Genomic DNA, 72,089 nt, shown 5'->3' on the forward strand with positions numbered 1-72,089 from the left:
TGTTCGGAACCTACAGCCCGATCTATATATATATATATATATATATATATATATATATATATATATATATATATATATATTATTGCGGAACGTGCGGCCCGATCCATTTACCCATATATCCCGCGTCGGGACGATATCATAGTATACCAATCGATTGTGTGGTTATGCGTATATAACGCTTAACCTTTCCGATATCCCCTTTATATATATATATATATATATATATATATATAATATAATATAAGTAGCATGCATGAGAGCCCAAATAAAAGCTACGACTATATCGGAGTGACGTAAGGTCGGTAACCTCCTATTTATATGATGGAACAATCATCATCGCTATATCTCACCTTGAAGGAATAATTACTACAAGGTGAGATCAACAACAATGAATAAAATTGAGAAAATCATGAAATAGGATCAATAATCTCATAATAGCATTAAAATCATAAGCTTTGGAATTTCTAGAATTAAAATCATCATCATCATGTTCATCATAGAAAACATCTCATATTTAGTATCATAAGAAGCTTTTAAGAATCATGAACTTCTAACTTTTGGATGTAAGAAGGTTATGGAAGCATATATGGAATCATAACATAGGAATCATGCCTTTTGAAAGAAAGGGACTAGCCTTAACATATCTTTTTGGTCTCCTACTACTTAACGCTTATCCTTATAAGCTCGTAAATCTACATTCAAGAGAATTCATACCACTGTTAGGCTTATCGTTCTATGTTTATCTTAAGTCTTCAAATTAAACCCTTTTAGAATCTGCCAAAATTCGGGAAGCATCTCCCCTGTTTATATCCCTAGCCCGAAATCACAATACTAGCAACCAACACAATAACAGCAACACTAACATCAATAGCATCATCATCAATACCAAAATTTTCCATAAAACATCCCACAAGATGTTTATCGACATACAATAACAATATACACTTCTTTTCTTCCCAATCAAGGAGCATAATCTCATTAACAAACCAAAAATATTAGATACCATCCATATACATGGAAGTTATCCCAACAACACGGCTACAGCATGCTCAAAGCAGTCCATAAATTCAACAACTATAACACAAATCTTTATAACCTTTCCTTCATAATTATTTTCACTTTTAAGACTTGCTAAACCTTCAAATCAACTCAACATAAGACATAGGATGAATAACATACCTTATACTTAAAGAACTTTAGCCACACCAACTTTCTTCAAGACCAAACTCACCACAACATCAAGTAGAAACAAGTATAATCACTTTTCATAAACTAGTTTGGTGTAATCTTGTTAAATTCTTGATTTAATGGGCTATAAGTGTTTAGGGGATGTGTTAGGAGGTTTCTAGAACTCATGATAGTGTAGAATGATTAAAAAATAGGGTTGATGGGGGTATTTATACTTCTTGAGAGTCGGTTCCATCAACTTTCCAAGTGGGGCCCGCGGGAAGCCATTTGGCAGCTTGGAGGCTTAACTTAAAATGCCCATAACTCCCTACTCTGATGTCGTTTTGATGAGCGGTTTGTTGCATTGGAAACTAGACTTCCTGAGCTTCAATTTAGAATTTTGTTTCACTTTAAAACTCCTAATATACTAGGAGATATATCCCTCTAAAGTTGACCCAAAATTTCTGTCCAAAATTCTGCTAACTTTTTCCAGATTTTCAATATATTTTCTTCGACTTATTTGGTCTCGGAATCTTCCGAAACTCTCCATACATGATGTTTATCATTAATCATACTTGATAATGGTCATTCCTTTGGTTATGACTTATGAGATCGTAATTCATCCTTTACTTCATAGTTACGCACTTCCCATGGCTTGTACCTTCCAAAGCTTCATGGGACATCCCCGATGCTCCATTAATATGGTAAAGTATATGGCATGCTCATGCTCTGAAAGTGCGAGGTGTAACATCCTTCCCCCCTTAGAAACATTCGTCCTCAAATGTTGTAGCTTGCAAGCTTACAATGCTATCATTAATTTCTTAAAATGGTTTTCCTCCTTTCGTTCCTGACCTCCATGCTCTTATACTATGGGCTCATTAGTCTTCTGTTATATTCTCCCAATTCTTTGACTCATTCATTAGTTTCACATCCTCATGTCCTTATGTATGTACCCAGTGGTCAACTGGTATCTAGCTATCGTCCTGTTCTCATTAAAGTGGTATAGGCTCATGATCGATATGGCTCTTCACCGATCTTGCGAATATTCTTAATTGTTGTACTTTTTTGCCTTGCTCCTTATTTCTCTACTAGTGGACAAACTCTCTTATTCAGATAGGGCACCTTTCCTTACTTGCTTCTTTGGTGCTACTTTAGATTATCCCTTTTTGTACTCGTCGACCTTGTACCATTCGACTTGTCATTTCATTACAGCGATTGTTTATATGGTTCTATTTCATACACTCTCACAATTGATATAATCGGAGACTTGGAATTTCACAACTTGCGAGGTACTTTCTAATCTTAGGTAGTACTGTTGTCTTGTTATCAATAGGTACACTATCTTCCTTTCCTTTGAAGATCATTGAACTTCCTATAGATAGTCCTCTTTTAAAGCTTTCATCTCTTCTAGTGCTACAAGTTCTTATTAGTAGTCCCGATTGTCCCTTTATACTTATTCCTGGTCAGCTTGTAGGCCCTTCTTACTCCTCCTGATGCCTTTTAGAGTATGTTACTGCATATTTAGTTGTAACCAAAAATTTCTTCGGTGTGAGTGATTCGAATCATCGCCCAGAACACAACGTATAGCGTTGACGAAACTTATTCTCTTTGATTCGCTAAACCTTCATCATCTTGTAATGCCTCCTTTTCCATATTTGTCTCATGATATGCTTGCATTAAATCCATTTTCACTTTTCTTTAGCACATTCTTGACATATCGGTTCATCTCAAAATTTAACTCCTTCAATCCAATATATTTCTTCCCCCCTTTTAAAGAATGTTCTCATATACCCGTAACCTTTGAGTGTTAGCCGTCTTTGATAGTCATCTGGCCGACCTTAGTGATCCTTCAACTCCTCTATTCCTTATAATGTCAAAGTTCTTTTCATCGCATGGTTTAACTTATTTCCTTTTTGCTGGTTAAGTTCTTGTATCAAATCAAAATGCTTATACATATCGGATACAATTCTGATGCCTTCTTTATTGTCTTTTCACTTCTACCTTTCATGACTAGTAGTCCCCTAGTCTAATGAATTAATGGAGATATCGGAATTCATTAGGCCCCTTATGGAGTGTCTGACTATACCACGCTCCTTTAGTCCTAGTCTTTCACCATGACTATCTTCTTAATATCCTTGAAATTCTCCTTGCTCTGGGTTTCCAATTCCGATTTATGTCTACCATTAAAAGTTGATATTCCATACCATCCATTCCCACGACTCGTCCTTTCATTAGCTTAGCTCATTTTGTCCCGTAATTCTTCTTAACTACTTGTTTGCATCACAGCTATGCATCATAGTCCTTCTAGTGTTCTGTCGGTTCTTGTTCTTATCATGAAATCTTCACAAAGTACACTCTTTCCTTTCTTCTTTCATCGAGTCTTCATCTTTCTTTATGATACTACAAATTGTACACACACACACACACACACACACACACACACACACACACACATATATATATATATATATATATCAAATTTTCTCGGTCTTCTTCATGATCCCATCTTTCACACAACCATTATCTTATAATTTTAATTTGTTTTCCTTTGGGCAAGCCTACTGACTCATTAACCTTCTCCTTGTTGTTGGCGGCCACATAATTCCCTTTAATTATTTCGTTGACACCTCCTCCTTCCTTCAGTCCTTATAGTTTCCTCTGTTTTCTTTTACTCGTAAAATGCCTGTTTCCATTAGTCATCCTGTACTCTTAGGTTAGGAAACTTTTGAGTGTTTCGTTACGAGTGCGAATACCTTTTGATGCTGAAAATCTCTTCTTGGGGTACTTTCTTTCCTTAAATAGGCGTACCAATCATGGGTTCACATCCATTCTCCTGGTTAAATCTCAGGAGTTTAAAATTTCCTCATCGCTCTCATAAAACCTGTTTATTTCTTCTCAAGGATGCACCTTTGTCCATTATTTACAACCTTCTTGGTTCTGGTTACACAGACATATAGGTTGGTTCTAGGGTCCTCACGTTCATCCTTTACTTTCCTGCAGCAGCCGAATTGATTCTTGCGATATTTTATCTTTACTTGTACACCTACTCTCTTCTCTGCTTACACATAAACCGGTATCGTACCTAATTTTGTCTATCGTCAAATAACCTTCACAACACCCATCTGGAAAAAATTAGGGTGAATCCTTCTTATAAGGATTAGCTAGAAATACATCACATATTCCTAAGGTTGACACAATCTTGACTTCCTTTATCGGCCAAGCAACATCACATTCAGAAGTTATATAAGCAATCCAAAGACAATCATAATTGCAATCCAACTTACCTAACCATTTCTCATTCTTGAGTTCAAGGTCATCATAATACCCAAAGTAACTCGGCCATAGTGATTCTCAAAATAGTACCAACTATCAAATACTCAGAATCCCCTTAAAGTCGAATGACTGGTGACTTCTAAATCCAAATGTAAACCCACATCATATAGGAAAGTCTAATAAAGCGAGTTTGTGTGCCTGTCATCAACCCGTCCTGCTCTTATGTATATGTATAAACTTCTAAAGTAAAACTTTCCCCTACTTGTTAACTTCCTTTCCCATATCAATATCTTTTCGTTATCTCTTACTCACCAATCTATAAATCGTAGTACCGCATTTGGATTCTTAGTGTCAACTTTCCCTATATCTTCAATAATCTCAATTCTTCGAAATCTCGAATGCAACTCATTTCAATTCCTTATCATTTTTTCCCTCTAGGGTTATTCCCTTAAATTAAAATTATTCTAAAACATCTCTTTGAAAGCATCTCATAATGATTCATTCAATCATGACTTACCAAACATCTGATTGTCACATTTTCCCTTCATTCTTTCTCTATAGCATAGACATTCAAACAATTCAATTTGTAAAAATTTCGGCAGAGTTTCCTCTTTACTTCTTACTGTCTCATTCCTGCACACAACCCAGAAAACATGTACAATGCCTCATAAGGCTATCACAAATACCCGTAACATCTAGCTCAAGTTCTTATATCAAAGTCTATCAATATCAATAAGGCAGGAAACATACCTTTCAGAGTAACAACTTCAATTCTCATCAATTACCTCATAGCGGCATAATCAATAGCTCATCCACAATCAAAATATTTAGGATTAGAATCAGGGTCATCACATCCTACAATTTAGCTCTACGACACGATCTAAGATGAGAAAGAAAGGTCAATCATTCCTAAACAAGACTCTACTAGACACGGCTCATAGACACTCCCTAGGACGAACTGCTCTGATACCACTTTTGTCACGACCTAACCAGAGGGCCATGACGGGCACCCGAAGCTAACACACCGATCACCTCTAAACATACATCTCATAATCATTTCTAGGCAGACCATAAAGATAGCTCATGGATATCATAATTGGTAAGTGCATATATCGCAACGTAACGACACATCTCTATATAATTCTCAACAACTATGCCCATCTTCATCAGCCGACAAGGTTACGAAAATATTATACAACAATATAAACCGGTAGGGTTATGAAATGTCTAACTATACACACATGTCTACGAGCCTCTACATAGAATACAAGTGACCATAAAGATCGGTACCAATAGACTGCAGCTCCGAAGTAAGTAGAGTGCTCTTGAAAATCCGCTAATAAAGCACCTATGGATCAGATCCTCCTACCTGTCTACCTGCGGGCATGAACGCAGTGTCCACAAGAAGGGACGCCAGTCCGAACAGTGTACTGAGTATGTAAGGCATGAATAACAACATAACAAGAAATACAGAACATATCATGAGATAAAGAGATAACCTGTACATCTGATTGCCTCGTAAGGCGGATATCATGCATGCTTAGCATTCTTTTTAAAAACATTTTTCATACAGATATAACATAATAGTGCTGTGGATATATATATATATATATATATATATATAAGTAGCATGCATAAGAGCCCAAACAAAAGCTACAACTCTATCGGAGTAACGTAAGGTCGGTAACCTCCGATTTATATTATGAAACAATCATCATCGCTATATCTCAGCTTGAAGGAACAATTATTATAAGGTGAGATCAACAACAATTTATAAAATTGAGAAAATCATGAAATAAGCTCAATAATCTCATAATAGCATTAAAATAATAAGCTTTGAAATTTCTAGAATTAAAATCATCATCATCATGTTCATCATAGAAAACATCTCATCTTTAGTATCATAAGAAGCTTTTAAGAATCATGAACTTCTAACTTTTGGAAGTAAGAAGGTTATGGATGCATATATGAATCATGCCTTTTGAAAGAAAGGAACTAGCCTTAACATACATTTTTGGTCTCCTACTACTTAACGCTTATCCTTCCAAGCTCGTAAATCTACATTCAAGAGAATTCATACCACTATTAGGCTTATCGTTATATGCTTATCTTAAGTCTTCAAATTAAACCCTTTTAAAATCTGCCAAAATTCGGGCAGCATCTCCCCTGTTTATATCCCTAGCCCAAAATCACAATACCAACAAACAACACAACAACAACAACACTAACATCAATAGCGTCATCATCAATACCAAAATTTTCCATAAAACATCCCACACGATGTTTATCGATATGCAATAACAATGTACACTTTCTTTCTTCCCAAGCAAGGAGTATAATCTCATCAACAAACCAACAACATTAGATACCATCCATATTCATGGAAGTTATCCCAACAACACGGCTACAACATACTCAAAGCAGTCCATAAACTCAACAACTATAATACAACACTTTATGACCTTTCCTCCATGACTATTTTCGCTTTTAAAACTTGTTAAACCTTTAAATCAACTCAACATAAGAGATAGGATGAATAACATACCTCATACTTGAAGAACTTTATCCACACCAACTTTCTTTAAGACTGAACTCACCACAACATCAAGTAGAAGCAAGAACAACCACTTTTCATGAACTAGTTTGGTGTAATCTCGTTAAATTCTTGATTTAATGGGCTATAAGTGTTTAGGAGATGTGATAGGAGGTTTCTAGAACTCATAAGAGTGTAGAATGATGAAAAAATAGGGTTGATGGGGGTATTTATACCCCTTGAAAGTTGGTTCCACTGACTTTTCCAAGTGGGCCCGCTGGAAGCCATTTGGCAACTTAGAGGCTTATCTTAAAATGCTCATAACTCCCTACTCCGATGTCGCTTTGATGAGAAGTTTATTGCGTTGGAAACTAGACTTCCTGAACTTCGATTTAGGATTTTGTTTCACTTTAAAACTCCTAATATACTAGGAGATATACCCCTCTAAATTTGACCCAAAATTTCTGTCCAAAATTCTGCTAACTTTTTTCAAATTTTTGATAAACTTATTTTTTGTGACTTGCTTGGTCACGGAATCTTCCGAAACTCTCCATACATGATAATGATATTTATCATTAATCATACTTGATAATGGTCATGTCCTTTGGTTCCAAGGTTGTCGTTCCCGATTATGACTTACGAGATCGTAATTCATCTTTTACTTCATTGTTACGCACTTCCCATGGCTTGTACCTTTCAAAGCTTCATGGGACATGTCCGATACTCCATTAATACGGTAAAGTATGTGGCATGCTCATGTTCTAAAAGTACGAGGTGTAACACTGAGCCAGGCTGGATTACCGGTCTTAGAGGACTCTGACATCGGTAGGTGGTCGAGAAGGTGCTTCTCAGAGGGGCAGTGCTCAGACAGGCCGTAGTGGTTCTCAAGTTTCTAGATGTGGATCCCAGGCTGGTAGAGATGGGTCCCAGAGTTTGAGAGATGGACCTCAGTCTGGACCTGGTGGGCTCCAGTATTACTCATTCCCTACTAGACCCGAGGCAGAGACTTCAGATCTTTGTTATCTCAAGTACTGTTTCTGTCCGACATAGAACGACTTCCTTCCATGTTATTTGATCCTAGATCCACTTATTTGTATGTCTCTACATATCTATACCTGTTCATGTGTCTCTACTCTGGTTGGAGATTTTGTTGTCATTGATTGAGTTTATCGGTCATGTTGGTTTACTTTTATGGGGTATGACACTTGGGTAGATTTGATGGTTCTTGATATGGCGTACTTTGATATTATCTTAGGTATGACCTGGCTTTCTCCTTATTATGCGATCTTAGACTATCATGTCAAGATAGTCTAGTTGGCCATGCCGGGCATTTCTAGACTTGTGTGGAGGGGTACTCTTAGTCCCGCTCCCAAGAAGATCATTTCCTTCCTTCAGGTAAAGAAATTAGTCAATAAGGGTGTTTAGCTTATCTAGCTCATGTGCGTGACACTATTGTTACATCTCTACCAATTGAGCCCATTCCTATTATGAGCTAGTTTGCGGAGGTATTCTCGACCGATTTGCCGAGTATGCCACCAGATCGTGAGATTGACTTCTGTATTGATTTGGATCCGAGCACTAGCCCTATTTCTATTCCGCCATATCAGATGGCACCGACTGAGTTGAGAGAGCTTAAGGAGCAGTTGTAGGATTTATTGAGCAAGGGCTTCCTTAAACCGAGTGTCTCCCCTTGGGGTGCTCTTGTGTTATTTGTGAAGAAGAAATATGGATCTATGAGGATGTGCATTGATTATCGCCAGTTGAACAAGGTTACTATTCGGAACAAGTGTCCTATGCCTCATATTGATGATTTATTTGACCAGCTTCAGGGTGCTTCAGTGTTTTCAAAGATTGACTTACATTCAGGCTACCACCAGTTGAGGATCTGGGCTGAGGATATTTCGAAGACAACCTTTCAGATGAAATATGGTCATTATGAGTTTCTGGAGATGTCATTTGGGCTTACTATTGCCCCGGTTGCATTTATGACTTTGATGAATGGCATCTTTAGGCCATTACTTGATTTCGTTGTGATTGTGTTTGTTGATGACATTTTGGTGTACTCCAAAAGTAGAGAGGAGCATGAGAGCCATCTTCACACTGTACTTGAGTTGTTGAAGAGGAATAGCCTGTTTGCTATGTTTTCAAAGTGCAAGTTTTGGTTGGAGTATGTGGCATTCTTGGGCTACGTTGTGTTTAAGAATGGGATCATGGTGGATCCTCAGAAGATTGAGGCTGTGAGAGATTGGGCGAGCCCACTATTGTGACCGATATCTGTAGTGTTATAGGTTTGGCCAGCTACTCTTTGCTGATTTGTGAAGGGTTTTACTTCGATTGCTTCGTCTTTGACCAGATTGACTCAGAAGGATGTTCCCTTCTAGTGATTCGATGATTGCGAGTAGAGCTTTCAAAAACTCAAGACTCTTTTAACTTTAGCCTCGATTCTAGCATTACCCGTGGAGGGTAAGTATTTCGCGATCTACTGTGATGTATCCCATTTGAGTTTTGGTCTTTGTGTTGATGTAGGAGGTAGAGCCTATGCTTCCCGTCAGTTGAAGATTTATGAGAAGAATTACCCTAACCATGATTTGGAGTTGTCGGTTGTAGTCTTTGCTTTGAACATTTGGAGGCATTACTTGTATGGTGTCCAGTGTGAGGTTTTAACCGATCACCATAGCCTTCAGCATGTGTTTACCCAGATAGATCTTAATTCCAAGTAGCGCCGATGGATGGAGTTCCTGAATGACTATGACATCTCTATTATGTATCATCCAGTGAAAGCCAATGTTGTTAATGATGCCTTGAGTCACAAGGCAGTGAGTATGGGAAGTTTAGCGCTATTGATTGTTTCCAAGCGCCCGTTGGCCTTGGAAGTTCAGACTCTGCCCAATAGTTTCGATCTTCTTGATATTTCAACCCTAGGTAGAGTTTTGGTGTGTGTTGAGGTGAGGTCTTCCTTACTAGATCAGATCAGGACTCATCAGTTTAAAGATGCTCAGTTTAGCAAGATTTGAGATAGAGTTCTGAGGGGTGAGGCCAAGGAGGCCATGATTGATTCTGAGGGCATCTTGAGGATTATGTTGGTGATTTGATTCGGTTGATTTTGACTGAGGCTCATAGCTCTCGATATTCCATTCATCCAAGGGCGATTAAGATGTATCGTGATTAGAGGTAGCACTATTGGTGGCGTTAGATAAAGAGGGATATAGCCGATTTTGTGCATAAGTGTGGTAATTGTCAGCAAGTTAAGTATAAGCACCAGCGACCCGGTAGTGTAGTTCAGAAGATACCCATTCTCGAGTGGGAGTAGGAGAGGATTGCCATGGATTTTGTTGTGGGTCTCCCAAAGACCCTAGGTAAGTTTGACTCGATTTGGGTGACAGTTGATCGGTTGACTAAGTCCGCTCATTTCATTCTTGTTCAGATCTCCTAAACCACGGAGAAATTATCCAAGTTGTACATACGGGATATTATAAGATTGCATGGGGTTCCTATTTCTATTGTATTTGATCAGAGTACTATCTTCACTTCGCATTTCTGGAGGATTTCCATGAAGAGTTGGGTACCCGATTGGAGCATAGTATAGTTTTCCACCCCCAGACCGATGAGCAGTTCGAGTGGACCATTCAGGTGCTCGAGGATATATTGAGAACTTGCGTTATTGATTTTGGTGGTCATTAGGATCAGCACTTGCCTTTGGCATAGTTTGCATACAACAACGATTATCACCCGAGCATCGACATGGCCCCTTTTGAAGCTTTGTATGGTAGGAGATGTAGATCTCTGGCTGGCTGGTTTGATGTTTTTGAGGATCTATTGAGAAAGTGAGGTTGATTCAAGCCAATCTTTTGGTAGCTTAGAGTCGACAGAATATGTATGTGGACCGGAAGGTCCGAGATTTAGCGTTCGCTATTGGTGACCAGGTTCTATTGAAGATTTCACCCATGAAGGGTGTTATGAGGTTTGGAAAGATAGGGAAGTTGGGTCCGAGGTATATTGGGCCTTTTGAGATTCTTGACCGTGTGGGCGATGTTGCTTATGAGTCAGCCTTTCTGTCAGGCTTAGCGGGAGTTCATCCGATATTCCATGCATTTATGTTGAAGAAGTACCAAGCCGATGGTACTCATATTGTTCATTGGGACTCGATATTGCTTGATGAGAATTTGACCGATGAGGAGGAGCCGATTGCGATTTTTGATAAACAGGTTTGGAAGTTGAGGTCTAAGGAGATTGCTTCGGTGAAGGTGTAAGGGAAGCATCATACTGTTGAGGAGGTAACTTAGGAGACTGAGTCTGATATGCGTAGCTGATATCCTTAGTTGTTCGCTGATTAAGGTACTTCTCTATTCTTTTCCCTTCATCGCTTGAGGACGAGAGATGATTCAATTGGTATCTGATGTAATGATCCGATTGGTTGTTACAGTCTTTTCGGCACTTTTGACTCGAGGGGACCGTTGACACCTTTTCCGAGGTGCTCGGGGTTGATTGTGGTGACTTTTTGGAAAAAATTGGCTTTAACCGAAAAAGAGTTGACTCAAAGTTGACTTTTGGGTAAACGGACCTTTTTTGAAAATCCGTCGACTTCGAGAGGACCGGATGGTCATTTAGAACTTGTGTGCATATTGGGTTTGGTTCCCAATGCACTCGGGTGCATTTTGAGACTTGGGTTGGGAAACTGGAATTGAGGTATCGGGGTTGACTTGGTCAATGAGACCTCCGTTGGGAACTCTGAGGCCACGAGTGTGTCCGTAACTTGTTTTTATGTATGTCTGTGCAAGTGGTTTGTGAGCAAATGGCCTCGGGAGTTAGTCGGAAATTCGGGTTGAGTCGTGGAACTTGAGAATTTTTCTGGTGTCTGGTGCCCGCTTTGGCGGCTCCAGCACCGCGGCAGCAGTACCGCTATGGTGGTCACCCTGCCGCTGAAGCGGCCTATACCATTTGGGCATGACCCGCTGGGGCAGTAATCTCGTCAAGGAAGCGGGCGACGGGCAGTTAGTTCATTAAACGAATTGTTAAATGCCCTAAGTCCCTCATTTATTACTATTCCAAAATTTGAGCTTTTGGAAGCAATTCTAGAGTATTCTTGGAGAAAATTCTTGGTGGTAAGTCCTTGTACTCGCTTTGCTATTCCATTAACCCTTATCATCTTAGAATCCATTTACCTTATTAGTTCATTAAGTGATGGAAGATTAAAAGTGGGTTTAACGAATTTTCCTTCTAAGCTTCTAAATCATGAATTGTTGGTTGGTTTAGCTTCTTTAAGCATTGAATTGATGGTTAGAATCCTTTATTTCATGATTTCTTCTTAATTAGAGGCTAATTTGTGGAACTGGAAGTTACGGTTTATACCCAAATTTGGGGGTTTTGCCTAGAATCCGAAATATAGTGAATTGTTGACTATTCTAGCTTGCTAATTATGGGAATTGATCACCTAGAGGTTTAATTTCATGTTGGGTCCTTTAGATCCCTAATTTCACCCTTCTAGTTCATAAACCCTATTTCATAGGTTGGGGATTTGGGTATTGATAGAAGTACGATTTGTTTTGATGTTCTCCTTGATTTTAATTCCATGATTCGAATATGCTTAGAGATTTTAATTCCATGATTCGAATATGCTTAGACTTTCTTGATCTCGAGGCTCAAAGGAAAGGAAAGGCTAAGGAGTGATTGTTGGTGTTATTATTGTTCGACTTTCCAGGTAGATTATGGTTTACCCTATGGTGAGACTTTGTTTAGCGAAGCATATATTTAGATAATATTGTCGAACAAAGTATGTGAACCTTCGGGTATGAAGATGGGTTAGATATTGTCTTAGGTTTGGCCCTGTTGTGTGATTGCTGCTAGCCACCCCATTGTGGTGTGACTTGATTTGTTCTATTATTGTTGGCTTGATGCCGTATGGTGATAGTAGATATTGGAGACTATTGATATATCTTTTTCATGATATTGTGGTACCTTACTTGTTGATGTTTGATACGAGGATAGTATTCTATATGGCTTATATAGCCTTTTCATGATATTGTTGGTGTACCCTTGCTTGGTACTTATGGTATTGATATGATTATTGACATTGAACTCATACATTGCACACATTCTCATCCTTCATAATATACTATTAATACATTGATGACACTTGAGGAAGCATTGTGATGAGCTGGGCTCAGTTGGATGAGAGTGACATGAGGACCAATATCCGACAGTTGTCCCGGAATCGAGGTTGTGAGTAGCGATTGTTATATCTCGCATTTTGTACGTCGGAATATTTTAAGTTGGTTGCGAAGAGTTATGGACAAGGCTATTTTTCGATTTTGTCTTAAGGCACAAAGTCGTTTATGATTTCATTGGATGGAAATATTAAGGAAAATTTGGGGTTAAAAGTGGAATTATGGAAATTAGTATTTCATGAAATATGGGACCAAAAGATGAATTATGGGAAGTTAGACATTTCATAAAAATTTGGGGCCAAAAGTGAAGTTTTGGAAATTTTATTTCATGAAAAAAATTGGCCACATAGGAGGTGGGCCATAGGCCACATGTATTACTAATATATGGTAATATAAGATGACAAATTAGTCATCTTTACCATTCCACCTCCTAGAAATTTCAAGAAATGTGGAGAGAAAAAAGAAGGAGAACGGCCAAGAGGGGGCTGGCCGAACCAGCCCCATGAAAAATTTCCAATAAAAATTTGTTTCTTCTAGCTTTCATATCAATTGGAAGGTCCTCGTCGACGTGGAGTAGTTGTTGGAACAAGAAAACCGTTTGTTGTCGCGATTTGCCAATTCTAGCCGAGGAAGAAGTTAAGTGGAAGGTAAGATTTAATCATCTTTCTATGTTTGATAAGTGTTTGTGCATGTTGTGATGTGAAGAAATGAATGAAAACTCATGAAATATGTTAAGTTGAAGTTGGGCCGTGTGTGTTGTGTCTAGGCCGTGTGTGTAGTGTGTTGCATAGGAGTAGTGAATTAATTGTATATAGCTTGTTTGGGTGTTGATGTAATGTGTGAAAAATGGATGAAAATCATGGAAGGTGTGGATTGGTGGTGGTGGCCGAAAATAGGTTATGTTGTTTGGCAAGGAATGAACAAATTTTATTTAGTGTAATTTGGTTGTTGTGTTGTGGATTATGTAATGAAAATGAAGGTGTTGGATGATACAAGTTGAGGTTGGGATCATTTGTAAGCTAATGTAGAAGTTAGCATAATGGTAATATGGTTTCTTATATTTCCATGAATGATGTTGTAAAATGCGGTTGTTGATGTATTTGATGAAATTGAAAGAAAGAAACGTATTGTTGTTATTCTTATGGCATTTGGAAAGTTTCGGGTGGAGTGGCCTATTGGTTGGGTCATTTTGAATATTGTATGGATTGCTTGGAATGTTCTTAAATCATGTGTGAATGGTTGCGGATTAGTAATCGAATATATGAGCATTAGTAGTGAATTGATCGTATGTAGTTATTTGAATATAAATGAAATGTTGCCGAATTGTGTAGAAAGGAATTATTAATGTTAGAATGCATTTGGGATTGAATGTTGACATGGTTAGTATGTTTGTTGGTATTGTTGATAATGATTTGGCCGAGTTAAATTCTCGGGGATGTCCAATTTATAGGGGAAATGCTGCCGAAATTTCGGTAGATAAAGTGTTAATTTGGTATTGAATGCCTAAGTGCTTATTGCTAATGATCGATACCTAATGACGTTATTGTAGATATGAGAAGTCGAGACTTAAGGTTGGATTAGCTTAGGAAGCGTTGCTAAGGTATGTAAGGCTTACTCTTTCCTTCTTTGGCATGTCTTAGACGCAATTAAGGTATGACATGATTTGTGCTTGGGGTAACTCCGCTCTTACGTTCCGAATATGTATATGATTGTTATTTGCTTCATGATGTAACATACTTCATATGGTTCTTAAGTCTTATGTATGCTTGGAATTCAAACATGGTATAAAGAATTTTGTTCCTAAAGATCCTATGTTTAAAAACGTCTGTAACTTTCGTAAACAAAACCGGATTGCTTTAATACGCTCACAAATGATCCTATGACATGTGATGACTTTAACTTTCACGTACGGGCCGGATTGGTTTAATGCATATTCGTGGGCCCCGAGGTTTACGTTTGAATAGTCCTAACGACTTGTTTTTTAAAGAACTTAACATGATGTCCACTTTGACTTTCAAACGTCGGCTACCTACTTCATTGAGTCTATGATGATTTATGTGTTTATGGTTTCTCACTACTCTGCTCGTGCAAGCTCAATATGTCTTTCACCGAGTCCCGGGCCGGGTACGTATTCGTGCACATTCCTTTGCATTGTTCACCGAGTCCCTCACTAGAGGACCGGGTACGCTATATATGTATATATGTATATGATGATGTGATGATCGGGATGGCGGCCAGGATGGCACACCGAGTCCCTTGCTAGCGGGGCCGGGACACGCTTCACCGAGTCCCTCACTAGAGGGCCGGGTACGGTATGTATATATATATATATATATATATGATGGCATGATGACATGATTATGATATGATTTACTCACCGAGTCCCTCACTAGAGGGCCGGGTACGGTATATATGTACAATGATATGATTTTATTTTCACCGAGCCCCTCATTAGAGGGCGGGTACTGTACATATATGTACGATAATATGATGATACGATTATGATATGATTTATCTACCGATATATGTATATGTATGACAAATGTTTTTCGAAAGGCAAGCCTTATGATTTTTCCGTACTCTTTACTTCAGTATGGTCCCGCTTACTATATTTCATGCTTTACATACTCGCACATATTCCGTACCGACCCCCCTTTCTTCGGGGTGCGTTTCGTGCCGCGCGCAGTACACCCGGTAGAGATGAAGATATCACGGCTCGTTCCGGCGGGATTGGCGAGTCTCCATTTTCTCCGGGAGCCGCCGAGTCGAGCATTATGATATGGTTACATGTTCTATGTTAGAGACTTTGCAGACAGTGTCGTGGGAATAAGATGTCGGTTATGTAAGCGGTTATGTAAGCCGATGAGTTATTATGCGTTGTATTATAAGTTCTATATGTTTCTATATGTCGTATTTTCTTTGATTCGAGAAAGGCAAAAAGCATATTAATTTTTGAAAAACTTCCGTTGTATATTTGTGTCATGGTTTGATTTGTCAAGCATGATTATGAGTATTATGATGTGAGTCGGCGGGTTCGCCTCGGCCCTAAATAAGAGTCGGTACCCATCACGCCCTAACGAAAATTAGGGTGTGACAGCGATTTTGGATGTTTGTGCCGGGATCGTACGGTAGTGGCATCCAGGTTGTTGCCATACAGTGAGGTACATGGATTCCCTAGGTCCTCCATGGGTTGTGCTACCAAGACATCGATACTTCCATCCAGAGTACATGTGTACACAACATTGCATTGCATTCACATTTCATACATTATTGCATTGCATTACACTATGGCTTTATTGTGAGGATCTGGTGATAGTACAACATGTTCTGGCATTTTGACAGGATTAGCTGATCCATTGTCTATTGCAACAAGAGGAAGAATTTCATGCTATGAATTGCTCCAAGCAACTGATGTGCTTAGCGAAAGTAATCTGATTGGTTCTGGGAGTTTTGGCTTTGTCTACAAAGGAATTCTTAGAAGTGGGGCTGCTATTGCATTTAGAGTGTTCAATATGCAACTAGAAGTGGCATTCAAGAGTTTTGACATAGAATGTGAATTTTACGCAGCCTGGGCCATAGAAATCTAGTAAAAGTCGTCACTAGTTGTTCCAACCTTGATTTTAAGGCTTTAGTGCTTGAGTATATGCCTAATAAGAGTCTTGAGAAGTGTTTGTATTCGCATAGCTACTTCTTAAACATCATGCAGTGACTAAGCATAATGATAGATGTGGCTTGTGCGTTGGAATATCTCCACCATGGGTGCTCAATGCCCGTGATTCATTGTGTCTTGTTGGATGAGGATATGGTTTCCACCTAAGCGACTTTGGCATTTCAAAATTGCTTGGTGAAGATGAGATTGATTTATACACTAAAACATTAGCAACGTCAGGTTATATTGCATCGGGTATGTCTCTTGATTATGCTTTGAACATTGATACTCTCTTCTTTTTTTCACCAAGAATTACATCTTTAAACTAATTGTTTGATTGTAGAGTATGGACAGGAAGGATTGATGTCAACAAAATGTGATTTCTATAGTTTTGGGATCATGTTAATGGAAACATTTACAAGGAGAAAGCCTAATGATGAAATGTTCGAGGGAGATCTTAGCTTTAAGCAATGGGTGAGTAATTCACTCCCAGAGGCAGTAATGGATGTTGTAGATGCTAACTTGGTAACACCAATTGATAATTACTTGAAGTTAGATTGTGTGGCATCGATCATGAAACTGGCATTAGATTGTTGTGTTGAATCTCCTGCAAGACGAACAAACATGAAAGATGTTGTAAGGATGCTACAGAAGATCAGGGTTCAACTTCTCGCATGTTGAACATGTTCTTGGAAACTCTTGTTCCAAATTACTTGTTTTGTTGCAAATGTTTGTTAAATTGTTGTATTGATGTGAAGAATGTATTTTATTTTAGCACTTTTGAAATCATAATTACAATAAATCTTATTATTTCCTCTTAAAATCAATGTTGCAAATTGGTATATTACAATCAACATAGGAGAATAATTCTTTCTAGCTCATGTGTTTTGGGTGCCTTTGGAGCTGTGCAACTTCTCCCATTATGTTTTAGCACCTCTAAACATATTTGTGAGGATGGAAACATTTAATAAGAGATGGGGCATCTGGTATTTATTGATTTCACTGGTAATTTAATCAGCAAATAAATCTAAGGTAAGTGTTTTCTTATGATGTCTCAAAGTAGACTAATCACATTTTTAATCTAGAAAAGCAAATAACTCTTTAAGAGTAACAAACGTTGAACACCTGAGACTTAGTAGAAACACAAATATTTTGCAGAAATTCATTGAGGCAAAACATCAAGCACTTTGTGGGAAATAATTCACAATGAGTTCAAATGGGTTCTAGGCAAATTCATTATCAATGGCAAAAATTTAACATTAACTAATTGATTTATCCAGTCCACTCTAAAAAAAATTGAAGAAAAAGAACTTCTCTAGAAAACATGACACTTTGGAGTAGTTCACAATTGAATCCTTGAAAGCATATAGTGTGTATATAATAAGTTGGGCTTTACCCTTCCCGCCCACCTCATTTATATTTGGAAGGAAGAATCCGAGGGTAGCCTAATGATCAACAAATAAATCTAAGATTGAGTATTTTTTTTATGTTGTCTCAAAGTACACTAAGCACCTATTTAATCGAGAAAGACCAATAAAAACCTTTTCTTTACAAACCTCTCCATTAACTTAAATAGACTACACATGGTGTCACACTTTTATGCCATTTGAAAACCCGTAGAGAAAAATGTAATTGCGATAGAACAAAAGAACTCTCTATTCTAAACCAAAAATCAGAATCATGCACACACAACTCTCTATTCTAAACCAACAATCAGAATCATGCACACACTTTAGAGTTTAATAGACATTGAACACCTGAGACTTCATAGAAACACAAGCAATTTGTGGAAATTCATTGAGGCAAAACGTCGAACACTTTGTGGGCTAGAAACAAAACTTCTCTACAAAACTCAGCACTTAGGAGTTACAGAAACAACGAAGGGAAAATATAAGCGTCATTGCTCGTAAATATTATATTGAGAAGTGCTCGTAATGAGGTCCAATACGATCAAACTCATGAATGCTTGATTTGTTGGGATATATATTATCAACCATGTGTTTGGATATAATATTTATTATAGAACAATTATTTATTCATTGTTTAATAAAGAGTTAAATAGATCATGTATTAGTATGTGTGTCCTTTACTTATATAGTAGATGATTTAGTGTATAGAATTTAACTTATACACGGAAGATTAAATCGTCGGTTCTTATAAGTATAAAATTTATGTTCACAGTCTAAGATGAAACTTGGACAAAGCCATCGGTATGATTGTAGCACGAGATTAATATAATGTATCTTCATTATGGGGAGCAAGATAGTTTCGTCTTTCTTGTGCTAGTACATTTTGTATGCTGAACGGACCAAGTAGAGATAAGTGTTTTGTACCGAATATATAAAACAAATTCTCTAGTTCATTAAATGTACTATATACTCTTAATCTTGATATAATTATTATGATCAATGTGATTTGTTCATTATTTTGATTTATTAAAAGGTACGACTCAATTGCGGGTCTATGTATTCGGTAAATTGGATAATGACAAATTACATTTGTGAAATAATAATTAGTTGATAGAATCCATGTCTCGACTTTGAGATTGATGATACCTCTTTATGGATGCTTATAAGTCTCGTGAAAACCTACCAGGATGGATTTTGTATCCGTCACATGATATAAGTTAAGCGAAATATAAAGGATTCAATTAGTCAATGAATTAAATTGTCAGTAATTTAACTTAATTAATTGGTATCTGTAATCTTAACATGGGGAGTTAAATAAGATTTAATGAAAGATTTCGAAATTGTACTGAGGAGTGCGGTTACGATTTTTTAGTGGAATAATTCGTAATTTATTATGGTAGGATTAATTCAGATATTTCGAATTAATTTCATAATAGGAAGCCTCGTTAATTAAATTCGTGGTCCGTTGTGCCCGAATAATAAAGAATTAAATGGAATATTATTTCGTGGAAAATAAAGACCCAACGGGTTTTGGAAAAAGGTGAAAACCCTTCAACCTGTAGTTATAAAATAGGGGTCTTATTCCATAAGGAGGCTAAGGGTTTTAGAAGTTTCTACACTTTTTCCATAGAAATTCGCCCACACGAATTTCATAAATTCTGGTATTATTTGGGTTATACAGCAGAAGACTATGGAACTGAAGAATGATGATCTCGTGGATGGTGTATGTTCGTGGGTTGAAGATTCGATTCTTTCTCACGGTCACTCTTCAAGAGATAAGTATCAATTTTATGTTTGATTAATATCTCGATTATGTGTTGTCTATATTACATGTAAGTTCAATCCTGGCTATTTGCTTCCGTTGCGTATGCTTGTATTCCATCATGATTATCAACATTTTTATCAAAAGAAACTAGGGTCTAATTAGTATAGCCAAAGGTACGTAAGTAGTTATGTCAAATACTTTTGATTTGGGAATATAACAACACCTAATAATTAAAAAAAATAAATAGGGGAAAGGTGCAGATATATCCCTCAACTTTGTGATTAGGAGCAGATATACTTCCGTTATAAAAGTGGTGTAAGTATACCCCTGCTGTGTACAAAATGGTGCAAATATACCTTCTTTTTTTAAAAAATAAAAATAAAGTCTACCCATTTTTTAGTAGACATATTTTTCTAAAGCCACACGATAATTTTTGTTTCTCGTGGGTTGGGTTTGGTTCGTTTAAAAAAATGGGCGGACTTATTTTTTTTAAAGCCACAGACATAGTTTTTAAAACGAACCAGACCCGACCCACTAGAAAAAAATTTACCATGTGGCATTAGAAAAATATGCCTACTTAAAAAAAATGCGTAGAGTTCTTTTTTAATGCCACATGACATTTTTTTAATTAAAAAATTAAGCTAAATGAGTTTTAAAAATAAACCCCGTTAGTGAAAAGGGTATATTCGCACTATTTGTGCAGGGACATGGGTATATTTGCACCATGTTGTAATAGCAAGGGTATATAAACATCACTTTCTTAACGGGAGTATATCTGCTCTAAATCACAAAGTTGAGGGGTATATTTGGACTTTTTCCCTAAAAAATATAAACTAATCAGAAACCCATTAAATGTGATTAATGATGGTCGCAAGAAATGGGAAGTAAGGGATTTGCAACCTAGGATCACAACTTCACATGAACTCACTAATTATGCCCAAGTCAATGTTATTATCTTTTACCAAGTCCATGAATTGGAATCCATAACTAGGGGTGCGCATAGGTCAGATTGGGATTCGATTTTTTATTTACCAAACCAAATCAATTGTCAGTTTTTATATCTATAAATCAAATCAATTACAAGAAATTTGTTTGATTTTTGTGAAATATGATATAAATGACACACTATTTTATACAATCATACCTAATTCAGTTCATTGTAACCAATACACAAAGAACTATCAACCACAACGCCACAAAAGGGAGAAAAGAATCACGCATTGGGAACTTTGACTTTTGGGGTGGGGAATACATTTAATTTTGATTTGGATTTCATTTAAGTTAATATATATATATATATGTCACGACCCGACTATGGGACCATGACGGGTACCCGGAGCTAACTACCGAGCACCACTCATTACGCTAATCATCATACCCATCCTGGACACACATAATCTCCAAATCAATACATAAATATACATAATCCCTCACGGCTGCAAAAATGATATACAAAAATATACACTGATGTATTCATGAGACAACTACTCCCCACACATACGTATCTACGAGCCTCTGCTAGAGTACTGAGACATAAGGATGGGACAGGACCCCGTCATGCCCAAATATGTACACAAAAAAATGTATCAACAAATGGCACCTCCGGAGTAGTGGAGTGCCCTTGTGAAGCTGCTTTGTAGCTCCTAAGAATCTGGATCGCCTCCCGGTCTACCTGTGGGCATGAACACAGCGTCCGTAAAAAGAAAAGGACGTCAGTACAAACAATGTACTGAGTATGTAAGGCATACACAATAACATGATAAAGAGATGTAAGAATATAAGGCAAAGGGATAACTCAGAATCGATCGCTCTTACGGAGTCATGCATGCTAACTCATATAATAAAAAACATCATATCATGTAAGCATAAATATGTAACTGCCCGACCATACAGGTACAGTGTGATCATCATTAGCCCGCGTCCGGGGTAATCATCTCATGCCACCCGCTAGTAGTGTCTGCCCATGCCATCTAGACATGGTGTATATGCCGCCCGCCTTAGCGGTGTCTGCCCGGCCATATAGGCACGGTGTAACACTATCATAAAGCATGCATAAGAACTCAAGTACAAACTATAACTCTATCGGGGTGACGTAAGGTCGAGAACCCCGATTCCATTATGGAATAGTCATGATCATCATGTCTCACTTTGAAGGAACTACCATTATAAGGGAAGCCTAACAACAATGAATAACATCAAGGAATCATATAAGGATCATTAGCTTCATAAGACTATCATATCATAATCTTTAGAATCTCTAGACTTAGACTCATCATCATCATTGTCATATTTACAACGCATCTCTTATCTTTATGTCATAAGAAGCTCTTGATAATCATAGACCTATAGTTTCCGGAATGTAAGAGAGTCATGGAAAGATAAAGGAAATCATGCCTTAGAAAAGAGAGGACTAGCCTTACATACCTTTTCGTCTCCTTAACTTTATCAACTAAATGGTTTCCTTCGAAGCTAGCGATTCTACATTCAAGAGAATTCGTACTAAGATTAGATAATCGATAATGTACTTAAGCTTAAGCTAAAGCGAATATAAGCTAATGAAAATTAGGCAGCATTTCCTTTGTTTCTACAACTTTATCCATATAATATAACAACTCCCAAACATCAACAACAACATCCACAATATCATGACCAATAAACTTGTTAAGTTAGATATTATTCAATTCTCAAAATTCCCTCTTCAAGTCATCCCTAATCATGGTTGTCACCCAATGTCGTATTCATTCACATATAATACTTCTTCAACACTCTCAATATCATTCATAACAAGATTATTCTCATAACATGTCAAAAACTATGATTCAAATCAAGTTACCATTCAAGAATTTCACTATTCTCATATTTGTACTCCATTTTCGACTTTCTTCCATAATCCGGGTCTTTCAATCATTCAATACTTTTAATAGCATGAAATGAACATAAAACTCACCTTTGATTGTGTAGGAATGGGTTTTGGATGGAAATGCTTCACTTGAAGAAAACCCTAACTTCACTTCCAAAGAGATTTCTAGCTTCCATCAACCCTAGTTAGCATTCTTGCACTTGATTCTACTAGTTTTTGGTACTTGATCTTTGATTTCCCTTGAATATGTGTTAGTAAGAGGTGCGGAGGGTTCTAGAGGTTTCAAGAAGTGTATAGGAAATGAGAAAATGAAAATAATAACCTTGGGACTTATATTAATAAAAAGAGACAAGCTGCTCGTCACAATTTATATGGACACTTATACGGTCCGTATAAGTGACCGTATAAATCTTCCAGTGATCACCCCTCACTATGACTGTTATACGGACCATTATATGGACCGTATAATGGGTCGTATAACTCACCCTCCATCCAACTTGTTCTTGTTGTTCCGTTTGATCTCCAATCCTTATGGAACTTTCTTAACACTTGTTTAACACTTCATTAACAATCTAAGGAGCATTATAACTCTTCCTCAAGACATTATTGAAACAACATTAGCTCGGTACTTTACAAACCTTCCCCAAACACGACTTATGCTTCGCCTTCCTCAACGGACTTTCTTCTCTTGCCTCAAATGTCTGTAGAATCTTAACTAAGATCGTTAAGTACCCCTTCTTACTTGTAGGGACACCATATACATCTTACCCTACGTTAGCCTATTTACCACACAACAACATGGAATTTTCCGAGGCGTAACAATATATATATATATATATATATATAGGGTTGGTTTAGTCTCCATTTGATTTTTTTCAGTTAATACCAAATCACATCAAATCATTAGTCGGATTTTTTTTCGGTTTGACTCGATTTATCGCTTTGTCTGATTTCTTTGTATACCCCTACCCATAACAAATAGAAAAGCACGTCAATGAATGTGCGCTCCGATTGTAGCAATGTTGAATGAACCACTGAATTAGAATGAGATCGGGTAACTTTAAAGATGGTCCTGATTAAATTTTGAAGAACTGATGGTTTTATTGGTAACTCATTCAAAAGAAGCTAACCGCTGATATAGTGATGCTAAAAAAAGTCAAAATTCAACTTCTTGCATGTTGAGAAAGTTCTTAGAAACTCTTCTGAGAATTGTTGTCCGGATATCAGATTTGCTTTAGTGATTTGATCTTGAGTCTGTCTAGATTTGATTGTAATCATGATGTCACATCCTAATTGTAATTTTTGGCATGAGCCGTACGCACAAGTCCAGAGTTTCTTTTGATATAGTTCAACCAGTGAATATGTTCACGCTTCGCGCGGTCACAGAATATAATTTCTTTTACAAATAAAAATTACAAATTAATCATAGATAAGTAGAATAAAGGCATAATTCCAACATTTTGTTTAAAATATTTGTTTCGATCTTCAATAAGAATACATCATTTTGGATCCCCAAAATATGGCAACTATAGTCTATAGGGGCAGACTGAAAATAATTTAAGAAAAATAAAAAACCTGGCGATTACCAAACAAAAATGAAGAAATTAAGGCATATTATAAAAGTAGTGTTATTGTAACGACTAACGCCACCATTTTGAAGGCTAATAAAATTTCATGAAAAAATTAAGGCATATTATAAAAGTAGTATTATTGTAATGACTAACGCCACCATTTTGAAGGCTAATAATATTTCGTAAAATCCGCGTGATATTTAACCACACTAAAGCATCGAATAGATTTTCTAATGAAATCATTGTTACTGTCTTGAAAATAGCTTAACTGCAAGACCCAATAACCAGAAGTTGTTATTGCCTACCTTCGTAACTTGCACAACTTTTCCTCTCCATCTTCTTAGTCATTATTATATTGTGTATTCTATAAATATCTATCTTTGGACACTGTAAATATATATTGAGAAGAAGCTTTACAGTATGGCCCCTTATTCCATCAAGTTTCGGGATAGGGGCCAAGAGATACTTCTTGTGCCTTGAAATCAAAAGCCCAATCATTTGGCCAATTTAAGAGCATTTCTAGAATTTATTATGGTTTAAATAATACAATAAATGTGGGCTAATTGAATAGTCAAGGCGTTAGAAATATTTACAGAATTTAGTATGGGTTAAAAAATGTAATGAATGGCTAGATAACCAATAGACTCAGAGCACACTCCACTCTTCAACACACATCCGTTCTAATAGTACTCCATTATTAAACACAATAATTAAAGTACAATTAGAATTTTTTATTTTATAATTAAACAAAGGGCCAAAAAAAGGAGGGAAAAAAAATAGAAATGAAGGTCATAAAGAGGTACCACATCACCTTATTTATGCTTAACTTTATATTATATATAGATTTACTTTATATATTTCTAAATATCAAGCATGGTGAAAACAATAGGAAACATATGTCACACTTCAGTGCCCGTAATTCAACTATTAGGAACAATCTTTTACGCAAGAAAAACTTTCTAGAATAATCTAACGGCCAAATTTTTATGGTATTAGAATTAACAAGATACATTTATAATATCAGTAAGATAATTAAGCAAGAAGATTTAGTACATTTCTACTTTAAGCACAAATCTATTCCGTAATTGCCTAGATAAAAGAACTGGCCACATTCAATCCTACTGCAATCAAATATCCTTTTTTTCACAAATTCAATTCAAGATCATACTCAATATTTAATTGTTGATCAGGCAGTTTCTGCCTAGTAAACAAATCGACGCAAGCTATATATTTTTGCTTGCTCGAATTTTTGTCTCCAACACGGCTCTCGCGAAGCGAGGAGTATTTTCCACACCTAGACCATGCCCCCGATGAAGCAGAATACACTGCCTTGCCTGTTTTTCACTTTGAACTTTTTCCTTTCCAACGGCATCGTTGTCACTCTCCGAACCATGCCTGTCTTCATGTGACCGAGCAAACCAACTGGCTGGCTAAATCAACATGTGATATCAAACATACTAAATGAGGAAATAACACTGACACACGCTGATCTACTAAAAGTCTGACTGAAATATCATAAATGCGGAAATACTGAATAAGTTTGAAAGTCTGAATAAGTAGCCGACAAGGCTAACACAAAAGCTGCTAAACATCTAACTGACTGGACTATAGTCTATGAAGCCTCTAAAGAGTACTGAACTGCTAACTGTTTACAGGGACAAGTCCCCCGACATACCTCAACTGACTGAACTACTATAAAGACTAAAAGTATGATAACACCCTGAGGGAACTAGGGCTCACCAAGCAACTAATATGAGGATATTCTAGCAAGCAGAATTGTCAACCTGTAAATCGTTACCTGCATCGCGAGATGCATGCCTTGGGCAAAAAGGTACGTCAGCACATTTTAATTGCATTGATATGTAAAGCAACTGAAAGAAAGAACCGTAAATACTAAAACTAAAACTAAACTGATAATTGATAACTGAACTGAAACAAGGAAGTAAAGATATGAATACTCCCTTTTTTGAATGAGAGCCCACCTATTTATTTGAGTAAATAAGCTACCACCTCAGACCTAATATATAAGTGCACAAGCTACAGCCTCAGACCCAAGTATACATACACATAACTCAGCCTTAGGCCCAATAACATAGGTGTTCATTATTAAACAATTTACATAAAAGAACTGAGAATCATGCGAAAGATACAACACATAACGATATTATCCGAGCAATGATTCACTCATACATGTATTCATGACCGATTATGAGAACTAAAACTTTAACTATTTATAAACACGAGTATTCTAGACCGAGACTCGTGGGTATCAAACACAAGTCTATATTGATTACGTACCGAGCTCACAACTTTCGGAATGAAAGCCATGAATGGATTACGAAACTAGAGAATAGAAGTTCTCCAACTATTCAAGGAACTAAGCTTAACTATATTTCTGAGGCAATTAGTAACGTTGTAAACGAACGTGGCGTAGGGAGAATCATTAACATTCCCAAACGTAGAGAGTTAGCCTCACATACCTTAATTCAGGCCTTTGAGTGTAATACAATGTTCGTCAACCCTTTCAACTTTAATCTATAGCAACACAAGTCAAAGGGATTCCATATTAGTAATAATATCAATGCTTTGGTCACCTAAGCATTTTATCAAATACTTAGTGGGCATAAAGCTCCACAACCTTCATTAATGGTGTTTTCTTCATCCAATTCCATTATATTACTTCTAGGTGATTCTACAATCTCAATTAGATATAAGTAACATCATTCTTCATCATCCATATGATTACAACAATCCTAAGTCAATAATCCAAAACCCTAGCATAGTTCATATGATACTCTCTATCAAACCCATTTACTTATCTCTCAAGAACTCATCAATTCACAACTATAAGTGATTAGAGAGTAGAAGTATTACCTTTTTGAAGTTCAATCCTCTTGAATTCGGATTCTAGGTTCTTTTGTCCAAGACGAAGATTCAATCGATAATCTATGGAATAGATTGGATTCTAGTGTTAATCTTTGTTAATTGATGTAATAATCAATGGGGTTTGAGTAGAACTCACCTTGGATGCTTTGTGGAAGCCCTAGGTGTTTTCTCTCTTGGTTTAGAATGAAGTGGGAAAAGTTTTTCGGAGGTTTTCAAATAAAAAAAAAATTTTAAAATAATTTGTCGTGGTGTCCGGGGTGGCGCACTAGGCCTATATTATAGGACCTGATGAAAAAAATTTTTTGATTTGCGCTCGGCATTTTGGCTTGGCGCGGTAAAATGGGCATAACTCCTAGCAAAAAGCTTCGTTTGGGCTCCACAATATACCGTTGGAAAGCTATTTCAAAATCTACAATTTTCATATTTTAAGTATTTTCAAATGCTCAACACATTTTCATAAAATTGGGATGGAAGGAACACGTATTGAAAACTTAGCAGATTCTATCGAATCTTAAGCGCCTTACTATTAGCCATCTTGAGACGATCATATCTCCCTGATCCGATCTCTGATAGCCCTGTTCCTTATATGGTTGGAAAGGTATTTCTACGTACTAAAACTTTCATTAAGGGTACTTTCCCAAATTCCCAACTAATCAAGGGGTTATGATTTCCTGAAATAGGCCTGTCAACCATTTTTTAAAAACATTCAAACCTTCAATTTTTCCACTAAAACTCTAACGATACGTGTCTAACCTTAGTTCTAAGATACGGGGTGTAACATTATCTCTCCTTGGGATCATTCATCCTCTAATGATGGCCTTGGTTATATTCTGACTAATTTTTGGACTTTATGGAAAATTCGCGAGTTTACTCGTAACTAAGATACATGAAACGATTAGCCGAGGCACGTGATCACGAACCGACGTGAACACATGCTTACCATGAATGAATACATGGTTATCGAATTGAATTTCTACTGAACTGACTGAATACTAAGCCGACCGAATACCGGACCGACCGAATACCGAAAAACATGGAGATTATACTATAAGGATGCGAATGAAAAGGTTAGTTACCTTCAACATTTTTCTCGCTTGCTTTTCAAAGAGATGGGATATCTGGACTTCATGTCCTCTTCGGCCTCCCACGTAGCCTCTTCAACTTCTCGATTTCTCCATAGTACTTTCATTGAAGCAATTCTTTAGTTCTCAACTTGTGAATTTGGCGATCAAGAATAGCCACTGGGATCTCTTCATAAGACAAGCTATCTTTAACCCCTGTGATTTCTGTAAGAACAACCAGAGACGGGTCTCCCATGAACTTCTTCAACATAGACACATGAAATACTTGGTGTACAACAACCAACTTTTGTGGCAATTCTAACTCATAAGCCACTTGCCCGATCCTTCGCAGATTCTATATGGCCCAATATAGCGGAGACTAAGCTTCTCCTTCTTCCCAAATCTCATAACGCCTTTCATAGGCGAAACTTTCAGAAACACCCAATTATCAACTTGGAACTGAAAGTTTCTTTGTCGGACGTCCGAATAGGACTTTTGGCAACTCTGAGCCGTCTTCAAACCCTCTTGAATCAACTTGTCTTTCTCCATAGCCTAATAGACCAAGTCTGGCCCTAACAACTCTGCTTCACTAACCTCAAACTAACCAATTGGCGACCTACATCTCCGCCCATACAAGGCCTCAAACGGTGCCAGCTGGATACTAGAGTGGTAACTTTTATTATAAGCAAACTCAATGAGAGGCAAATGGTCATCCCAATTACCTTTGAAATCTAGGACACATGCCTTCAAAATATCCTCAAGAGTCCGAATAGTACGCTGCTTGCCGGCCATACGTCTGAGGATGAAAAGCTGTGCTGAGGTTCATCCTTATGCCCAATCCTTTATTAAAGGATTTCTAAAAGTTTGCTGTGAACTGAGCACCACGATCTGAAATGAGGGACAAACGAGTTCCATGCAATTGAATGATTTCCTGGATATACATCTTGGCATAATCCTCTACCGAATCTATAGTCTTCACTAACAAGAAGTGGTTTGACTTGGTAAGTCGGTCTACAATCACCCAAATTGAATCATGCTTCCAAAAAGAGCTAGATAAACCTGTTATGAAATCCATGTTTATTATCTCCCATTTTTAGACAGGAATGTCTATGTTCTGAGCCAACCCAACAGGCCTCTGGTGTTCGGCTTTCACTTGCTGGCAATTTGGACACTTAGCCACAAAATCTGCTACGTTCTTTTTCATGTCATTCCACCAATAAATCTCCTTAAGATCATGATACATCTTTGTGGAACTTGGGTGAATAGAATACTTGGAATTGTGGGCTTCAGACATAATCCGATCTCTGAGCCCATCTATGTCTGGAACGCATAGTCTGCCTCTGTACCTCAAAGTACCATCATCTCCCCCTTGTTCAAAAGCCGTAGTCTTGTGTTTGTGAATTCCCTCCTTCAGCTGCAATAGGTAGGGATCACTAAACTATTTTTCCTTCACTTCGGCTACTAAGGAGGATTCAGCCCTGTTCTGAACAACAACGCCACCATCTTCGGAGTCCAGAAGTCAAACTCCTAGGCTTGCTAAGCGGTGGACTTCCTTCGTCATAGTTCGCTTGTCTGTCTCAACATGAGCTAAGCTTCCCATAGAATGCCGACTGAGAGCATCGGCTACAACATTTGCTTTCCCCAGATGATAGAGGATATCAACATCATAATCCTTAAGCAATTCGAGCCATCTTCTTTGTCTAAGATTCAGCTCCCTTTGCTTGAAAATATACTGAAGACTCTTGTGATCTGTGAAAATATCAACATGCACTCCATACAAATAATGGCGCCAGATCTTTAGCGCGAATACCACGGCTGCTAACTCAAGGTCATGAGTCGGATAATTCTTCTCGTGGGGCTTAAGTTGTCTGGACGCATAAGCTATAACCTTGCCATGCTGCATTAAAACACATCCAAGACCAACTCCTGAGGCATCACAATACACCACGAACCCTTCGATTCCCTCTGGTAGCACCAAGACTGGAGCTAAAGTCAACCTCTTCTTCAACTCCTCAAAACTTTTCTCGCAAGCATCTGACCACTGAAACTTGACCTTCTTCTGAGTCAGTCTAGTCAAAGGGGATGAGATAGAGGAAAATCCCTCTACAAAATGCCTGTAATAGCCTGCTAGACCCAAGAAACTTCTTATATCGGATACTGAGGTGGGTCTAGGCCAATTCTTCACTGCCTCTATTTTCTGAAAATCCACTTTCACGCCTTCGCCTGAGATGACATGGCCCAAAAACGCTACTGATTTCAATCAGAATTCACACTTAGAAAATTTCGCATATAGCTTGCGATCCTGCAGTGTCTGCAACACGATTTTGAGATGTTTTGCATGGTCAGTCTCGCTACGGGATTAAATCAGGATATCATCAATAAACACAATAATGAACAAATCAAGATAAGGCTTGAAGACCCTATTCATAAGGTCCATGAAAGCTGCTGGTGCATTCGTCAAACCAAACGACATCACCAAAAATTCAAAATGCCCATAACGAGTCCTGAAAGCTGTTTTAGGAATATCCACTTCCTTAATTTTCAACTGATGGTACCCTGATCTGAGGTCAATCTTGAAATAACACTTGGCACCCTAAAGTTGATCAAATAAATCATCTATTCTGGGAAGAGGATATTTGTTCTTGATGGTGACTTTATTCAACTGACGATAGTCAATACACATACGCAGAGACCCATCCTTCTTTCGGACAAACAAGACCGGTGCGCCCCAAGGTGAGACACTTGGCCTTATAAATCCCTTATTTAGAAGATCTTTCAACTGGACTTTTAGCTCCTTCAACTCTGCTGGAGCCATTCTATAAGGTGGAATAGATATCGGTTTAGTGTCGGGATGTAGATCAATTCCAAAGTCAATCTCCCTATCGGGGGGACTCCGGGAAGATCCTCAGGGAACACTTCTGGGAACTCATTTACAATTGGTACGGACTGGAGAGTGGGGGTCTGAGCATTTGCATCCCTAACTCGAACTAGATGATAGATATACCCTTTAGAGATCATCTTTCTGGCTTTAAGATAGGAAATAAACCTACCCATAGGTGCTATTGCATCACCCTTCCATTCTAAGACTGGTTCACTAGGAAATTCAAAACTTACTATCTTGGTCCTACAACCCACTGTGGCATAACAAGACTCTAACCAATCCATGCCCATGATTACATCAAAATCTACCATCTCTAATTCTACTAAGTCTGCTACAGTAAGGCGATGATACACTTTGACTGGATAGCTCCTATAGATACGTCTAGCTATAACTGATTCCCCAACTGGAGTGGACACTTCAAAAGGTTCACACAACTTTTCGGGTTCTATCCCAAATTTCTTAGCAATATATCGGGTTACATAAGATAGGGTGGATCTTGGATCCATAAGAGCATAAACATCGAAGGTGAAGACTGTTAGCATACCTGTGACAACATCTCCACAAGCCTTTATATCCTGATAGCCTAAAAGCGCATACAGACAATTCTGATCACTGCCCACATTGCCGGACTTTGCTGCACCACGCCCCTGTTGGGCCTGAGAATTGCGAGGAGCTGCTGAATTTGTGGACTGAGCCACGTTACCTCCATTATTCTGCCTTGCTGATGGATAATCCCTCAAGAAGTGGCCCTGCTGACCGCACCCAAAGCAACCATTTATGCCCGAACGACACACCCTTGGGTGCCTCTTACCACACGTGTTGCAAGTAGGGTAATTAGGGACTTTGTAGCCCACACTACCCATACGACCGAGAGTCCGTGCTCTAAAATTCTGGCTTTTCTTGTTAAACTTGGACCTATGAACTGGTGCACTAGCTGAAGATGAAGCAGGTCCTGATTTTGGTTTCCTGAAGAACTAGCGACAACCACCTCCTTGAGATCCCCCATGGCTGAAATTTCCTCCAGACTTAGCTCTCTTGCTGAATTCCCTGTCCTTCTCCTTCTGTAGCCGCTCTTCTTCCTTCAGCCTGTCTTCGTTCCCTTGAACAAAGGCAACCATCTTAGTAATGGTCATGTCATTGTTCTGAGCAGCTATATTAGCATCACCATGCAAGTCGGGTATAAGGCCCAACACAAATCGCCTAACTCTAGCCCTCATATCACGCACCATCTCCGGAGCATACTTGGCCAGAGTGACGAACTTAAGGTAGTACTCGTTCACACTCATCTCATTTTGTCTGAGTCTCTCAAACTCTAAAGCCTTAGCTTCCAAAACCTCAATGGGTAGAAAATGCTCAAGAAACGCGTTTGCAAACTCTTTCCAAGTCGCAGGAGCAGCATCTTCCCCTCGGGACTCTTCCCATGTTTCATACCAAGTGTTAGCAACATCCTTCAGCTGGAATGTAGCAAACTCTAATGCCTCTGTGTCTGTAGCATGCATCACCCAAAATATCTTTTGAACGTCATCAATGAAATTTTGCGGATCTTCATCCTTTTTGGTCCCTGTGAAAACTCGAGGTTTCATGTTGAGGAATTCCCTGGACCTAGAACTACATATCCCATCAATAGCACCTGTTCCCTGCCTCTGGGCCTGAGTAGCAACAATCTGGGTAAGCAACTGGATAGCTCCCCTGACATCCATGTCTAAAGCACTGGGCGGCGGAGTAATTGGGACCTCCGCAGGCCCTCTGGTAGTAGGTGGGGGTGCGGGAACTGAGGTGGCTCCCTAGGTCTGGGTGTTCTCTTCCTGAGCAGCATCAGCCGTAGCCCTCTGGCTAGTAGCTAAAGTCCTCTTAGTGTACTTTCTCTTCGCAGGCATTTTCTGAAACACGTAATTTGCACGAGTTAGAAGGATTCCCGAAAGCATAGTTCTAACTGCATGATCTAGAGTATGAAAGAAGTGAGACAATCCTAGATGTCTTGGCGGTCAATTATTTCCATGTGTGGAGAGCGCACACACGTAAGAGTGACCCCACTGGACACGGCTTTATAGATTCCTTAGGACTCTTAAACCTAAGCTCTGATACCAAGCTTTGTCACACACCGAACCATGACCCGGGCGTAAGGCTGCACTCGGTTCTTGTCTTCATGTGACCGAGCGAACCAACTGGCTGGCTGAATCAACATGTGATATCAAATATACTAAATGCAAAAATAACACTGACACACGTTGATCTACTAAAAGCCTGACTGAAATATCATAAATGCAAAAATACTGAATAAGTTTGAAAGTCTAAATAAGTAGTCGACAAGGCCAACACAAAAGTTGCTAAACATCTGACTGACTGGACTAGAGTCCACGAAGCCTCTAAAGAGTACTGAACTACTAATTGTTTACCAGGACAAGGCCCCCAGCATACCTCACTGACAGAACTACTATAAAGACTAAAAGTACGATAATGCCCTGAGGGAATGGGGCTAACCAACCAGCTGATACGAGAAGGCCCTAGCAAGAAAAATCGTCAACCTGTAAATCATTCGCATCGCGAGATGCACGCTAGGAATAAAAGGGGATCAGATATCACATTTGAATTACACTAATAAATAAATCGAAAAAAGAAAGAATTATAAATTCTGAAACTGAACTAATAACTGATAACTGAATTGTAATAAGGAAGTAGAGATATGAATACTCTCCCCGTTTCCGAATGAGGAACACCTATTTATCCCTTATTAAATAATCGGGCCTCGAGCCCAATATATATATGTGCGCCTCGTGCCCAATATATATGTGCACAAGCTGCGTCCTCAAGCCCAAGTATACGTATACATAACTGCGGCCTTAGGCCTAATAACACAGGTGTTCATCATTAAGCAAGTTACATAAAAGAACTGAGAATCATGCTGAAAGATACAACACTGACATACTGGGTAATGATTCACTCATACATGTATTCATGAACTGATTATGAGAACTGAAGCTTTAACTATTTATAAACATGCTGAGTATTCTAGACTGAGACTCATGGGTATTAAACACAAGTCTATATTGATTACGTACTGAGCTCACAACGTTCGGAATGAAAGTCATGAATGAACTATGAAACTAGAGAATAAAAGTTCTGCAATTATTCAAGGAACTAAGCTTAACTATATTTCTGAGTCAATTGGTAACGTTGTAAATGAATGTGGCATAGGGACAATCATTAACATTCCCAAACGTAGAGAGTTAGCCTCACATACCTTAATTCTGGCCTTTGAGTGTAATACAACGTTCGTCAATCCTTTCAACTTTAATCTATTGCAACACAAGTCAAAGGGATTCCATATTAGTAATAATATCCATGCTTTGATCACTCGAGCATTTTATCAAATACTTAGTGGGCATAAAGCTCCACAACCTTCATTAATGGTGTTTTCTTCACCCAATTCCATTATATTACTTCTAGGTGATTCTACAATCTTAATTTGATGAAAGTAACATTATTCTTCATCATCCATATGACTACAACAATCGTAATTTAATAATCCAAAACCCTAGCGTAGTTCATATGATACTCTCTATCAAACCTATTTACGATTCTCCCAAGAACTCATCAATTCACAACTATAAGTGATTAGAGCGTAGAAGTACTATAAGTGATTAGAGCGTAGAAGTATTACCTTTGTGAAGTTCAATCCTCTTGAATTCAGATTCTAGGGTTCTTTTGTCCAAGATGAAGATTCAATCGATAATCTATGGAATAGATTGGGATTCTAGCATTAATCGTTATTAGATTGATGTAATAATCAAAGGGGTTTGAGTAGGAACTCAGCTTGAATGCATTATGGAAGCCCTGGGGTGTTTTTTCTCCAAAAACATTGTTTAGAATGAAGTGGGAAAAGTTTTTCGGAGTTGGGTCCATATAAAATTAGAAAAAAAAAAATGTTTCAGGCATAATTTGTGTGGTGTCTCCCAGGGTGGCGCACTTGGCCTATATTACAGGGCTTGATGAATTTTACATTTTTCTGTCATTTTGGCTTGGCGCGGCGCCCTAGGCCATTACTGACAGTATTCGTTAAAATGGCATAACTCCTTGTAAAAAGCTCCGTTTGGACTCCATAATATACTGTTGGAAAGATATTTCATAGGGCTACAACTTTCATGTTTTAAGTTTTCTCAAATTCTCAACAGATTTTCACAAAATTGGGATGGAAGAAAGACGTATCGAAAACTTTGGTGATTCTATTGAATCTTAGGTGCCTTACTATTAGCCATCTTGAGAAGGTTCAAACTTTGGAAATTAACCATTTTCGGAAAAGGTTCAAACCTTCAGTTTTTCCACTAAAATTCTAATGATACGAGTTTAACCTTAGTTCTAAGATACGGGGTGTAACAATCATTTTGTTCCTAAAGCATCAAATTAATATCCCAACAACAACAATACCAACATACTCAATGTAATTTCACAAGTGGCATCTGGGGAGGGTAGAGTGTACGCATACTTTACCCATACCTTGGGAGGTAGAGAGATTGTTCGCAGAAGATCTCGGCTCAAGAGAAAGCATGACAAAAAAGAAAATCCCATTAGCAAAAACTGACATTTTAGCATATTGGGCAAAATGAGCTAGTGTATATACTCTTTTTAGCAGATGCTTTCACCGTCTCATTTTAACTATCGTTTTAGTTCTTTTCACGCCCATTAAGAAAATAATAAATACAAGATTTAATTTACTAAATTACGCTTATTTAATAAATGTAGACAAATTTTTTTTCTCTTAATATTGTGTATACTTCTTTAATGTTAAAAGTGTAGTTGGAAATAATCATCAACTTTAGTCTTGAATTCTTAAAGTAAAAATTATTTTAAACTAAAACAATACTCTCTCCGTCCCATATTACTTGGCCACTTTCCCTTTTCCATGCCCCTTAAGAAATCATAAATAAAAAATTAATTTTACTATCTTACCACAATCTCTCTCCAATAAATACATTCTAATTAATATTGACTATTTTCAAAAACATTTAATGCTAAGGGTAAGATGGGAAAGATTTAATTAATTTTATCTTGATTTTGTAAATGAATAAATAATTTGGGACATATATTTTTCATAATGTGACCAAGTAGTTAAAATGAGATGGAGGGAGTATATCATTACTTTCCGCCACACACCTACACAGACAATGAAAACGACACTCGAATGAGAATGGCGTTGCCGTCTTGCAAAAGTTTTTGGAGTTTGGACTGATTAGAAGAATAAATTTGTCACCATAATTACGGTTTGCAAGTTGGATAAGTCTTCGGGGCCACATAAGTTAGGATACCAAGTAACTAGGGGCATTTAATTATAGGTGATGTTTTAGTTTTAAAATTGAAGGGAGGTGATTCAAATTTTAATTATTGCGTAGAGGTGACTAAATTTGATTAGTGATTAAGGGACTTTGAGCTTGCCCAATAGTTTCATTTTTGACACTTTGGCCCTCTGTTTTATTTTTAATACTTTGCCCTCAAGTTTTATTTTTAACACTTTGACCCTAAACTTTAATTTTAACACTTTGCCCCAAAGTTTTATTTTTAACACTTTGACCCAACCACTATAAACCCTAAAATACAAAAATCGAGAAAAAAAGATCCTCTTCAGCGCCGTTTCCTCCATTTTTGTTCTTCTGCTCTTCGTGTTGCTTTCTTCTTCTTCTTCTTCTTGGTCCGCCCCTGCTTTCTTCTTCTTCTTCTTCTTCATCCGCCATTGCTCAAGAAAAAAAATCATCCGATTTTACAATTTTTTGATTGAATGTCATTGGTGTAGCACTGGCATTACTTTATAAGTGTTTTCGGGTCCATTGGTAAGTTAAACAATATTGTTTCTTTCAATTGTTTATCTGGGTATAGTTGCCTTATTTGCTGATTTTCCCAGATTCGTAGTTACAGCAGTATAGTTGTTACAACAAGTTCTAAAGCTACTGTGTAAGAGCTTCTGAACTTTTTGCATCAGCTGTTGTAGTCCTAGTGTTTCTGCAAGAGTTGTTGATAAATTATGAAGTTGTTAATGCATTTACTAATCTGGGTTGCAACAATTACTAAAAATGTGAATAAATAATTTACAACAGCTGTTGTACTTTATGCAATAACTATGAAATCTGTTGGAGAGCTCCTACTCTTTCCAACAACTGAGTTACTTGTTGCAACAAGTATGATACTTGCTGCATCAATTACAGCAGCTGTTGGACACATTTGACAATTGTTGGATGAAACAGAGACTGAAGCTGTCTCCAACAAATAAGTGAGTTGTTGCAACTAGTAAACTACTTGTTGCAACAAGTATGTTATTTGTTTCAATAAGTCACTTAGTTGTTGCATTTTGTTATGAAACGGACAAAAAAGCGAAGTCTGTCTCCAACAAGTAATCAAGTAGTTGGAAGCAGTTACATACTTGTTGTAACAAGTACGTTAGTTTGTTCTAGCAATTCATATAATTGTTCCATTTTGTTATGAAACGTAGATGGTAGACCTAAGTGTCTCAACAAATAAGTGAGTTGTTGCAACTAGTAACCTACTTGTTGCAACAAGTCGTTATTTGTTCCAACAAGTCACTTAGTTGTTGCATTCTCGTTATCAAACGATAAACCGAAGTGTCTCCAACAAGTTACCAAGTAGTTGAACAAGTTACATACTTGTTGCAACAAGTACGTTAGTTGTTCCAACAAGTCATATAGTTGTTCCATTTTTATATGAGACAGAGACAAAAACAGAGGCTGTCTCCAACAAATAAGCGAGTTGTTGCAACTAGTAACCTACTTGTTGCAACAAGTCAGTTATTTGTTCCAAGAAGTCATTTAAAGTTGTGATTAAGTTAACTAATTTGGGTCCAAAATTACAGGAAAAAACCACTCAATTATGAACTTAATCATAAATTTAAGTGGCCTTTGGGCAGGGGTGGTCAAAGCTGTCACCTAGAGTAATTTCAACACTTGACATTCAAGCATTGTAATTACTATTTGTGACAGCTTTGAACATCCAAGCTCAAAGGCCACTCAAAATTGTGATTAAGTTAACTACTTTAGGTCCAAAATTTCAGAAAAAACCACTCAATAATTAAATTAATCATAAATTTATGTGGCCTTTGACTTCTTGTGTTGGTCATGACCGATTTTCTTAAAACAAAATATCTTCTGCACCATTAATGGGGGACTCAATAATAATAGGTGTTGATTGCCATGGTGAATGGATCGAGGTGAACAATCGATATATTTGGCGATGGAAGGGTAGTCACATGTTAGAGACGATAGCGATGACTATCCCAAGAGATGTTGAGTTTGATGATTTTGTGAACTTAATCATTAACTATTGTGAATTAACTTGTGAACCGAAAGACCTTGTCATCACTTACATGCATAGCTCTTTTGAAAACCACAGGTCTTGCCTTTTAAGATAACCGATCGAGTCGTTTGCGTACTTATTTGAAAGATGTAGCTAGGCCCATTTTAAGGGTATACGTGGTTGAAAGCCCGGTCGAGAACCATAATTTAGCTCAAAACCAACAAGATATATTAAATGATAAATTGGAAGGGGTGGATATGGATATTCCAGATAATAGAAGTGCGAAGCCCCATGGAAGTGGGGGTGAGCCGATCCCTATACCCGAACTTGCGAGTAATACACCGTGTGCTGCACAATTGTCACAGTCTAGCCATGTTCAAGATGATGAAACAGGTTTTTATAAAGGAATGTCATTCAATTCGCGAAGTGTGTATTGTTTTAGATGTGAACATCTAAAGTGCAAGTGGTGGCCAAGGGATGTGAAGCTTTTAAGTTCTAGCAAACACGGAAGAAGGTAGACAAAGAGGGCTATGCGAAAAACAAATGCTCCTTATGCAAAACAGTTGGCCACAAAAAAATAACATGTCCAAGCCGAAATGCTCCATAGTTGTAGATTGCATTGTGTTGTAATAATAGTTATCTCGTTGGATCTTTATGACATTTTAATGTTATTCTTTCTTAACATGGTAATTTATATTCTTGGTGATTATGAACTTGGTTTATATGATATGTTGTTCGTGTTCAAATCACTAATGTGTATATTCTTGTTAATAAATTGTTGTACAGTTTCCAACAAGTAATGAATTTGTTCAAATGACTACGTAACTTGTTGGGTTTTATCGAACAAGTAACGGACTTGTTGCTAAGCAACTAGTAAGTCGTTGAACATATTTGTCACGACGACCCCGTAGGTCGTGACTAGTGCCCGAGTTGGACACTCGTACACCCCATTAAGCAAACTCAGCATACAAATAACTTATACCTATACAAAGATCATTCATAGTCCCAAACTGTCGCACGTATAAATATATATATATCACAGAAGCCAGCAAGGCTATCATAAAGCACAGCGTCCTAAAACATATACAAACGCAAGCCGACAAGGCTGCCAAGGCTAATGGGACCGCACAAAACATAAATCATACAAACACAGCTGAACAGTAATATTAACAACCCACATATATGTCTACAGACCTCTAAGAGTAAGACAGAATCATATGACGGGACAGGGCCCCGCCGTACCCCTGAATAGACATATGCATATACAACGGAAGAGTATGTACCAAAATATAGGCTCCGGAACAAAGGAGCACTCCCAGATAGCGAGTAGGTGTCCCTAAGTGGCGGATCACCAAAGTGGGCGTCTGTACCTGCGGGCATGAAACACAAATTTCCCCGAAGAAAGGGGGTCGATGCGAATATACCGAGTATGCAAAGCATGAAATACAGTAAACAGGATCATAACCGGAACAAGAAGTACAGTAAATAAGTACAATATGCAAAATACCAAAATATTTAGTTTCGAAACACAAACCATGCATGGGGCTCAGGGAATATGGTCGCCCACCCGTCATTGGCGCCATAACACATCATACTCGTAAGATTTCATATCTCCGTAACCCGACATATCTCCATAACACATCATAACGCCATAACACATCATAACACCAAAATATAAACGGAACCCGGCCCCTGGCGAGGCTCGGTGAACCGTAACACATCATACTCCGGAATATAACATAGTGCGCACGACGACATAATCGGCCGGGACTCGGCGAAAGATATAACAATGGTTGCACGACGAGCAGAATGTGAGTAACCATATGCATAAAAATTATCATTTCAGACTCAACAGATAAGTAAGTAATCAACACTCGGGGGTCGGGGCGATAGCCATATTAAGTTCTTTCAAAAGTCATTAGAACTATACATAGGAAAGTCTCGGGGACCACGGACAAGTATCAAACCAATCCGAGCCCAGCTGTGAAAGTTAGAGACATTATACGCTATAGAGTCCTCTACGAACGTATCGAAGCGATCCGAGCCCGTCTATGAAAGTTAGAGGCCTTGTTCAACATAAGATCTTTTAGGAACAAAGACTCTTTATGCAACATTTGAAATCCAATCATATAAAAGACATAAGGACCATAGTCGACTACATTAAGAAAGCCAACATTAAGAAGTGAATAAGAATCGTATACAAGCTCGGACCTTAAGAATAGAGTTACCCCGAGGCTCGTATCATAGCCTACTTACAACTAGGACATGCCAAAAGAAAGAAAGGTTAGGCTTTACATACCTCGTCTGCTGCCTAAGCTAGTCCAAACTTAAGCCTCGGGCCTCCCAAGATCTACAATAACGTCATTAAATACTAGCATTAGCTATAGGCACTTAGGGTTTCAATCCCAAACTAGCACTTTATCTACAGAAATTTGGGCAGCATTTCCCCTATAAATTCAACAACCCCGAGAATTCAACTCGGCTAAATCATCAACAACAATACCAACAACCATATTAACAACATCAACAATCAATTCAAAACGCATTCTAACGTTAGTAACTCTTTTCTACTTAATTCGACAACATTCCATTTACATTTAATTCAACTACATACATTCAAGCCAACATCAACGCTCACATGTTCAAGTACTAATCCGAGATCATTCAAACAAGATTCAAGAACATTTCAAACAATCCGCAAAATATTCAAAACAATCCAACCAAAACTCCACTCCACCCGAAACCTCCCCAAACCCGAAAACAACAACAACAACAACACATTCCTCTCTCCAAATTCATGCATTACACCAACAATCCATACGTAAACAATGTCATTCTCATAAATATAAAAACTACATTAAAATCACGTTAACCTCCAAAACAGCCCACAACGATTACAACTTCAACTTGAACCATTAAACCTTCATTTTACATCATAGAATCCACAACAACAACCACCAAAATACTAAATAAAATTAGTTCACCATGCCACACCAAACCCGACCACACACGGCTCAACATCAACATGCAAAATTTCATGAATTTCATCCATTTCTACACACTACAACATGTACAAATCATCCATAACACATGAAAAAGGGAATTAAACCTTACCTTTACCACTTAGTTCCTCAATTAGGCTAGGGTTTGTGCTTGCAAGAATGAATGGTTTGATTGTTCCAACAAAAACCCCACGTTAATAAGGACCTTCCGCTTGGTTGAATTGCTAGAAGAAAATTATTTTTTGATCAATTTTTCTTGGCACCCATTCGGCTAGCCCTTGGCCGAATACTCCTCTCTTTTTCTCCAAGTTTATTGAGTTTGTGAAGTGATGAATTTTAGTGTCTTGCTTATCATCTCTTGTCTATATATATCTATGCACATAACCTCTACAAAGTGAACACATGCCCAACCCATGGCTTGAGGCAATTGGCCAAGCCATGGGTGGGTGCCCACACACACACCACACGGCCACTTGGCCCTTCTCATGAAATATTTTTATTATTTTTTTCATTTCATGAAATAATTATCATGAATAATTAGCTCCAAATTTCCCTTAACATTTCCACACCAATAGAATTTAAGCAACTTGTGCACTAAATAAAATCGAAAAATAGCCTTGTCCTTAAGTTATCATAGTTAACTCGGAATATCCCAATGTATCAAATACGGGATGTAACATCCTCCCCCTCCCCCCCCCCCCTTAGAACATTCGTCCTCGAATGTTAAACTAGTCCTACAGGGTCTTACAAGCATTTCGGGGGGGCTTCTTTTACAGCTATCACATACAATTCATTCATCAATCAGCATAACCAAGTAAGGAATTTAGATTACCTGTAGGCATCGGAAATAAGTGGGGATACTTCTTCTTCATCTCCTCTCTTGACTTCCCCAGTCATCTCCTCCTCGTTATTGTTCCGCCCACAACACCTTAACGGAAGCCACATCTTTATTACGCAACCTTCTCACCGACGATCAAAAGATGGCTATAGAGTCGCTCCTCGTAGGATAGCTCCGTCACACTCGAATATCCTCTATGGGAAATATTCTGGAAGGGTCACCAATGCATTTGCGAAGCATAGATACGTGGAATACTGGATGTAATGCTCCCAAATCAGAAAGTAGATCTAATTCATAGGCAACCCTGCCTATCTTACGGACAATCTGATAAGGCCCGATATATCTCGGACTGAGCTTTCTCTTTTTATCGAATCTCATAACCCCTTTCATGGGTGACACTTTCAGGAATACCCAATCACCAATCTGGAACTCTAAGTGTCGACGTCGATTATTTGCATGTGATTTCTGTCTACTCTGGGCTGCTAATAACCGTTCCCGAATGAGTTTCACCTTATCAACTGCTTGCTGGATCATATCTGGGCCAATTAACTTAGTTTCGCCAACATCGAACCGACAATCGATGACTCCCGCATTTCCGCCATACGAGCCTCGTACGGTGCCATCTGGATGCTAGAATGGTAGCTATTATTGTAAGCAAACTCAACCAGTGGCAAATGATCATCCGCCTACCTCTGAAATCAATAACACAAGCCCGCAATATATCTTCTAGCGTCTGAATAGTACGCTCGGCTTGTCCGTCAGACTGAGGGTGAAATGTCGTACTAAGACTCACCCGTGTCCCCAATCCTTCCCGAAAATGATCTCCGGAAGTTAGAATCCGGGCACCTCTGTCGGATATAATAGATGTGGGAACTCCGTGAAGTCTTACCATCTCCTTAATATATAACCGGCATAATCCTCCGAATAAGCAACTTCCCTGGCAGAAGAAATGGGCTGATTTCGTCGGCCTATCAACGATAACCCATATGGAGTCATACTTCCGTGGAGTGCGAGGTAAGCCTGTAATGAAGTCCATATTAATTACTTCCCACTTCCAAATCGGAATCTCCATATCCTGTAACAATCCACCTGGCTTCTGATGCTCGATCTTAACTTGTTGGCAATTTGGGCACTGAGCAACGAACTCTGCTATGTCCCTCTTCATACCATCCCACCAGTACAAGCATCTGAGGTCATGATACATCTTTGTTGATCCCGGATGAACAGAATAACGGGCATAGTGTGCCTCTCCCATAACCTGTCACCGCAGCCCCGCAACCTCAGGTACACATAATCTGCCTCTGTGTAGTAGTACTCCATCAGGGGTAATCTCGAATGGAGTCTTCTCCTTATTAAGGGTTGTGTCTCTATACTGTGCCAGAACAGGGTCCTCATATTGGCGCCGCTTTACCTCTTCCATAATAGAGGATTCCGCAACTCCGGACGAAACCCCGCCTCGGAAATACGCCGTACGGACTCCAAGATTAGCTAGGCCGATGAATCTCACGAACCATTTCTTTCTTTTTCGATGGCACGTCCGTCAAAGCCGCCCATAGACTTACGGTACCGAGTGCATCCGCTACAACATTGGCTTTCGGTGATGATATAAAATGTCAACATCATAGTCTTTCAAAGAACTCTAGCCACCTCCTCTTCGCCGCAAATTCGGCTCCTTCGCTTAAAGATGTCTTCAGAGGCTTTTGTGATCCGTATAAATATCAACATGAATGCCATATAGATAGTGTCTCCATATCTTCAAAGCATGAATTACCACTGCTAGCTCCAGATCATGAGTAGGATAATTTCTTTCGTGCTTTCTGAGCTGCCGGGAGGCATAGGCTATAACTCTTATATGTCTTTGCATTAATACACACCCTAATCAAACACCGAAGCATCACAATATATGACATACCCATCTGGTCCCTCGGAAGAGTCGGGATCGGGAGCTGTAGTCAACTTCTCTTTCAAAGAATCGGAAGCTCCGTTCGCAAGCATCGATCTCTTCGGAACTTAGCCGCTTCGAGTTAGCCTGGATTAACGACCCGCGCCGAAATCGAAGCAAACTTCTTCACAAATCTTCTGTAATATCCGCTAGCCCCAGAAAACTACGTACCTCAGTAGGTGTCGTAGGTCCTAGGCCACCCTTTACGGCCTCAATCTTCGTGTATCCACCGATGCCGTCGCCTCCAATAATATGCCCCAAAAACGCCATCGAAGTCAACGTAATTCACATTTAGAGAACTTAGCATATAATTTCTGCCGGAGCACCCCAAGTACCGCCCTCAGATGATCTGCATGTTCCTCTTCTGATCGTGAATAAATCAGGATATCATCAATAAATACAATTACGAACATATCTAGGAATGGCTTGAACACCCGATTCATCAAATCCATAAACACTGCTGGAGCATTAGTCAGCCCAAAAGACATCACTCTGAACTCATAATGTCCATATCGGGTCCTGAATGCAGTCTTTGGAATATCTGCCTCTCGTATCCGCACTTGGTGGTAGCGACCTTCAGTCTATCTTCGAGAAACACTTAGCACCCCGCAAATCTGTCAAACAAATCATCAATCCGGGAGGGATATTTATTCTTTATGGTTACCTTATTAAATTGCCTATAATCAACACACATCCGCGCCGACCCATCTTTCTTTTTTCTTACTAACAATACCGCTCCCCCCAAGGTGATGTGCGGGCCTAACGAAGCCCTTCTCTAATAAATCCCTCGCACCTTTCAATTCTTTTAATTCTGCGCCATGCCGTGCAGCAAGGAAAGACAGTATATAGGCGAGTGTCCATAAAGACATCTATAATGAACTCTATCTCCCGCTCGTGAGGAAGACACGGAAGCCCTCATCCGGGAATACATCCGGAAATTCATTAACCACGGGACCGACCCAAGAGTCGGTGTTTTTTTAAGTCATGCACACGAACCGATGATAAATATAACCCTTTCTAACCATCTTCCTCGCTCGAGGTATGAAATAAACTTACCCCTCGCCGATGCGTATTTCCCATCCACTCTATCTAGTCGGTCCCCCCGGAAATCGGAGCGAACTACCTTCTTCGATCTAACGTTAGCATAATAAGAAGCTAGCCAATCCATACCCATAATAACATCGAACTCAGTTATATCTAGCTCTATCAAATCTGCTTTAGTGCCACGGCCACATATAATCACCGAACAATCTCTATATACCTACCTGGCTATAACAGAATCTCCTACCGGGGTAGCTACCTCGAATGGTTCTATCGGTTAAGGTTTTATCCCAATTCTACTAGCAACAAGGGGAGAAATATACGATAAAGTGGAGCCTGGGTCTATCAATGCATATACATCTCGGGAGAAGATCAATAATATACCTGTAACCACATTAGGTGACGCCTCCTGATCCTGTCGGCTAGCCAAGGCATATATGCGGTTCGAAGGACCGCTAGAACTGGAAGCTCCGCCACGACCTCTACCGCGGCCTAGTGGTGTCGGCATACCCCGCCCCACAGGGCGCATAGCTACAGAAGACGACGATGAACCAGCAACTGACCCAATAGGCTGAGCTGCACCACCTGGACTACTACCCCCAAGCGGACAATCTCTCATAAGGTGGCCTTGGCGACCACAAGTAAAACAAGCACCCGTGGCACGGTAACACTCTCCAGGGTGATGCCTCCCACTGTGAGAACACCGAGGTATGGGTGGCCTCGACCGATCGAACCTCGTCCACCGTGGAACCCGAAGCCTTGGAGCTCGACACCGCTCCGAATACCCTAACCGTCTAGTCTCCCACCCGGGAACCGTGGGGGTGTACTCCGGCTTGGCCGGGAAGGATATACGCACGCCGCCGAGGCCAGCTCGCCGAGACTCTCCAGAATATCCACCGATCTAGCCCTCTCGGGTCGGCTCTCGTCAAGGTCTTTGTCGGGCCGACACCCTCTATGTCGATCCTCCATACCACGGGTACGCGCCGTACCCGTGCAATATCCATACCGGCCGAGAAGCCCATCACCATACGCCTTATCAACCAAATAGCGATCCAACTCTATCACATATCGATGCATCCTGTCGGTCACTTCCGGCTACAGCACAACAGTGGGCGCATATTCGGCCAATGAATCAAACTCGAGACTATACTCTCCCGACGCTCCCGCCTCTTTCTATCTCAAGCTGCCGAAATCCGTCAACCGCTAGCTCGCCGCGTCTCGGAGGCGGTGCGCCGTCAAGAAAGGCCTCTCTCGTAAACTCATCCCACACCTACCGCGGAGGAGCACCCCTCGCCCCTAGACAACTCTCAAAGACTCATGCCAATTAGCGACAGCATCCCGCAACCGATATGAAGCCAACCTCCGTTCCCGACTCGGTCTCGAAGCCTTAACGAGCCGCAACGTACGCTACATCTACGTAACAACCCTCGGGGATCCTCCGCCGAGATTCGTCCGGAAAACTCGAGGTCGGATTACAAGTCAAGAAATCACGGGCCCTCAAACTATCATGTCCGCCGCGCATGATCACCTCCCAATCCGTGCCGTAACACTCGCCCCGCCACTAACTCGGGTCAATAACCGGACCGCATCCCGCATGGCCCATCCTTCGCCCCCCGGCCGGGGAGCTGAGGCTCGAGTACCGGAATCTCGGAGCCGGGGGTGGAGCCGCCCCCGATGCGGTGCCGCCGCCCTATGCTCCTCCACGGCGACGATTGCAGCAACTCGCCCGCGGGGGCACAATCTCAGGCTCAAGCTGGGCACGGGCCCTAGTAACTCTCCGGCCACAGCTAGTCTCTCCGCCCGCCGCCGACTTGCCTTCTCGCGGCGTTGTCGCTTTTTGGAGGCATCGCTGAAAACATAACAATTCGTTAGGGAGGAGTCATCCTGATAATACCGTTCTATCGCACGATCTAGGATCAGAAGAAAAGGTAACATCCTAAATGTCCTGTAGCCTTCTGTTTATAGATGTGGTGCATAACACACCGATAAACAAGACTCTACTAGACACGGTCTGTAGACATTCCGAGGACGAACCACTCTGATACCACTTTTGTCACGACCCAGCCCCGTAGGTCGTGACTAGTGCCCGAGTTGGACACTCGTACACCCCAATAAGCAAACTCAGCATACAAATAACTTATACCTATACAAAGATCATTCGTAGTCCCAAACTGTCGCACGTATAAATATATATATATCACAGAAGCCAGCAAGGCTATCATAAAGCACAGCGTCCCAAAACATATACAAACGCAAGCCGACAAGGCTGCCACGGCGAATGGGACCGCACAAAACATAAACCATACGAACACAGCTGAACTGTAATATTCACAACCCACATATATGTCTACAGACCTCTAAGAGTAAGACAGAATCATATGACCCGCGACAGTGGCCGTGCCTTCGAATAGACATATGCATATACAAGGAAGAGTATGTACCAAAATATAGGCTCCGAAACAAAGGAGCACTCCCGAATAAACGAGTAGGTGTCCCTAAGCGGCGGATCACCAAAGTGGGCGTACGTACCGCGGGGCATGAAACGCAGCCCCCGAAGAAAGGGGAGTCGCACGGGATTACGTACCGAGTACGCAAAGCATGAAATACGATAAACGATGATCATAACCGAACAATGTTAAGTACGGAATATGTACAATATGCAAAATACCAAAATATTTAGTTTCGAAACACAAACCATGCATGGGGCTCAGGGAATATGGTCGCCCACCCGTCATTGGCGCCATAACACATCATACTCTAGAAGATTTCATATCTCCGTAACCCGACATATCTCCATAACACATCATAACGCCATAACACATCATAATACCAAAATATAAACGGAACCCAGCCCTCTAGCGAGGAGCTCGGTGAACCGTAACACATCATACTCCGAAATATAACATAGTGCACACGACGACATAACCGGCCCGCGACTCGACGAAAGATATAACAACAGTATGCACGAGCAGAGTCGTGAGTAACCATATGCATAAAAATCATCATTTCAGACTCAACAGATAAGTAAGTAATCAACACTCGGGGGTCGGGGTGATAGCCATATTAAGTTCTTTCAAAAGTCATTAGAACTATACATAGGAAAGTCTCGGGGACCACGGACAAGTATCAAACCAATCCGAGCCCCGTGAGTTAGAGACATTATACGCTATAGAGTCCTCTACGAACGTATCGAGCGATCCGAGCCCGTCTACTATGAAAGCAGAGGCCTTGTTCAACATAAGATCTTTTAGGAACAAAGACTCTTTATGCAACATTTGAAATCCAATCATATAAAAGACATAAGGACCATAGTCGACTACATTAAGAAAGCCAACATTAAGAAGTGAATAAAAATCGTATACAAGCTCGGACCTTAAGAATAGAGTTACCCCGAGGCTCGCATCATAGCCTACTTACAACTAGGACATGCCAAAAGAAAGAAAGGTTAGGCTTTACATACCTCGTGCGTCTAAGCTAGTCCAAACTTAAGCCTCGGGCTCCCAAGATCTACAATAACGTCATTAAATACTAGCATTAGCATAGAGCATTAGGTTTCAATCCCAACCAAGACTTTATCTGGCAAACGCAAAGATTTCCCATAAACTCAACAACCCCGAGAATTCAACTCGGCCAAATCATCAACAACAATACCAACAACCATATTAACAACATCAACAATCAATTCAAAATGCATTCTAACGTTAGTAACTCTTTTCTACTTAATTCAACAACATTCCATTTACATTCAATTCAACTACATACATTCTGCCAACATCAACGCTCACATGTTCAAGTACTAATTCCGAGATCATTCAAACAACAACCCCCCCCCCCCCCCCCCCCCCCCCCCCCCCCCCCCCCCCCCCCCCACACACACACACACACACACACACACACACACACACACACACACACACACACACACACACACACACACACACACACACACACATACACACACACACACACACACACACACGTGTGTGTGTGTGTGTTGAGAGAGAGAGAGAGAGAGAGAACAATCCGCACAATATTCCAAACAACCCAACCAAAACTCCACTCCACCCGAAACCTCCCCAAACCCGAAAACAACAACAACAACACATTCCTCTCTCCCAAATTCATGCATTACACCAACAATCCATACGTAAACAATGTCATTCTCATAAATATAAAAACTACATTAAAATCATGTTAACCTCCAAAACCCCACAACGATTACAACTTCAACTTGAACCATTAAACCTTCATTTTACATCATAGAATCCACAACAACAACCACCAAAATACTAAATAAAATTAGTTCACCATGCCACACCAAACCCGACCACACACCGTTACCTGAACATCAACATGCAAAATTTCATGAATTTCATCCATTTTTACACACTACAACATGTACAAATCATCCATAACACATGAAAAAGGGAATTAAACCTTACCTTTATCATTTAGTTCCTCAATTAGGCTAGGGTTTGTGCTTGCGAGAATGAATGGTTTGATTGTTCCAACAACAACCCCACGTTAATAAGGACCTTCCGCTTGGTTGAATTGCTAGAAGAAAATTATTTTTTGATCAATTTTTCTTGGCACCCATTCGGCTAGCCCTTGGCCGAATACTCCTCTCTTTTTCTCCAAGTTTCTTGAGTTTGTGAAGTGATGAATTTTAGTGTCTTGCTTATCATCTCTTATCTATATATATATATATATATATATATGCACATAACCTCTACAAAGTGAACACATGCCCAACCCATGGCTTGAGGCAATTGGCCTGCGGCATGGGCGGGCCCACACACACACCACACGGCCACTTGGCCCCTCTCATGAAATATTTTTATTATTTTTTTCATTTCATGAAATAATTATCATGAATAATTAGCTCCAAATTTCCCTTAACATTTCCACACCAATAGAATTTAAGCAACTTGTGCACTAAACAAAATTAGAAAATAGCCTTGTCCTTAACTTATCACAGTTAACTCGGAATATCCCAATGTACAAAATACGGGATATAACAATATTACAAAAAATCAGAGTTTTTAAGCAGATGCAACTAAGTTATATGTTGGATTTTTTCTTACAAGTGGAGTGACTCAAGTTTTAATTATTGAGTAGAGGGAATCAGCCACCTTTAGTGATAAACAATTGGAATCAACCATATTTAGTGATAAACAATGAAAATCAAACAAGTGGAGTGACTTGTTACAGAAAATGGGTAACTTGTTGGGTTTTATCGAACAAGTAACAGGACTTGTTACGGTAACTACTAAGTCATTGAACATATTACAAAAAATCAGAGTTTTTAAGCAGATGCAACTAAGTTATATGTTGGGTTTTTCAACAAGTGGAGTGACTCAAGTTTTAATTATTGAGTAGAGGGAATCAGCCACATTTAGTGATAAAAAATTGGAATCAACCATATTTAGTGATAAACAATGGAAATCAAACAAGTGGAGTGACTTGTTACAGAAAATGGGTAACTTGTTGTGTTTTATCCAACAAGAGTAAAGACTTGTTCAACAACTTACTCAGTTTACTACAACAGATACTAAAATTGATGCAACAGATACTACAGCTGTTGCAACAGATACTACTTGGTTCACCCATATTTAGTGATCAATAAAGAGAATCAGCCATATTTAGTGATAAACAATGGATATCAACCACATTTAGTGATAAACAATGGAAACCAAATAAGTGGAGTGACTTGTTACAGAAAATGGGTCACTTGTTGTGTTTTATCCAACAAGAGTAAGGACTTGTTCAACAACTTACTCTTTGCGCAATGATACTACACTACGCAATAAATACTAAACTTGCTCCAACGATACTACATCTTTGCAACAGATACTACTTGATTCACCCATATTTAGTGATCAATAAAGCGGAATCAGCCTATATTTAGTGATAAACAACATATCAGCCACATTTAGTGATAAAAGTGAAAATCAAACAAGTGATGTGACTTGTTACAAAACGGGTAACTTGTCATTGTGGTTTTATCCAACAAGAAAAGGACTTGTTCAACAACTTACTTAGTTTTCTGCAAGAGAGACTAGACTTGTTACAACAGATACTAAACTTGCTGCAAAAGATACTACATCTTTTGCAACAGATACTACTTGATTCACCCATATTTAGTGATCAATAAAGGGCATCAGCCATATTTAGTGATAAACAATGGATATCATCCACATTTAGTGATAAACAATGGAAATCAATCATATTTATTGATCATTATATATACTCAAGAAATTTCATGGTGTTTTGGGTCAGGATAGATGATCAACTAAGTCCAATACGCACTAAATGGAGTGATCATTGGATGAATTGATGATGAACTTCTTGATTCACCCACATTTAGTGATAAACAATGAAAATCAATCATATTTATTGATCAATATATATATATATATAGGATATGATCAACTAAGTCCAATATAAATATATATATATATATATCACCCACATATGATAAACAATGGAAATCAATCATATTTATTGATCAATATATATACTTAAGCAATTTCATGGTGTTTTGGGTTTGATAGATGATCAACTAAGTCCAATATGCACTAAATGGAGTGATCATTGGAGTGAATTGATGTGAACTTCCTGATTCACCCACATTTAGTGATAAACAATGGAAATCAATCATATTTATTGATCAATATATATACTTAAGCAATTTCATGGTGTTTTGGGTTAGGATAAATGATCAACTAAGTCCAATACGCACTAAATGGAGTGGTCATTGGAGTGAATTGATCTGAACTTCCTGATTCACCCACATTTAGTGATAAACAACGGAAATCAATTATATTTATTGATCAATATATATATATATATATATATATATATATATATATCTACTACAATCATTAGTAATTTGTTGCAACTTCTTTTCACAATTGTATGATCTGTTGCAACAGATTAGTAACTTATTTCAGCAGATTATTTACTTGTTGGAATGGATTCGTAACTTGTTGAAACAGATTAGTAATTTGTTGTAACTTCTTTCCACAACTGTATGATCTGTTGCAACAGATTAGTAACTTGTTTCAGCAGATTATTTACTTGTTGGAACGGATTAGTAACTTGTTGGAACAGATTAGTAATTTGTTGCAACTTCTTTCCACGACTGTATGATCTGTTGCAACAGATTAGTAACTTGTTTCAGCAGATTAGTTACTTGTTGGAACGGATTAGTAACTTGTTGAAACAGATTAGTAATTTGTTGCAACTTCTTTCACAAATGTATTATCTAATGCAACAGATTAGTTACTTGTTTGGAACGGATGAGTAACTTCTTTGGAACGGATTAGTAACTTCTTCAATAACTGTATGACCTGCTGCAATCATTTAGGCAATTTTTCTAAACAGATTAGTAGATTAGTAATTTTTATTTTTTGTAACTTTTTTAACAACTGTACTATCTGTTGCATTTGTTGCAACAGCATTCATAAATAATAACAAGGACAAAAAAAAATTGTTCAAGTAGTAATTTGTTAAACAGCCAGCTCAGGGCTCCAAAACTTTATCTATCACACCCACTGCCCACCGCCACTGCATCCTCGCCACTGAGTTGTCGCACAATAGAGTCTCGGGCTTCATCATGTTAGTGCCGGTAAGCAAATGCTCAATAAAAGCAAGTGAATACGATCCGCATGCCATTGCAGTTTTCATAATGGGGAGATTCTCCTTCAAAGACAAATTTCCAAGCTTCGTTGAGCAGCTTTTCAGCAAGCGTTCAAACATGCCACTCCGCTTTCAGTAGTTTCGGCCATAATTCAATGATCGGGTCGGATGTGGATGAAGAACTCATCCTCTTGGAATTTTGGGACGTTGCAGTCATAAACATTTATCACCCCCTCCTCAATTATGAATTCGAGGGTGACAAACTGTCTAACATTTATGTTCATGATAGTAAGCACCCTTTTGGCACCAACCCACTCGCGACCACCTTTGGCTGGTACAGTACCTCTACAGTAAGCGATAACATCATCATCCCATATAAAATCATCAAGCATTTGATTGAATGGAATAGCTTCCGGCTGTGTGCTTTCATCCGACAACTCTGTGTATCGCTTGAGCATGATATTGTAGAAGTTGAGATCCAAGATTATATCTGTGGAAGCATAGTGCTCAGTGAAAGTGCTTTGCCTCACACGCATTAAGAGCATAATTTCATCAACATACTGCATTAAAAGTATAAGGAATGTCAGTCACCTGAACAACTAAGTGAGTTGTTGCAACAAGTATTGGTCTTGTTGCAACAACTCTCCTAGTTGTTGGAGATTGCTTACAGCAGTTGAGTCTATTTCACCCAACTGTTGTAAGTAATCTCCAACAACTAAGTGAGTTGTTGCAACAAGACCAATACTTGTTGCAACAAGTGTTCCACTCGTTGCAACAAATATATAACTTGTTGCAACTAATACAACCAAAAAAAGACTTGTTTCAACAAAAATAATTATTGTTTTCAAACTTACACTGGCCAGCCACCAATCTTCCATGCTTGTCATTATCCTGAAGTCATCGGCCTTAAATTCATGCAATGAATACATCGTACCCTTGCTCTTCTTGGCATTGACGAATTTTTCAAGCTTTTTCATTTTTTGAGCATCTGCATGCTTAAACACATTTACCTTTTTAAGATCAACAACAGCTATTTCGCCTTGTGGGGTGTAGAAGATTTCCTTGTCCTAACATCGGCAAGTGCCTTTGGAAATTGCTTTTCCTTCTTGCGAATGCGAATAGGAGTATAGGGTGAGGTCAGCTTCTTGGATGGATTGACACCCCTCTTGGATAACAAACTCTGTAAAGCAGAATTTGTGTCTTTTTGTGCCTTCACCATCTCCTCAACATTTTTTTATCAAATCATCCATTCGCCGCTTGCAATAGGTGCATTCACAAGCACATTTCGATGTGTCAGCACCAACAAAGGAAAATCTACCACCAAATCCGCCACAACTAACATCTCCATCAATTGGAGTTTGTCCACCGACATCACCACCAATTGCAGTTTGTCCACTAACAACACCACCAATTGGAGTTTGTCTACCAAAATCAACATCATCATCTATTATTTTTTCACCGGCAATTTATGCCGCAACGTTATCAACAGTAGGTTGACCCCCAGCAATAACACCACCAACATCTACCACAACTGATTCCCTTTTGATGGCTGTCACTCCAGCCAATTCTAATTTCATCCCCTCAATCATTTTATCAGGAACAGATTGTAAGGGCTCAAAGGAAGCAAGGAATGGCATCTCCAACTCCCGTACTGTCGGGACAAGCCACGGGTGCACAACCTACAACAAAAAAGTAGATATATTAAAATGGTCCTAAATCATGAAATGCAACAGATGACTAGGTTGTTGCAACAGGTGTCATACTTGTTGGACATTGTCCAACAGATTAGTAATTTGTTGCAACAGGTGTCATACTTGTTGGACATTGTCCAACAGATTAGTAACTTGTTGCAACAGGTGTCATACTTGTTGGACATTATCCAACAGATGACCAAGTTTATTCTATATACATGTCTTAAGGCTTACCTCTTCCAAAGGAGGGTTAAAAAGATCAACACTCAATCTTGTGTTGCTCTTTGCAGTCAGCCATCTAAGCATTCTTGGAAAAGACACTTCTGAAGGGTAGTCCTTCACTTGTTGTCGGAGGTGAGGAATGGCTTCAAATGCCCAAGCCTAGAAAACAAGATACCAGCAAAATCAGAATGATGATAGAAATACAAAAAGTACAAGAAATTGACATTGCAAATTCTTTACCATGAAAGCCCAAGGGAAGCCATATAGATTGACTGTCTTCACTGTTGGCTTAAGCTCTTTCGATAAATAGTCAACAGTCAACTTGAAGCTTTCCCGGCCCCATCCATGGTTGTTGAATGCCTCATAGTCCTCCGCAAGTTTAAGCAAACCAAGTGGTATGTTCAGACTTGTATCTTTTGCCATAAGAACACAGTGCACAAACCAAACTAAACACAAGGACTGCTTATGCTTTTTTGACATGGTTTTGGACTGCAAATCTACAAGCAGCTTATCTCCTTTGTAGCTTTTTCCAACTAACTCCACCAAACCAGTTTCACTCTTATCTTTTCCACCCTTTCCTACTTTCTTGGCTTCTTTGGCTGTCTTGCTAGTCCGGGCTGGCTTATTCAATACAACAGTAGGAAGCTCACAAGGATGACATCTAAGGCCAGTAACTATGGCAAACTCTTTCAAGCCAAAGCACACCGGCATGCCACAGTAATTAATCCAAAGCTCATCCTTTGCATCCGAAAGAATTCTACGCTTCATAAGCCCATATACCATTTTCATTTGAAACCGTGCACCGGTCTCTTCAGGCAGATCCAAATACACCCCAAAACAGCTTTTCCTAAAGAAATCCTCCAACCCCTGCTTTTTAAGAATTAGCCTAAACATATCAAAGTTCTTGCCCATGCCTGATTTGACCGTAAGATCAACGGTCAAATCATTATTTTCATTCAACGGCATCCTCACGGCATACTTGTCAATACTGAAAACCTTGACGACCTCAGCAATGGAAGTCCTGTTATGATCTGTGTCCAATCTATTAGAAGATTCTGCAATTAAATTGGCATTCACACTATTTCTCTTCTTTGTTCTTAATTCAGCTATGAACGTCGACAAGTGAACTGTATTTTCGGAAGCACTGTTCTTTTCATCATCTTCATCCAATCCATCTACTCCATCAGCAGTTTCTTCAGCTTCTAATTCTCCTTCACTTTGTTCATTTGTATCTACTGCTTCTTGGCTCTGTACTTCCTCTCTTTCGAGGATTGATTGTCACTTTGTCGTCTCTTTCCTCTATATTTGCCGATTCAACAATAGATTTGGCTAAATCGCAAGATTCTCTAATGATGATTGCACTCTAGCTTTTTTATTATCTCTATGACCCTCGCTGATTTCTCGACTTTTCTTTAGCCGGAGACATTTTATCTACACACAGTAAAAAAAAAAAAAAGCTTCAATCGATTAGTGCATCATTCAAAGTAAAAGATAATAAGAAGTGCGCATTTGATCAAACAAAATACAACAAGTAACAGAATTTCAACAACCGAAGAATTTGTTGCAACAAATGATGTAACTATTGTAACAAGTGAATAGGTTGTTGCAACAGATTCTTCGCTTGTTGAATAAGTGATTAAGATGTTGTATATCTTCTACAAACACAACCAAATAATCGAAGCAATGTCCAACAGGTTATAGTTGTTGCAACAAGTTATACACTTGTTGCAACAAGTATACAATATGTTGCAACAACTATAAATCTGCTGGACATCTTCTACAAACAGAACCAAAAAATTGAAGCTAAGTCCAACAGATTTGTAGTTGTTGCAACATATTGTATACTTGTTGCAACAAGTGTATAACTTGTTGCAATAACTATAAATCTGTTGGACATCTTCTACAAATAGAACCAAAAAACTGAAGGTAAGTCCAACAGATTTGTAGTTGTTGCAACATATTGTATACTTGTTGCAACAACTGTATAACTTGTTGCAACAACTAAAAATCATGGATATCTTTACAAACGGTAACCAAAAATCAAGCTATGTCCAAATGTATTTGTAGTTGTTGCAACATATTGTATACTTGTTGCAACAAGTGTATAACTTGTTGCAACAACTAAAAATTTATTGGATATCTTCTACAAACAGAACCAAAAAACTAAAGCTATGTCCAACAGATTTGTAGTTGTTGCCACATATTGTATACTTGTTGCAACAAGTGTATAACTTGTTGCAACAACTAAAAATCTGTTGGATATCTTCTACAAACAGAACCAAAAAACTGAAGCTATGTCCAATGATTTGTAATTGTTGCAACATATTATCTACTTGTTGGCACAAGTGTATAAATTGTTGCAACAACTAAAAATCTGTTGGACATAGCTTCTATAAACAGAACCAGATAAATACTAGGACAAGAATAAAAAAAATCATCTATTGGATATCTACTCCTAAACCCTGAACTATACCAGGACAACAACAGAAAAAAATTATTTATTTCACTACAAACACACAACAACAACAACAACAACAACAACAACAACAGCAGGAATAACAACAATAATATGGATTTTATCCAAGCTTTTCCTAAACACTTAACCAAACCAAAACAACAAGCATCTACTTCCAAGACAACAGCTAAATCGTCTACTACAGACACACAATCATACAAGTTAAACAAAATACACCAAATGTGTGTGCAATAATTGTTTATCCTTTCTTTTCCTAAACCATACCATAACAGGACAACACCAACACCAACATCAACATCAATACCAACACCAACACCAACACCAACACCAACACCAACACCAACACCAACACCAACACCAACATCAACATCAACACCAACACCAACACCAACACCAACACTAACACCAACACCAACACCAACAATAGTATTTCACTACAAAATACACTAAATAGAGGTTTTTAAAGCAAGCAACCTCAGCAAATGTCTGCAACTGTCAAACAAGTGCTGAAGTTGCTGCAGCAACTTACTCATCTGTTCGAAAAAGTCAACAAGATTGCAAGCCATTTTTTCGAAATCTTAAGGAGAACAAGAACAAAAACATCACAAAAAATCATAATTTGAGAACAATGTGCGCTATTTACAAACGCAAAAACCCCCCAACAAGTCAAACAAATACCCCAAATAAGGGTTTCTCGAACAAGGAACAACAAAATAAACAACATTGAAGACAAACCCATGTTCTTCTTCTTCTTTTTCTACAACTAAAATCATCAATTTCTACCAAATAACTTTTGGAACAAGTGAAACAAAAAATTTTACCTTGATATTAAAGAAGAAGCAACAGCAACGGCACCTATAGACGAGGGTGAAGAAGAAGATGACAAGAAAAGAGGAGAGATGAGAGACGTCCAAGTGAAGGAGATTAACTGTTTGCTTGGGAGTTTTGATTTTAATATATGGAAGAAGTGCGAGGGAGTTGTGGGGAGGGAACCGTTTGGGATGTTTTGAATAATGGGTGGGTGTTTTAGTATGATGGGTGGATGTTTTGAGTTTTTTTGTAGTTTGTAAAAGATTAAGAAGTTTTAAAAATTACATTTTGGACCCCAATCTTCTTAATCCCAAATTTAATTAGGTTTTGATGTGTGGTGGACCCCACACGTCACCTTTGGTAATTTGAAGACTTTTTGGTCACCTTCAGTTAATTCTTCCAAGTAACTAAAGATTTAAATGATAACAGCCAATACAAATAAATGTTGCGTACTTTTTAAGAACAAAGATTTATTTAAACATCTCAAAAACAAGTAAAAGTTACTGTTAAAGATTGTGGTGTGAAGGATATGATTCCTTCCCATTTAATCAGAGATTGTGGTTCGCACCATAAATTTTTTTTAAAAACCTGGTAGGAAGTGCTTTGATCTTACGCGGCACGAATTCAGATTAGTCTAGACTCCAATGTGAATACCCGACATCGAGTGAAAAATAAAATAAAAAGTAAAAAGTTTAAAAAACATGTGTAAACAATTGTGAAAATCTTAAATAAAACTTTAAATGTTGCGTGAAATCTCATAGTATTCACCACCCTGCCCGTCATAAAGACTGACCTGCCCCTTCCCGCCTCATACAAAGGGCGGATATAGAAGAGAATTTATGGGTTCACGGAAACGCAATAGCTTTTACTTATGCTCTATATATATATATATATATATATATTAAGAAATTCACTAAATATCTATAAATATTTGTTTGTGAACTCAATTATTATCGTATATTAACATAGCCATCCGTCTTTGCATATATAGTCTCATTTAATACTAATATATAATATAATAATTGGCTAACTTCTTTAAAAGATCTTAGCAAGAATTCGCCCTTTTTGATAATGTAAATATTTTTTACTATGGTATTATTAGTACTGTAGTAAAGTTACCCCTCTATAACAGCTAGCTTTTTTTTTTTTTTTTTTTTTTTTTTTTGGTAATATAATGATTACTCATATTTATAGAAATAGAATCTCTAAAATTACCAATAATAGGTCTAGAGATTTTGAATAAATATTTTGATATTTTAATATATCATTTATAAAAAAGAATATTATACAAATATATATTTCCATCATTAAATGATTTTTCTTCGTTATATAAAGTGTGATTGAGCTTAAAATTGACAATTAAAAATGAAAAAGTAAATTTTATGCATTTTTTTGCTTGTTGTAGCGAAATATTATTTAAATGTAAATGCTGTTATAGGTGTATATATAACAAAAAAAAATTAAAAAAAAAAGGTTTATATATAACAACCTTTCATTATAGCAGTCAAAAAAATTTCGGACTTAGTGATGTTGTTATAGAGAGGGTTAACTGTACTTCCACCATCGCATCTTAGCTGTCGTTTTAGTTCTTTTCACGCCCATTAAAAAAATAAAAATAAAATACAAGGTATAGTTTACTAACTTATCCTTATTTAATAAATATAGACTGATTTATCTTTTAAATATTGTGTGTATAATATTAAGGGTGCAATTGGAAACAATTATCAACGTCTTGAATTTATAAAGTGGCAATTATTTTGAGACAAATTTTTTTTAACTCAAACGCCAGTTAAAATGAGGTGGGGTGCGGGGGTATATAATTACTTTTCACCATACTTACTTGAAGAGAAAATTAAAGCAAGACTTGAATGGGAATGACTTGCCGTCTTGCAAAAGTCTTTGGAGTTTGGACCGATTAGATAACAGAATGATATGAAGAAAAGACTCCTTAGAAAATATTCTAAAAATCATGATGGCCAAAAAGGGGATCTCATGGCTTTTTCGAATCCGCGACTTTTGTAGTACAAAAAAAAAAAAGTTGAACCAAACTAATACAAAAAAAAAAAAAAAAAAAAAAAAAAAAAAACATAAGTAGTTTTCACGCACTAATTTAGTGCGTGAAAGGACCAAACTGCAAAATTAACAGTTTGGCCTTTCACGCACAAAATTTGTGCGTGAATGAGCCCCCACAGAATTCCAACCTCTGCAATAGGATAAAGTACTCTTTATCCAAAAAGAGGTCCATTAGTTATTTGACACCTTGCAGTGCAATAGGATAAAAATCTTTCTTTATCCAAAAAGAATTAGTTATTTGACAAAGAGTTTTTTTGCCATTGCATAGTTACTATGTACAAGTTGCTAAATTTGGCAATACCGAAAATAATTTCCTCTAGCCTATTCGTCAACCATTCTTTGCACGCGTCATAACCTAATTATATTTAATTAATCTTAATATTAAATAGACTAATTTTACTCAATAGCTTACCATTTTGGGTTTGGAAAATAATATTTCAAATGTTAAAAAGTAGTAACTTTTAATTATGAAGAACTATTATAGAGAAATGAATAAATCTCATCTTAAGCCCTAATATTATCAAATAAGAAGATAATAACTTATTTAATTTTTGCATGAAATGAAAAAAAAAAAAAAAAACTTTGAATTAACATTTCGGGTGGTTTTCAAAACTTTGAAATACCATATAACCTATAAATTATATTATCATTCGAAGTTGTTACTTTTTAATTTTCAATTGTTAATTGAAAACCACCCGAAATGTTAATTCAAAGTTTTTTTTTTTTTTCATTTCATGCAAAAATTAAATAAGTTATTATCTTCTTATTTGATAATATTAGGGCTTAAGATGAGATTTATTCATTTCTCTATAATAGTTCTTCATAATTAAAAGTTACTACTTTTTAACATTTGAAATATTATTTTCCAAACCCAAAATGGTAAGCTATTGAGTAAAATTAGTCTATTTAATATTAAGATTAATTAAATATAATTAGGTTATGACGCGCATAAAGAATGGTTGACGAATAGGCTAAAGGAAATTATTTTCAGTATTGTCAAATTTAGCAACTTGTACATAAAAGAACTATGCAATGGCAAAAAACTCTTTGGTCAAATAACTAATTGACCTCTTTTTGGATAAAGAGTACTTTATCCTATTGCACTGCAAGGTGTCAAATAACTAATGGACCTCTTTTTGGATAAAGAGTACTTTATCCTATTGCAGGGGTTGGAATTCTGGGCTCATTCACGCACAAATTTTGTGCGTGAAAGGCCAAACTGTTAATTTTGCAGTTTGGTCCTTTCACGCACTAAATTAGTGCGTGAAAACTACTTATATATTTTTATTTTTATTTTGTATTAGTTTGGTTCAACTTTTTTTTTTTTTTGTACTACAAAAGTCGCGGATTCTATTTAAAGTCTTAAAATCCCATTGTTACCAGTCATGTACCATGTTCTTAGTAATTTCTGCACTTTTGATGAAAACTTGCACCTCATTTCTCTTTGTAGTCTTGTTGATTCAATATGTAATGCCACTTATGTAAAAGTGAACTAAATTAACTTTTACTTCTTCTTTTTTCTGTTACTACCTAACTCGGCCCATCCCGTGCCACATAGTCTTGAAAAACATAGCTTGGACCGCCCCGCCCTGCCCGTCCTAAAGACTAAACTTCACCCTCCCGCTTCGCATCCACCTTGTCGCATTGCCATACCTGCATATATAGTTTCGTCGAAATATTAAACTACAATAGAATAATTGGTAAGTGCATTATCTTTATTGAGAGTGTAAATATTTTCACTTTGTCATATATATTACCTAAAAAGTAACTAGAATCAATTATAAACTATACTAGCTAGTGTACATACCTTTAGTAGAAGGCAACTTGGAAAGTTTTTGGACTGATTAGAGGAATTTATTTGCCACCACATCTAAGATTGCAAGACTTGGTGTGTTTTTAGTCTTCTCCAATTTGTCAAGTCTTTGGGCCCACATAACTTGGAAAATTGCCTAAAATGATAACAGCCTTACAAATTAATGTTGTGTATTCTTTTATAAAAAAAAATCATAAAAATAAACTCTGAAACAAGTTAAAATTTCAAATAAATTATAAACAATTGTTAAAAGTTTAAATTAATATTGTGTATTCTTTTATAAAAAAAAAAATCATAAAAGCAAACTCTGAAACAAGTTAAAATTTCAAATAAATTATAAACAATTGTTAAAAGTTTAAATTAATATTTAAAATGTGTTACGCAACATCATAACAAAGTCACGTTAATACTGATATGACCGAATGAATGAAGAAAAGTAGTTTTTCCTTTTACCTTAAAAGAGATTTGAATGAAAAATCTCCTAAAAAGATATTTTTCTTAAAATCATGAAGACCAAAAAGGAGACTTTAAATAGTGATGAGAGTCTGTTTGACCAAGCTTCTAAAATCAGCTTACTTTGAAAAGTGTTTTTTTTAAAACCACTTTTTGTGAGAATCAGTTTGTATTTGACCAATTAATCACTTGGATAAAAGTACAACTATACACCTTAACTTTGCGATTTAGAGCAGATATACCACTCGTTAAAAAAGCGATGCATATATACCCTTGCAGTTACACAAATGGTGCAAATATACCTTTTATTTGTGATTTTTTTAAAAAATCAATAAGCTTATTTTTTAATCAAAGAAATGTCACGCGATTCAAAAAAAAAAAAAAAAAAATTCTACCCATTTTTTCAACTTCTTGCATGTTCAGCATGGTCCTCAGAACTTTTATTCCAAATCCCTCATTTGTTTCAAATATTTGCTAAATTTTTGAATTCATGTAAAGATTGCCCTTTTGGTTTCTGCATTTGGGTTGTACAAGATTCTGTTTTCACTTCAGAAATCCTAGTTACAATAAATCTTACTATTTCCTCTTTAAATCAGTGTTGCGAATTGGTGGATCACAACTAATAGAGGAAAATAATTCTTTCTACAGAAAAGACTCAAATATGCCATTGAACTATCGGAAATGGCTCATTTATGCCACTCGTCAATAGTTTGGCTCATTTATGCCATTGCCGTTACAAAATGGCTCATTTATGTCATCGCCGTTACAAAATGGCTCATTTATGCCATCGCCGTTACAAAATGGGTCGGATTTTCTTAATTAATGTGGGATTAAAAATTGGGCTAGTTTAATTAAACAATGTGGACCTCTAATTGAGGCCACATGTCATATCTGGTATTGTAAAACTGACATTATGAAAATTGGCATGAATGAACCATTTTGCTAACGGCGATGGCATGGATGAGCCATTTTGTAACGGTGATGGCATAAATGAGCCAAACTATTGACGAGTGGCACAAATGAGCCGTTTTCGATAGTTCGATGGCATATTTGAGCCTTTTCCGTTCTTTCTATTTCATGCTTTTTGGGTATCTTCTAAGCACTATTGTCAAGATCACAAATTTGCTTTATTATTTTTTCTTGAGTCTCACGGTGGCATATTCTAACTGTATAATTAAACATGGCACGACTCCTCTGGACAAGTCTAGGGCTGTGTTGTTTTGTTAAACTTTATTTTTCTTCATATTTTAAATAAATCAAGCTTATGCAGAACGGGCAATATACAACTATGACATGATGCTAAAATATAGTGTCGCCAATAATAAAACCTTACAACTTTATGCACAAGAATTATTCGTTATCGTTGGACCAACTTCTTCCATTATGTTTTACCATCTCTAAATATTTTTGTGAGGGTGGAAACATTTGATAAGATTTGGGGCATCTGATATATATATATATGCCGATTTTACTGGAAATTTAATATGCATTTTGGAGTAACCTTTTTTGTATACTTAGAGAGTTCCATCAGCAAATAAATCTAAGATGAGTATTTTTTTTTAATGCTATCTCAAAGTAGACTAAGCACCTATTAATACGAGTTGGAAATAATTATCAACTTTAATCTTGAATTCTTAAATTGAAAATTCTTTTGAACTAAAACGATAATTAAAATGAGATGGAGGGAGTATATCATTACTTTCCAGTTTCCACCACACACTTACAGAGATGATGAAAGCGACACTCGAATGAGAATGACTTTACCGTCTTGCAAAAGTTTTTGGAGTTTGGACTGATTAGAAGAATAAATTTGTCACCACAATTACGGTTTGCAAGTTGGATAACTCTTCGGGGCCCACATAAGTTAGGATACCAAGTAACTGAAGATTCAAATGATAACAACCAATGAAAATAAATATTGCGTACTTTTTAAGAACAAAGATTTATTTAAACATCTCAAAAACAAGTAAAAGTTACCGTTAAGGATTGTGATGTGAAGGACATGATTCCTTCCAGTTTAATCAGAGATTTTGGCTTCGCTCCATAATTTTATTTTTAAATCCTGGTAGGAAGCGCTTTGACCTTACGGGGCATGAATTCAGATTAGTCTAGGCTCCAATGTGAATACCCGACACCGAGTGAAAAATAAAGTAAAAAGTAAAAAGTTTAAAAAACATGTGTAAACAATTGTGAAAATAGTAAATAAAACTTTAAACGTTGCGTGAAATCTCATAGTATTGACCACCCTGCCTGTCTTAAAGACTGACCCGCCCCTTCCCGCCTCATACAAAGGGAAGATCTAGAAGAGAACTTATGGGTTCACGGGAACGCAATAGCTTTTACTGATACTCTGTATATATATTAAAAAAAAATTCATTAAATATCTATAAATATTTTTTTGTGAGCTCAATTATTATCATATATTAATATAGCCATTGCATATATACTCTCATTTAATATTAATATATAATATAATAAGTGGCTAACTTCTTTAAAAGATCTTAGCAAGAATTTGCCCGTTTTGATAATTTAAATATATTTTACTACAGTATTATCAGTACTGTAGTAAAGTCACCCCTCTATAACAACTATCTTCTATTTTGGTACTATAATGATTACAAATATTTATAGAAATAGAATCTCTAAGATTACCAATAATAGGTCTAGAGATTTCGACCAAATATTTTGATATTTTAATATATTATTTATGACAAAGAATATTTTATATATATATATATATATATATATATATATATATATATATATGTTTCTATCATTAAAAAATTTGTCTTTGTTATACAAAGTGTGATTAAGCTTAAAATTGACAAGTATAAATAAAAAAACTAGATTTTATGCATTTTTTTGCCTATTGCAGCAAAATATTATTTAAATGTCAATGATGTTATATGTGTATATATAACAACCTTTTGTTATAGCAGCTAAAAAGTTTCGGACTCTATGATGTTGTTATAGAGAGGTTTGATTGTACTTCCACCGTCCCATCTTAATTAGTTGTCGTTTTAGTTCTTTTCATGATGCTTCTTGAAAAAATAAAAAGATACAAGGTATAGTTTACTAACTTATCCTTATTTAATAAACGGAAAAGGCTCAAATATGCCATCAAACTATCAGAAATGACTCATTTATGCCACTCGTCAATAGTTTGGCTCATTTATGCCATCGAAATATCGGAAATGACTCATTTATGCCACTTATCAATAATTTGGCTTATTTATGCCATTGTCGTTACCCAAAATGGCTCATCCATGCAAATTTTTCATTAACGCTGGTTTTATAATGCCAGATATGACACTTGGCCTCCAACTTGATTATGGTTGTGGGTGGGTTAGGTGTATGAATCGAATTTTTTTGTTAATTAGGGATTTAAAATTAGGCTGAATTAATTAAACGACGTAGACCTCTAATTGGAGGCCACGTGTCATATCTGGTATTGTAAAACCGGCGTTAATGAAAATGGTATGGATGAATCATTTTGATAACGGCGATGGCATAAATGAGTGGCATAGATGAGTCATTTCTGATAGTTCAATGACAAATTTGAGCCTCTTTCGTTTAATAAATATAGACTGATTTTTCTTTTAAATATTGTGCATGCTTCTTTAATATTAAGGGTGTAGTTTGAAACAATTATCAAATTTAGTCTTGAATTTATAAAGTGGCAATTATTTTGAGACAAATTTTTTGAACTGAAATGCTAGTTAAAATGAGATGGGTGGGTGGTTGGTGGGCGGGGGGGGGGGGTATATCATTACTTTTCAGCACACTTTACTATTATATATAAGGGAGAATTCCCAACTTTTGTAGTCCTCACATGATTTTTTTTTTCATTTTACCCCCCAAATGAAGCTTTAATTACTTCAAAAGTTAATCACAAATTTTGGTAAATTTGAATAACTATATGGGCTTTTTAATGCCACAAATAGTGATGATGTGTAAAAGGTGATAGTGACATTACAAAAATCTATTTTTCAACCAAATTTAATTACTTTTATCCATTTTAGTTGTACCCCTAAGTGAAGCTTTAATTACCTTGCAAGTTCTCATCTATTTTGGTAAATTTGAATAACTATATAGGCTTTTTAATGCTACAACGAGTGATGATGTGGAAAGGCAATAGTGACACTACAAAAAAATCTATTTATTCAACCAAATTTAAAATCGTTCAAAAAATTTGCTGTCTTTTTTTTTATGTGGAAATGATTATTAAACTTGTTTCAAATTATTCTTTTCCTATAAAATTTGTTATAGACAAGTAAAAAATTATCATGACATTCTCTTTCTACCTTCGCACATACTTAATTGGAAAATTTACTTGCTATAGCTACCTCTAAGACTTATTTATGAATAATAACTGCTTTATTTTTATTTAATTCTCATAGTTTTATTTTTCCATAATTACATTCCATAACTGGTCCAATAACTTTCAAAATGCATATACCTCTCTCTATTCTCCCTCACTACACATTTAAGATTTTTCATCTTCTCCAAACCCTAAAAAAAAATCTCTCTCCTCTCCTTCCCCTCCCTGCCGCCTCTCACCCCTCTCTTTCTCTCTCTTTGTTCCCTCTCCTTACCACTTTGTTCAAAAATTTAAAAGAAAGAACAAGAAGGACATCACTGGTAACCCAAGAGCTCTTAGAAGATTGAGGACAGCATGTGAAAGGGTGAAAAAAACTCTTTCCTCCACTGCCCAGAACAACAATTGAAATCGATTCCCTATATGAGGGAGTTGACTTCTATACGCCCATTACTCATGCCAGATTTGAGGAGTTGAACATGGATCTTTTCAGGAAGTGTATGGAGCCCGTTGAGAAATGTTTGAGGGATGCCAAGGTGGACAAGAGCACTGTACATGATGTTGTTCTTGTTGGTGGATCTACTCGAATTCCCAAGGTTCAACAGCTGTTGCAAGATTTCTTTAACGGGAAAGAGCTTTACATCAACCCAGATAAAGCTGTTGCCTATGGTGCTGCCGTGAAAGCTGCCATTCCTCCGCCGCCCAAAGAGAGAATGAAGAGCTAAAACATGTTTTATTACATTGTTAATAGTTCCTTTGAATTGTATTTCAATCTATTCATCTTTTTTTGGTGTAAATAAAGTGAATGTTCCAAATATAGAGCCTAATTTTACTCCACTTTGTTTTCACGATTTTTATATTTTGTTGTATTTCAATGTATTCATCCTTTTTTGTTGTAAATATAGTGAATGTTCCAAATATAAAGCCTGTTTTTACTCCACTTTATTTTCACGATTTTTATATTTCGCTGTATTTCAATGTATTCATCTTTTTTTGCGGTAACTATAGTGAATGTTCCAATGGGACATTTGTAAATAATGATATACAACCGCTGGGACATTTGTATTTCGCTTTATTTCAAAACGACGAAATACAGCCGCTGGTGTATTTACGTATTTCTAAAAGTTTGGAATGGAGTAATTTCGAGAGAGAAACATGAGTTGTTATGGAACTTCAGCTGTTATGCGTGATACATGATTGATTTAATTTGACTTATCATTTAAAATGAAAGAAGAGAATCTGTTCCATAAATATAGCCTATTTTTACTCTGTCGGATTTTGTATTTCAAAAACGCGAACTCTGCCGGATTTTGTATTTCCGTGTATTTCGAAAACGCAAAATACAACTGAATATAACAAAAACTAGTTGCGGTTTGTAAATAAAGAAAAAGTAGCTATAAATTGTTAGAAGCTATTAAAAGGTAGTTGTTTATGTAAGTTTCACTACTTAATTTAATAAATTAAAAATTATTTTTATATATAGCTAAAAATATTTGAAGAAAGTAGTAATAAATACACGTTTAAGAAATTATAATATAAATTTCTTTAAAAATAAATTAAATTAAGAAAAAGTAAAAATACATCATTTCTTCACATGCTTTTTTTGAGAGAAAGGAGTGATTAAAGTAAGAAAAACAAATAATTTCATTAACTTTTCAGTTCCTTTTGTATGATTTAATTTGAAGGAACATTTACAAAAGTATTTCGTCATATCAAGACATTTATTTATTTAATTTTAAATGCTATTCTTAATTATAAGTTAATTTCATTGACGTCATCATACAACAATTTGTAGCATTAAATATTTCTTATATTACTCGAAACCGTAAATATTTTAATTTTTCCCAAAAATGGGTTACCCGATATAAGTTTAATTGAGAAAGAATTAGTTAATCAAACATAAGGTAAAACTCAATTTGAATCATTAAAGACTTTAACCCCAAAAATTTCAGTATAATAAAAAGGAGAAGAACTTTGGTGCAGCATTTCTTTGAAAATAAAAAGGAAGTCTAAATATACTCTAAGAAAAATGTTGTTTCTAACTTACAAAACTTTTATATGATTCAATAGTTTAAAAACATTGAGAAATTGTTGAACTACCATTACAAATAATATAGTGTTACAAAAACAAAACAAAAAACAAAAGTAGCAAACAAACACACATACAAGATTGTAAATATAAATTTTAATGTAGTTTGGGTCCGTGCTCAACACGGGCCAAATGACACTAGTACTTGAAGAGAAGATGAAAGCGAGACTTGAATGAGAATGACTTGTCGTCTTGCAAAAGTCTTTGGAGTTTGGACCGATTAGATGACAGAATGATCAACGAAGAAAAGACTCCTTAGAAAATATTCTAAAATCATGATGGCCAAAAAGAGGATCTCATAGCTACTTAAGTCTTAAACCCCCATTGTTACTAGCCATGTTCTTACTAATTTCTGCACTTTTGAGGAAAACTTTCACCTCATATCTCTTTGTAACCCTAAAGACTAAATTTCACCCTCCCGCTTCGCATCCACCTTGTCGCATTGCTATCCCTGCATATACAGCTTCGTTGAGATATTAAACTACAATAGAATAATTGCTAAGTGCATTATCTTGATCGAGAGTGTAAATATTTTTCACTTTGTCATATATATTACCTCAAAAGTAACTAGAATCAATTATAAACTATGCTAGCTAGTGTACATACCTTTAGTAGAAGGCAACTTGAAAAGTCTTTGGACTGATTAGAAGAACAACTTTGCCACCACATTTATGGTTGCAAGACTTGGTGTGTTTTTAGTCTTCTCCAATTTGTCAAGTCTTTGGGGCCACATAACTTGGAATATTGCCTAAATGATAACAGCCTTACAAATTAATGTTGTGTATTCTTTTATAAAAAAAAAATTCATAAAAACATACTCTGAAACACGTTAAAATTTCAAATAAATTATAAAAAATTGTTAAAAGTTCAAATTAATATTTAAAATGCGTTACGCAACATCTTAACAAAGTCACGTTAATACTAATATGATAGAATGAATGAAGAAAAGTAGTTTTTCCTTTTATCTTAAAAGAGATTTGAATGAAAAAACTCCTAAAATGATTTTTTTTTTTTAAATCATGAAAACCAAAAAGGAGATCTCATCACTATTTAAAGTATCAAAACCATATGGTTACTAGCCTGCCATGTTCCTACTAATTTATACCATGTGCAAAGTTACTATTTTTACATATTTAATGAATTATAAAATACAAATATATTGTTTGAGCAAAAACGATGGGGTTCAACCGAATCAGTAGCCGAGCTTCTATCTTCGCCCCTGGACAAAAAATGATATCTCATCACTATTTAAAGTCTCAAAACCCCATTTTTTACTAGCCATGTCTAGCTAATATATTCACTTATGGGAAAAGCTTTCACCTCTTTTCACTTAGCACTCTTGTTGATTCAACTTATGTTGGGAATTGCACTTTTATTTGTTTCTATTACCTTTGTGTTTGTGTGGATAAGGTATAGAAGAGGTAAAAAAGCTCCTCAACAAGCTGATTCATTGTCTATTGCAACAAGAGGAAGGATTTCATACTATGAGTTGCTCCAAGCAACTGATGCCCTTAGCGAGAGTAATCTGATTGGTTTTGGGAGTTTTGGCTCTGTTTACAAGGGAATTCTCAGCAGTGGGACTGCTATTGCAGTTAAAGTGTTCAATCTGAAACTGGAAGCGTCATTCAAGAGTTTTGATACAGAATGTGAAGTTTTGCGCAGCATTCGCCATAGGAATCTAGTAAAAGTCATCACTAGTTGTTCCAACCTTGATTTTAAGGCTTTGGTGCTCGAGTATATGCCTAATGGGAATCTTGAGAAGTGTTTGTATTCACACAACTACTTCTTAGACATCTTGCAGAGACTAAGCATAATAATAGATGTGGCATGTGCGTTGGAATATCTCCACCATGGGTGCTCATTGCCTGTGATTCACTGTGATCTGAAGCCTAGTAACGTTTTGTTGGATGCAGATATGGTTGCCCACCTAAGCGACTTTGGTATTTCAAAATTGATTGGTGAAGATGAGAGTGATTTATACACTAAAACCTTAGCAACAACAGGTTATATTGCACCGGGTATGTCTCTTAGTTTTGCTTTGAACATTGATTTTTCTTCTTCTATTTTTACACCAAGAAACTATGTTATATTTTTAAATTAATTGTTTCTCTATAGAGTATGGATTGTATGGGTTCGTGTCAACAAAATGTGATGTCTATAGTTATGGGATCATGGTGATGGAAACGTTTACAAGAAGAAAGCCTAATGATGAAATGTTTGAGGGAGATCTTAGCTTGAAGCAATGGGTGAGTAATTCACTCCCAGAAGCAGTAATAAATGTTGTAGATGCTAACTTGGTAACACCAATTGATAATTACTTGAAGTTAGATTGTGCGGCATCAATAATGAAAGTGGCACTAGATTGTTGTGTCAAATCTCCTGCAAGACGGACAAACATGAAAGATGTTGTAGGAATATTGCAGAAGATCAGGATTCAACTTCTCGCATGCTGAACTTTCCCGGAAACTCTTGTTCCAAATTACTTGTTTCGTTGCAAATGTTTGCTACATTATTCTATCAATTTGAAGAATGTATTTTTATTTTAGCACTTGGGTTGTAGATTGTTCTATTTTCACTTTATTAATGTTAGTCGAAATAAATAAATTAATCTTAACTTTTCCTCTTAAAATAGTGTTTTCAAGAGTACTTGATAAATGTTTTCCGAGCATGAATTGGCCAGTAACATTAATAATATAAGTAACATCATAATTATAAGCAATTAACTATATTGATAAATGTAAATGTATTTTATAATGTTAGTGCGACCGTGCTTGGATGACATTGGAATCAAAACGAGCAAATTCCCGTCTCACGCTCAAATCTGACTTCGATTATCACCTCCCATCTGCTCAGGATAAATTTGGGTTTGGTGATTCGTCGTTTAGCTTATTTGAGTTAAATCCTTGCAAATTAGATATTCTATCCTCAAAAATACTAGTAATAATATTAATTCAAACTTATACTTCTACAGAGTCTTCAGTGAGGAAATTATAAATGTAAATTGAATAACTAAAACCAAAGTAATCATCTTGAAGCAGACTGAGTTTTTTTTATAAACAAATTGTTAGAGGAATTGACTATATGAATACAAATAGGCAAGTATTGCAAATGTTTTACATGGGAAACACTAATAGAAATTTCCAACAAGCTAACAACCATATAACA

General features: G+C 37.3%; 5 protein-coding genes across 5 annotated transcripts; 3 read left to right on the forward strand and 2 right to left on the reverse strand.

Moving 5' to 3' along the window:
* Positions 1-9,702: 9,702 nt before the first annotated feature.
* On the forward strand, positions 9,703-17,591 carry LOC132038102 (receptor kinase-like protein Xa21). Its single transcript, XM_059428825.1, has 4 exons — positions 9,703-9,895; positions 16,480-16,674; positions 16,937-17,041; positions 17,130-17,591. Exons 1-4 carry the CDS (start codon positions 9,703-9,705, stop codon positions 17,465-17,467), a joined length of 831 nt encoding a protein of 276 aa, XP_059284808.1. The 3' UTR covers positions 17,468-17,591.
* A 35,540-nt stretch (positions 17,592-53,131) lies between these two features.
* Positions 53,132-54,004, reverse strand: LOC132038104 (uncharacterized). Its single transcript, XM_059428826.1, has 2 exons — positions 53,834-54,004; positions 53,132-53,539 (listed from the first exon to the last, which is right to left on the reverse strand). The coding sequence occupies exons 1-2, from the start codon at positions 53,954-53,956 to the stop codon at positions 53,132-53,134; spliced, it is 531 nt and encodes a 176-aa protein (XP_059284809.1). The 5' UTR covers positions 53,957-54,004.
* A 129-nt stretch (positions 54,005-54,133) lies between these two features.
* Positions 54,134-57,934, reverse strand: LOC132038105 (uncharacterized). Its single transcript, XM_059428827.1, has 4 exons — positions 57,843-57,934; positions 55,133-56,153; positions 54,905-55,051; positions 54,134-54,658 (listed from the first exon to the last, which is right to left on the reverse strand). The coding sequence occupies exons 1-4, from the start codon at positions 57,932-57,934 to the stop codon at positions 54,446-54,448; spliced, it is 1,473 nt and encodes a 490-aa protein (XP_059284810.1). The 3' UTR covers positions 54,134-54,445.
* Positions 57,935-67,086: 9,152 nt separating this feature from the next.
* LOC132036855 (heat shock cognate 70 kDa protein 2-like) lies at positions 67,087-67,769 on the forward strand. The gene has a single exon (XM_059427253.1). The coding sequence runs from the start codon at positions 67,315-67,317 to the stop codon at positions 67,558-67,560; it is 246 nt and encodes an 81-aa protein (XP_059283236.1). The 5' UTR covers positions 67,087-67,314; the 3' UTR covers positions 67,561-67,769.
* Positions 67,770-70,033: 2,264 nt separating this feature from the next.
* LOC132036736 (receptor kinase-like protein Xa21) lies at positions 70,034-71,547 on the forward strand. Its single transcript, XM_059427113.1, has 2 exons — positions 70,034-70,942; positions 71,040-71,547. The coding sequence occupies exons 1-2, from the start codon at positions 70,228-70,230 to the stop codon at positions 71,375-71,377; spliced, it is 1,053 nt and encodes a 350-aa protein (XP_059283096.1). The 5' UTR covers positions 70,034-70,227; the 3' UTR covers positions 71,378-71,547.
* The last annotated feature ends 542 nt before the right edge of the window (positions 71,548-72,089 follow it).

This window comes from Lycium ferocissimum, chromosome 11, assembly GCF_029784015.1.
Source record: "Lycium ferocissimum isolate CSIRO_LF1 chromosome 11, AGI_CSIRO_Lferr_CH_V1, whole genome shotgun sequence".
NCBI lineage: Eukaryota > Viridiplantae > Streptophyta > Magnoliopsida > Solanales > Solanaceae > Lycium > Lycium ferocissimum.

Coding starts and splice junctions, on each gene's coding strand:
- LOC132036855 (XM_059427253.1), top strand. CDS start 67,315: ATGGATCTTTTCAGGAAGTGTATGGAGCCCGTTGAGAAATGTTTGAGG.
- LOC132038105 (XM_059428827.1), bottom strand. CDS start 57,934: ATGGCTTGCAATCTTGTTGACTTTTTCGAACAGATGAGTAAGTTGCTG. Junction 56,154..57,842: donor AGTTGCAGACATTTGCTGAG/GTTGCTTGCTTT, acceptor AATCCTCGAAAG/AGAGGAAGTACAGAGCCAAG. Junction 55,052..55,132: donor GCTTCCCTTGGGCTTTCATG/GTAAAGAATTTG, acceptor CTTGTTTTCTAG/GCTTGGGCATTTGAAGCCAT.
- LOC132038102 (XM_059428825.1), top strand. CDS start 9,703: ATGGAGTTCCTGAATGACTATGACATCTCTATTATGTATCATCCAGTG. Junction 9,896..16,479: donor TCTTGATATTTCAACCCTAG/GTAGAGTTTTGG, acceptor GCATTTTGACAG/GATTAGCTGATCCATTGTCT. Junction 17,042..17,129: donor GTCAGGTTATATTGCATCGG/GTATGTCTCTTG, acceptor GTTTGATTGTAG/AGTATGGACAGGAAGGATTG.
- LOC132038104 (XM_059428826.1), bottom strand. CDS start 53,956: ATGAAAAAGCTTGAAAAATTCGTCAATGCCAAGAAGAGCAAGGGTACG. Junction 53,540..53,833: donor AAGATTGGTGGCTGGCCAGT/GTAAGTTTGAAA, acceptor CTTTTAATGCAG/TATGTTGATGAAATTATGCT.
- LOC132036736 (XM_059427113.1), top strand. CDS start 70,228: ATGGGAAAAGCTTTCACCTCTTTTCACTTAGCACTCTTGTTGATTCAA. Junction 70,943..71,039: donor AACAGGTTATATTGCACCGG/GTATGTCTCTTA, acceptor GTTTCTCTATAG/AGTATGGATTGTATGGGTTC.